The 72,089-nt window shown below is 39.9% G+C and overlaps 2 protein-coding genes and 1 long non-coding RNA gene across 3 annotated transcripts; 2 read left to right on the plus strand and 1 right to left on the minus strand.

Annotated features, from left to right (window-relative positions):
• The first annotated feature begins 14,542 nt into the window (after nt 1–14,542).
• LOC142160224 (uncharacterized) lies at nt 14,543–16,349 on the plus strand. The gene is made up of 2 exons (XR_012693104.1): nt 14,543–14,769; nt 15,989–16,349. It is a non-coding gene; the product is annotated as an uncharacterized LOC142160224 (long non-coding RNA).
• Nucleotides 16,350–31,254: 14,905 nt separating this feature from the next.
• Nucleotides 31,255–33,904, plus strand: LOC142160225 (homeobox protein vex1-like). The gene is made up of 3 exons (XM_075215164.1): nt 31,255–31,514; nt 32,336–32,595; nt 33,445–33,904. The coding sequence occupies exons 1-3, from the start codon at nt 31,271–31,273 to the stop codon at nt 33,772–33,774; spliced, it is 834 nt and encodes a 277-aa protein (XP_075071265.1). The 5' UTR covers nt 31,255–31,270; the 3' UTR covers nt 33,775–33,904.
• A 13,326-nt stretch (nt 33,905–47,230) lies between these two features.
• LOC142095299 (homeobox protein pv.1-like) lies at nt 47,231–51,187 on the minus strand. Its single transcript, XM_075178256.1, has 4 exons — nt 50,935–51,187; nt 49,752–50,032; nt 47,802–47,924; nt 47,231–47,305 (listed from the first exon to the last, which is right to left on the minus strand). Exons 1-4 carry the CDS (start codon nt 51,185–51,187, stop codon nt 47,231–47,233), a joined length of 732 nt encoding a protein of 243 aa, XP_075034357.1.
• Between the last annotated feature and the right edge of the window lie 20,902 nt (nt 51,188–72,089).

Genomic DNA, 72,089 nt, shown 5'->3' on the forward strand with positions numbered 1-72,089 from the left:
TTTTTTCCTGATGGAGTCCAAATGGAATCCTAAATTAAGTAATGCAAATAAACAGCCTCACTTCATATAATACAGCAGCCGCACTAATAAATTAAAAAACTTTTGGTACTACAATGGGCGTTGTCATGGCAATGAGACAATCAGAAGAGGCTAGTGCTGCCGCTGGCCATTATTGCTTCTCTCTGCACCAGTAAGAGGCATATCTTGTGGAAGGTGTATATGTGTATGCAGCTAATTCTACCTAAATTGCAATGACATCAGCACGCCCATAGATTACTCAGCTTCCGCTGACCCGCCCTTTCCTCCTCTCCAGCTGCAACAAGACCTTAGTGTAAGATGCCACAATATCTGCATAAAGACGCATAATTTTGCTGGGCGTGAACAATACGGAGAATTGTATTTAATGCAAAAAAAAACAAAAACAGAGGTACATTCAACTCTACATACAAACAAAATCTGCCCATTAAGACAGTAAACAAATGTAAAAGGTGATGTAAACAATAACAGACTATTGTTATAGGTTGGGTAGATGTGTAATGAATGCACTTGAACACCAACAAATTTAATTACTACAGGAGTTAGAACTTCTACAGTAGTTACATATGATAGTAGGTGCATAGTCAGTAACCCCTAATAGGCTTCTAATAACCTCACAGATATTTTACAGAGACAGAATTTCATCTCATCAGTTTTCTCCTGTTCATCTGATTATTCCTCCCTGTGAGAGTGAAAAGAGTAATATCTGATCTGAGAGAGCCATGGATTATTGATACATCCCAACTAGTAGCACCAGAGAACACTGCAAGGCTCTAATGTCTCATTATGGGGCTGATGCAGAATAGGACTCCCAAAAATCGGGTCAGTCTCACAGACTCCCGGGAGCGCTGGCAAATCTCCCGCATCTCGCAATTGCGAGCCTAAAATGACGGGATTCGCGTGAATCCAAAATGACACGTTTTGCCGCACCCCGCCCTCTCGACACACCCCTCTCCCGGATACAGCTTGCCAAATGTAGGCAAGTATGGTGTACATGTGCTCCTATGAAGACTTGCATGATTCCGTCACTCCTACGCTATATAAAAACTCAGCGCAATATTTATTTATTGTGTGGTTCATTTATTTACTGCTTTGCATATACTTCATGCACAGGCCCTCTGCCTGGCCATTTAGTAGATGTCCCCCCAAAAAGTTTTGGAACAATTCCTGGTTTCAATGTAGGAGATATTTTGTAAAATAAATAGACATGTATTGTTCAGAGCAATAGTCTGCCGATACTCACAGAGGTTAAAACTCTGACAATCTGGAAACAATAATTATATGGAGTAAAGACATACACAAAAAAGGATCTGTGAGATACTTGATAGCACAACTTTAAACATGTTACTTTTGGTACCCAAGAGAAATAAAATTAACTTCACTCACGTTAATATCTTAGAAAGTAAAAGTAGTAAAATGTAACAGCCTGAGGAATCAGTACTTTTGGGTAGACATACTAAAGCTTGTAAAACAGAAAAGTGGAGGTGTCGCCCCTAGCAACCAATCAGATTCTAGGTATAATTTCTTTGGTTCATTCTAGAACATGATAATTGGCATTTGATTAGTTGCTAGGGGCAACACCCCCTTTTAGAAGCTTTAGTAAATCTACCCCTTAGTGTGAGCTGTCCTGCCACACTTTTATTATTGTGGGTAAAAAAAGAACACTAAGGGATAGATTTACTAAACTGCGGGTTTGAAAAAGTGGGGATGTTGCCTATAGCACCCAATCAGATTCTAGCTTTTATTCATTTAGTGCTTTCTACAAAATGACAGCAGAATCTGATTGGTTGCTAGAGGCAACATCCCCACTTTTTCAAACCCGCAGCTTAGTAAATCTAGCCCTAAGTGACTTCAATGGTCATTTATAGATTTTAATGATTGCGCATTGTGACTCTTGTGAGAATACAATGCAACAATGATTGATTTTCACTCTCCCTGCTGGGGGGACACAGATAGAAAACAGGGAGGGTTTCTATAACAAGCCCCTGATTCCACATACCTGTTGTGTTATACGCCCCTGCCTAGTGTTCAGTATAAATGGGAGAATTTTCAAATCGTCTTTACAAAACAACCTTGTGTAAAGACTGACATTCCCTAGCTAGTATGCAAAGATTATTTTCCACCTCTTTACTTTCAGTCAGTATACACGGCCTGTCCACTGCTGTCCTATTTCACTTTATTTGTTCTGTGTGCTTCCTAAAATTATTAACCAATGCCACTCTTATGGGGTCTCCTGGGAACCAGGACAGGTCAATCACCTCTCAAGTGTACAGTAGTGCTCAGTGTGTGGCTGACATAAACAGACTTTTACTTATGCACTTGACTTAGCATGTCCTACAGAGGGCACTTACTACAAACATAAGTTCCTGTGTTGCTTGAATAAGGTGAATTTTATATTTAGGTTATTTTGCCTTCAATGGAAAAATGTATGAAAGAGGAGTAACCTAAAGTGTAGTAGAGTAAAATGTGAATGAATGACATAATTGTAAGTACGGGATTGTCAAATAATTAACATTAAGAATTTCTGGCCAATGACAATTATGCAAGGCAGCACGGTGGTTCGGTGGTTAGCACTTCTGCCTTACAGCACTGGGGTCATGAGTTCAATTCCCGACCATGGCCTTATCTGTGAGGAGTTTGTATGTTCTCCCCGTGTTTGCGTGGGTTTCCTCTGGGTGCTCCGGTTTTCTCCCGTACTCCAAAAACATACTGGTAGGTTAATTGGCTGCTAACAAATTGACCCTAGTCTGTGTGTCTGTGTGGGACTATATTAGGGAATTTAGACTGTAAGCTCCAATGGGGCAGGGACTGATGTGAGGAAGTTCTTTGTACAGCGCTGCAGAATCAGTGGCGCTATATAAATAAATGGTGATGATGAGGATACATCCATCCATGGAAAACTTTCAAAATTACTCATGTGACATCATGGGGCTGGGGGTGAGCTGTGCTCTACAAACTGTTTGTGCAAAATGGTAAGTAAAAATGCAACTCACTTTTACAATTAAATGCAATTGGCATATAACTACAATTGACACTGATAATACTATGCCATATAAAAACTTTGCTATGTGTCAGTATATTCAGAGTCACAGCTATGAGTGTACCAGCGGGGCATGATATAACTTGTGGTCTCCATTGAAAACCTCAGGTAGTCTACCTCTGGAGATAACAGGCCTGATTCATTAAGGAAAGTAGGAATGTAAAGCAAAAAAAAAATAAGTAACTTTGCAGCTTGGCAAAACCAAGCTGCATTGGAGATGGGGGGGGGGGGGGCACTAAGTTTAAAATGTGGGGACAGATTTATAGTTGGGGAAAGGCATGTCCTAGATCAAAATAAAGCTATCAAGTATCTGTGTGCTACATGAAAAAAACGCCAGTATTTAACTTATGTGCAAAATAATATACAAATATGCACCCCTTGCATTGTAACATGGTTTTGTCCAGGAGAAAACGTACTAATTTTTTTGCCTTACTTAATGAATCAGGCCCAACATATTCATAAAATAAGGTGTGGTTGACACATGATTCTGTATCCATGCAGCTCACCAATGTATTTGTGCCATGGATATTGTAGCATGGGGCCATTGTAAAAGTTGGTTACACAACGGTTTTCTCTGCTGGTGGGACAACAGCTGGTGAGCAGAACACCCTCAGGGCATGGATTTCTTGTCCATGTCTACATCATCATCATCATCATCACCATTTATTTATATAGCGCCACTGCTTCCGCAGTTCTGTACAGAGAACTCATTCACATCAGTCCCTGCCCCATTGGAGCTTACAGTCTAAATTCCCTAACATACACACATGCACACAGAGAGAGAGAGAATAGGGTCAATTTTGATAGCAGCCAATTAACCTACCAGTATGTTTTTGGAGTGTGGGAGGAAACCGGAGCACCCGGAGGAAACCCACGCAAACACGGGAGAACATACAAACTCCACGCAGATAAGGCCATGGTCGGGAATTGAACTCATGACCCCAGCGCTGTGAGGCAGACGTGCTAGCCACATGTCTACACTGTGCTGGCTCTTATACTTCACTTGTTTTGGGGGCTACTTTTAAATAAGGGTATGTATACATAATGAAAATTTAAAAGTGTGTCTGGATGGTAGTAAAGTACTTCACAGGGTTGTTGGTAAACACACATAGTGCCATTTATAAAACTGCAGCCCTGAAGCACAAATGTAGTTTTTGAGTAAATGTTTTTTTACAGTGAAAAGTATGGATTTATGGGTCTAGATGGGCGCAAAATGTTTCATCTTCTGGTGGAAGGAACATGGTAGATCAGGGTGTTCCTGAGCGGCCAGAGTGCAGACCAAGCACGTGGATGTGTCCAGTTGTTCACCAAAGTGCAAACACAGGATTTTCTTTTCTGAGATCTGATTATTTAAATGAGACTAGAGAGGTGGAGTAGGTGCATTTGCAGATAAATATTTTGAGGGACCTGAGGGTAAAAGGGCCCCATACTGCTATAGATAAAGCGCTATGGAATTTGCTGTCGCTATATAAATAAATGATGATGATGATAGAGGCTTCCTAAAAGGAAAAGTGGAGGTGTTGCCCATAGCAACCAATCAGCTTCTAGCTATCATTTATCTAGTACATTCTAGAAAATGATAGCTAGAAGCTGATTGGTTGCTATGGGCAACACTTCCACTTTTCCTTGTAGAAGCTTTAGTAAATCTACCCCCAAATCGGGAACCTTTAAAAGGATTTTAATTGCCTTTATATATGGTTTATAGAAAAGAGGACAGAATCACATTCCATCAGTTTTTGTTCTCTGGTTCATCCGGTTATTCCTGGTCTGATATGAAAGGATCACTGATTATTCATACAACCCAACTCGTAATAGTAGAGAACACTGTAAGGTTCTTATTTTTTTTTATCAGCTCTCTTCCATGTTACACACATACAAACAGCGGCAAGATGATCCGTGGCATATCTCCCTACACATTCAGAGGAAGGATCCGTGGCATATCTCCCTACACATTCAGAGGAAGGATCCGTGGCATATCTCCCTACACATTCAGAGGAAGGATCCGTGGCATATCTCCCTACACATTCAGAGGAAGGATCCGTGGCATATCTCCCTACACATTCAGAGGAAGGATCCGTGGCATATCTCCCTACACATTCAGAGGAAGGAGTACATTGTGTGGCTCATGCAGAGTTGAATGCATCTGCACCCCAACCAGGGAAAGTAAGCATGCATGAAAAAGCACATTTATGCCCATTTAAGTTCAGTTGGACACATCTCAAGATCATAAGAATTTGTGCCAGGTGTACATCGCGAGTAACAAGTGTGTATACTTACGTCCCAGGATAGCATACAGGTAGTGTAGATATGTGGATTGACAGTATTAGAAGTATCAAAAGTTGCATTATATAGTAATCTATATTTGTATGCAATATAATCATGTGATGAAGTATAATATACACAGAGAATAGTGTCTTTACAGTTACTAATAAATGCAAAAGCTGCATGTTCCATATAAAACGTAATTAAATACAAACAAAATAAAAGATAAATCATATTAGTTTAAACATTTGCTGCTATGCCCTTTGAAAATCAAATGTTATTTCCTGCTCAAATGGAAATATCAGATAAGTAAGACTTCATATAATAACCTCACCAATTATTTAAGTACTATCAGATGGAGGGGTCAATATGCAATCAGCCAATTAGAAGCGCTAGCTAATGCTGCCGATAGTCATCATTATCATTGTGTCTGACTGCACACGTCCACCAGCTCCCGCAAGAGATAGCTTCTGACAGGTGTAATCTGCGCCAGCGGCCAAATCTACCCGAGTCGCAATTATATGAACTCTCCCTTACTGTACTAGGTCTACACTTATCATTCCCTTCCCTCCTTGTTCCACGTCCTCAGTCAGAAGGGTAAGATTCGGCCAAATCAGCATACGAATGTGTACAATTTTTTTTTTTTATAAATGTTCACTGTAAAAAAAAAAAAATGCTTAGTTATGCAAATAAAATAGACATACTGGATATATGTCTATTTTGTTTGCATAACTAAGCATTTTTTTTGGGGTTTTTTTGTTTTACAGTGAACATGTGAATCTGTGTCTGTAGTGCTGGATGCACTACAGATACAGACACAATAAAAGACAAGACTTTCATGCGTATTTTTATTTAAACATATGTTTTGTATCAAACGCAGAAGAACCAATTATGAAATACTCTCTAGTAGAAGTTCAAAATAAAATTGCCCAAATGAACATTTAGATACAAACTCCTAATTATATGGGGAGATACACGAAAGTACAAATTTAGAAATGACTTCTTTTAGTAGTAATCTTTCAGTATCTGTGAGAATAAGAACTGACAATACTCATAATAAAATCCTAATATTATTATTATCCACATATATATATATATATATATATATATATATATATATATATATATATATATATATATATATATATATATTTTCCCAACACATTCTGTACTGCTGTACAATCAGGGAACTTTATATAGGCATGTCCGTCTCTGCCCCCAGAAGAGCTTACAATCTAATGTCCCTACTGCTGACAAATGCACATACACCAGGCCAATTTAGTCACAAGTTAATTTAGGTATCAATGTCCCTTGACCATGAGAGAGCACCTAACCCGGCCCCCTATATTGTCTGCATTAGTAATTTGTAAAGAGAAAATAATTAACACTCTATGTAGAAAAAAATAGTCATTCAAGAAAGTCTGATGGTAATTTACAGATTTAAATGGTCATGCATGGTGACTCTTGTGAGAATACAATGCAGTGATTATTCATTTTCCCTCTCCATGCTGGGTGGACTCCAGAAACAAATATATAGATGTTCTATAACAATTCCCCCGATTCCACAAAACTGTTGGGTATATTCATCTGTCTTTGTTTTAGTACAATTGAGAGTTTCAGAGATGTACAAATTCAATAAAAGTCAGTGGAGGTCATTTACAAAGCAGAAATTATCCAATGTGCAGTGCAGAAGCAAATATACGTGAGTGTACGTAGATCTCTGCTGAAGCACATAGGATTCTGGAGCAAGATAACCATGTTGGCTGAAGAGCAGAACTTTACACAACCAGAGGGGAAAAGTTGGGTGGAGTGAAGGTATTTTTTTGTTTAACCCACCTGATCGCAACAACTGGCGATAAATTGAAATCCCCCCACAGTGTCTTTAGTCATTTCTCTGAGGCACATGGCAGGAATTCTCGTGACCTCATAGTCATAGGTATAGAATATATACCCTCCCTACAACAAGGGCTGGTGATCGGTTCTGCAGAATCCGAAGCCATCTGGACTAATAGCCCAAGCATTCTGCATTCAGAAGACCTTTATAACACAATAGATCTGGATTTATATGTTTATCCAAATCGGTTATTGTTTTTTATTAAAAAGAAAGGTTTGTTTCTAATTTGAGCTCAAATGTTGGGGGCAGCAGGGTGGCTAAGTGGTTAGCACTTCTGCCTCACAGCACTGGGGTCGTGTGTTCAAGTCCCGACCATGGCCTTATCTGTGAGGAGTTTGTATGTTCTCCTCGTGTTTGCGTGGGTTTCCTCCGGGTGCTCCGGTTTCTTTCCACACTCCAAAAACATACTGGTAGGTTAATTGGCTGCTAACAAAATTGACCCTAGTCTGTGTGTATGTTAGGGAATTTAGACTGTAAGCCCCAATGGGGCAGGGACTGATGTGAGTGAGTTCTCTGTACAGCGCTGAGGAATCAGTGGCGCTATAGAAATAAATGATGATGATGATTCTCTCTTTGTGATACTGCCTTTTAACAAACACCCTGGATATGCAGGGTGTTTAAAACAATGTTAGATTGGAGCCTTGAACATTGTATACCTTTTCTATGTTAGGTAAGAGTCGATACTCTTTTGCAAAATAGGGATAATTTGTTTCAAAGATTATTCTATTTATTGTTCCAGATATATTGAGTGTCTTTTCTTTCAGTAAAGTCCATGGCTTTTATTTTATGTTTCTTTTTTTATTAGTGTTATACTAGCTCTGTGCGAGACATATGGAGGGCCCGATTACACATCAGGACACAATTACTGAGCACAATGTGCCTTTGCTTCAGAACCCAATTAAAATCGGGTCTGCGCATGCACCAATTCAACAAGGAACAGATATGAAGATATGTGCACTGATGAATGCGGGTGTAGGTCTGCTCTGTGCTACTCTACAAGACACTGCAGGATACGCCCAAAACCTACGCGGAATTTAAATTTGCAAAAGAATGCACAGTAAAAAAATAAGTAATTGAATTAATGTCACCTGGTAATAAAGGGCATGAATCATTAAGGAGAGTAAAGGATAAAAAAAGGAGTAACTTTTGGCAATGGAGGGGGGAGATAAATTTAAAATGTGGGGACAGATTTATATTTGGGATAGGGCATGTCCTAGATCATCTTTACATTTCAGTGTAAAAATAAAGTTATCAAGTGTTTGTCAGTTAGATGTAAAAACAGTCAGTATTTAAATTATGCAAAAATTAACTAACTAATTTGCACCCCTTGCATTGTAACATGGTTTGTTCCGGAAAACATTTACTCCTATTTTTTTTGCCTTAATTTCCTTAATGACTCAGGCACAATATATTAGTTATTAATGTCTAATGTACATAACATACATTTTTACAGTTACTTCTGATTGCAGACACCTGTTATAGCATACATACACAGCCCTCATCACTAGTAAGCGCCACTTAGACTAGCCCTGTAGCTGGAGCGATAGATGCGGCTGAAAAACAAGTACTTTTTAGATGCCCAGAGCTTGGATCGGCCACTGCTGTGTACGTTCCTGATTGGTACGCGCTTACTGTACATGGATTATGGGTATCTGCCCCTTCCCCACCCAGTTCCCTCCCTGAAATCATAGTTTATATTACGTGTCCTTTGCGCTCAAAGATGAATTGGAATCTGCTGCGTTCTGTGACGAATGAGGCGGTTCTGTGCACGCCCAGAGTTATTTCGTGGAGGATGCGCATAAAATCAGCGGTTACATCCCTTGATGAATCAAGCCCGTGTTTCACTTAGACTCTTCAAACAGTATCTTTTTTTGGTGAACCACTATGCGCCCATTTCAATATACAGCACATGTTCATTTATTTTTAATTGATGTATTTTTCTATATTTTGTTAGGCCATATGGAGCGATTTATTAAACATAAACTGGACTATATAACTTTCTGGTTGCTCATAGGAGACTCCCAGCTTGTTGGGACTAAACGTTCCTTACGTATTTGTTATATGTGGGCAGCACGGAGGCTTATTGGTTAGCACTTCTGCCTCACAGCACTGGGGTCATGAGTTTCTTTCCTGGCCATCGCCTTATCTGTGTGGCGTTTGTATGTCCTCGCCCTTGTTTGCGTGGGTTTCCTCCGGGTGCTCCGATTTCCTCCCACAATCCAAAAACATACTAGTAGGTTAATTGGCTGCTATCAAATTGACCCTAGTCTGTGTGTGTGTGTGTAAGGGATTTTAGACTGTAAGCTCCAATGGGGCAGGGACTGATGTGAGTGAGTTCTCTGTAAAGCGCTGCGGAATTAGTGGCGCTATATAAATAGCTGATGATGATGGTGATGATATGGACACATCATCTGTTCTTGCATTCTTACATTGTGCTCCGCTAGAAGCGATTGTGCACATACGTCTGAACCCACACGGCTCTCATACATGTATCTATTATGCTGACAATAACTGGGCAAGCTGATGACATAATGGTTTTCCTTGCTGGTTGTGACCAGAGCATTATAACCCCCTCACGGGATAGACTTCTTTTCTATCTCCAGACTCGGACAGCTCTTATCCTTCACCTACTGTGCAAGGTCCTTCATACTCTTCTAAAACACAATCTCATGTTGGCAAACACATGGACTGAAAGACACACAAAGCACAAACACAATATATCTAAATGTAGATTTAAGAAATTCATTAATAGTTATATAAAGAAAGTAATTTTGGTAAAAGTTTAGATATCTTGAATAATGCATGTGAAAAGCACTTCCCATAGTGTACAAGAGAAAAAAAAAAAAAAAAAAATAGGGGCCATTTTTAAATTCGCGACATTGGTGTTTTATGGGGAGAACAGCAGACGAAATGCAAAAACATAAACACAATCACTCATGCCATTCTGCATTCATGCCAATCACAGTCCTGCACAGATTTAAGTGCGCTATATAAATAGCTGATGATGATGATTGAGAATCCAGAAATTGTTGAGTAATCAGTGAAGAGGAGACTTAGATTTGATACAGGAGTACAGTTCCTCAAAACAGCCTCACAATAAGGAGCCTCTACTTGCAGGAATATATTTACGTAGTACATGTACATCTCTGGACATATAATGTGACGTATACAGATATCATTGCACAAGTTGACTTTTCTTTTCTAAATAGCACCAGTACTAGCCGTACCTGGAAACAGGCTATGTTATAGCTATTGCAGTGCAATCAGAAAACATAACTATTTGAGCATGTTGAAGGTATGATGGAGCAATATTGTGGGTGCCTTTTTGCTGTGCACATATATAGTAACAACGTGTTTTGGCATGGTGGTAGACCAAGGTAGTCCCAAATCACACTACCTTGGACTACCAGAATAATGACTGGCAATCCTGATTAAGCCCCGATTGGAATTACCAATGGCTTTGACATGACATGGGATTAAAGTTAATTTGGCCATCAGCTGACCACCCTAGCTTTGACCCCATGTGATCGGCTTGCTAGGCCCGCTTAGCGCAAGCGATTGTATCTGTCTATTCAGGAGCAGAACATCACATACCAGGGCCCATAAAAAGTTTGGGGAGGACCCTTTGACCCCATTCCATCCTCCCAAGGCCCCCACATCCTGGGGCTTCTCTGTTGCATAGGTCAGCCCCACACATGCCAAAAATAGGCCGTCACTCTGTGCATCTGAGCATGTGCAGGATCCAACACGACTGGCTGGATATTGGGTGGTTATTATTATCACGATCACTAAAGTAAAATTAATTAGTTAAAAATCAAATGGATTTTTACTCAGAGTCTCCTACTACATAACCAATGAATAATGGTACAAAGTCAAGTAGATATATGTACAATATAATTGAAAATAGGAAGTCTTTGTTCTTATTTGGGTACATGCTGCCTTCACCAGCTGTGATACAATCTCTATACTTTGTTTTCCCATATGCATTTATTTTCTCTACTTTGTCATTCCTATTTTTGCACGCTCTGTCCCCCCCACTCTCTAGAGCTGCAGAGCATTGTGGTGCAACGACAACAACAACAACAATAATAGCTACTAGTAGTCTACTTTTTATATTGTAAATTGCAATATACAACACATCAATTAAATCTGAATTAGACCAGTAGAAACCAATGACTATATGCAAAACCACATGCCTTGCAATTTTATTAAGTCGGATCTCCAATACCCACCTGCATTTGTAGGTTTAATAGGGACAAACCAAATACGAGGTGGTGGATGCTTTAAAATAATTTTATAGGTTATTATTACTTAGACCCCCATAACCCTCTAGCCTTTGCCGAACTACAAGCCCCTGTGCACCTTATCCGATTCACGACAAGCAATCATATGCGTGTTTAATATACTATATTATACAGTATATATTCTATCATCACTGCTGTAAGCACACCAGTCATTTACATACCTCTTGTGGTTCCAAACATCATCATCACATCAAGATTATTGGATATCTGTCAATATACAATAGTTTTCCGTGCTGGTGTCATAAGTTCTTTTCCAGTACTGGATATATCATTTTACTATGTGCAAGTACATAAACCGAGCTGAACAGTAAAGCAAAATAACCACATAACACAATATAGCTAAAAAGCATTTAAACAAAATAAAGTATCGCACTGTGGATTATGATATTTATGACTCTGTCATTTGTGGGTACAGGACCATTTAAATAGTCTTTTGCACCATGCATACACAAAAAATGTCCCTCTATCTACCCTTCACAGTGGAGGGCTGTCAAATTTTAACCCAGCGGGCAAGACTCAACTCTGCAGCCTATTTAAAAGGAAAAAATGCAGGTGGCCCATTGACTCAGCCCAAGCTAGCCTACTATGGGATCGGCCCTAGGGGGGCATCTGACCACCAAAGCAGCACCCCCCCCCTCCCCCAGGCCAGCCTAGCCTGCCCCTTCTCCTAAAAACGAAAGAAGAAGAGTATGTGGTAGTTTTGGCTTTGCGGAGTCGAAAAGGCCACATGCCCATTCACACAGCTAGGAATGCTTCTGAAATGTTCCCTCTCCACCCTCTACATTTCAATAACTTCGCTCTACAAAAATAAACCTTGCTTCTGCATGGCACGACAAAGCTAGGTGAACCGCAGCACCTACTCTGTAGTTTGCTAGGAATGGCTTCTCTCCACCAAATCATAACCCTGGCCTGTGCAAACTTTTCCTGCTCCACAAACTCTGCGGTATTGTTCCCCATGCATTGGAAAACTAGGAACATTTGTACAACTTAACGTGCTCAGCACTAAAAATTATATTGCACATAGCAGCAGACATTTTCTGCTCTGTAAATGATCTCAAACGATGGCTCAGCAACAAATTTAGTGTGCTTTCCTTATATAAATTGTTCCAGGATAAAAGTAGCCTGTGTGTTATAAATGTATTTTTAAAAAAGAAAAAAAAATTGAAAATGTACAAATGTGACACATATAATAATAACTATTCCATGGTCCTCTTACTGTCCAATAGAGTAAAATGTAATAGTTATTAGGGGGTGGTCTAAAAGTGTCTTTTTGTTTGGCTTTTTGTCTGCAGGTAGGCACATCACTATATAGGCCTGTAATTCCTTAAAACAGTAACAAAAACAGTTTGCACATGTCATATCCGAAAAGCAGAATGGAAACATGTACCAATGTGCTGGGAAGAGAATTAGACATATCTGCACACAAAGAAAATGCACTGTCCCCGAAATGTTTTGCAGCTTTGTAAATGACCCTTATGGCGTTTTTATGGAAATGTACATACTGCTAGTTAACAATGGAAATTTTAATCAGATCTAGGTTTCTACACATAGGGGAGATTTATCACACCTTCAAAATATGAATGTGTAGGTATTGCCCATAGCAACCAATCAGATTCTAGCTATGATTTATTTAGTACATTCTGGAAAATTATAGCAAGAATCTGATTGGTTGCTATGGATAACACCTCTACTTTTTTTTTTAGAAGGTTCGATAAATCTATCTCAATTACAAGCATCAAATTAGGCCATACTGGTTTAATCTGTGATAGAGGATGGGGCTTCACAATACTCCTTACACAGACCCTCCGCGATGGTTCTTTTTTCTTCACACTTCCTGATGACCTTCGGCTCATGTGCCAGTAAAATATTCTGACACGTGCAGTTCATGTATGCCAACGGTTACAGCTGGAGAAAGTTAAGTCTTTAGGGGTCTAGGCAAGATCAGGTGCTTAAGGCCATCCTGAGATGGAGTTTGGGGCAGCACAGTGGCGTCGTGGCTAGCACTTCTGCCTTACAGCACTAGGGTCATGAGTTCAATTCCCGACCATGGTCTTATCTGTGAGGAGTTTGTATGCTCTCCCCATGTTTGCATGGGTTTCTTCCGGATGCTCCAGTTTCCTCCCACACTCCAAAAACATACTAGTAGGTTAATTGGCTGCTAACAAATTGACCCTAGTCTGTCTGTGTCTGCCTGTTTCTGTCTGTGCGTGTGTTAGGGAATTTAGACTGTAAGCCCCAATGGGGCAGGGACTGATGTCAGCGAGTTCTCTGTACAGCGCTGCGGAATTAGTGGCGCTATCTAAATAAATAAATGATGATGAAGCTTAGCTGCGAAAAGCAAAGGTTTTGGCAGCTATGTTAATTACATAACCTCGAAGTCCCTGTATTAATATATGGGGTTTGTGTTCAGCCCCTTTAAATTGGTTATGGCAAGAGAAATCTGTTTTCTCCTGCGTTGAACCCTTTGTAAATAATGTGATGAGATGCAATGGGCATTTTATGGAGAAAACTGCTGGGGATTTTATTTCAGTTTGTATGGCTTATCGCATCTTCGTAATTAGACTCCTAGATATACACAGAATGTCAAAGAACAGGCAAGCTTACATCTATACATAAACTTATCCATACATTATAGGTTTATAACTATATATTTATCTAGATTCCTAAACTGTAAAACAAAACAAGGCAGGCTGAGTTTTGTCTGACACTTTGGCAGAGATGCTGATTACGTGCAGCCTTGGCACCCAGAAAGGAGTCTCCAAGGTGCCCCCGATAAGACTACAGAACCTTGCAAGCAGACCTTGATGTCTGAGCAGAATCATGTCTGTAATGAAGGACACTGGAATAGATAAAAACAAATTCCATATGTGGAAGTAACTTTTTTTTCCTCCCCTAAATCCTCAGTTTGTGTGCTGGCACAATGACGTATGGAGGGTGGGGGAGAAAACAGAGATAGTGTACACACCAGCTTGTTTCTGCCACAGCTGACGCTTCCAATTGTGTTAATTGATTCATAGTATAACTCCCTATCAATGGAAGCTGTATCAATAAGCGTTCTATTGTGCACCAGTCTAGCAGGTGCAGGAAGAACCTTGGTGGGGAGAAAACTGATTAAAAACTTGAAAACAGTTACACTGTTTTGTTAATATTTCTTCAAGGTCCTAACTGTACCATAAATTGTGAAGCAAGAAGTTTCACTGCATTTAGTTTCTTGGGCTGCTACATGTTGGCAGGTAAGTCCACCTTGTACCCTACAACCATAACTATACTCTTCTATTGTATTATATCTTATCATAGCCTTCATTAATTCCATTTAACTCCAAACTATCTAGAACACAGTATAGTTTGTTTCTTCCAATTTTTATATATTGTGCAATTTCAATTTTTCTTAAGCTTCTATCCTTTTTTCTTTATCATTTTACCCAGTAAAGATTTTACAATATTTAATATAATTTCCTTCTGTTTAGCTTTTTATGCATCAACTAATCCCCCAGTTTTAATTATTCAACTCCATAATACAATCCATAAATTTTAATGACTAATTATTATCTTTCTGCCATGTGTTCATAAAATACTATTTGCAATTCATTTAGATTTTTATTATGTATTAGATTATTTATTTTGTGGAATGATTTTGTTTTCATCAGGTATTATTATTACTTTATGATTACTTTGTGTTGCTTTTAATACTGTAATGCTAAATTTTAATGCATTTGTTACCCAAAAGTTTTAAAAGTATTGATAATTACAAAGGTTAGTATATTGCATAAACAAAGCATTGACAGTGGGGAAGTTTAGATAATGTAATTTGCCTGGTTTTAGATCAAGCGGTAACCTAATAGAACACGGATTTAATAATATGGTGTATAATCAATGTATCTTTAGGACAAATGCAGTTAAAGAAAATTAGTGGATGCATGTAAAGTATTAATAAAAGCATACAGCTAACAATTCTAATGCCTATTCCTAAAAAAGGAGCTATTGTATTTTGCATTAAAGAACAGTACACCATGAATATCATATGCAGATTAAATATATAATTAATTATATATATATATATACACATATATATATATATATATATATATATATATATATATATATATATACACACACACACACACACACACGCACACATATATATATATTTATTATATATGTATATATTTTTTTATTATACACACACATATACTTTTATATATATATTTTTTTATTATATATGTATATTTTTTTTTTTATTATACACACACATATACATACACTTAAATATATTATAATTATACCATAGATGGAAAATGCTTCTCTGTTGAATTAAGGTGAACTTTTACATACATACTTGTATATGTAATTACCAGCTGTTTCGTTTTCCCTTCATGATGTGATGCAATCTTTAAATGTCCTATCATTTTTATAATTGATATTTTGCTTGTTTTCTTTATTTTTATTTTCTAGATGAGCGCCGTATTCTCGTTGTTCCTTTTTCCTATGCATATACTTCTTTGAAAATATGATACGAAGAGGCATAAGGCATGGGAAAATGGGGCTACTGAGGTCCTCATCACCTCTGAGGTCACTCACGCTACGAATCTTCCACAAGACGCCGGATATGGAGGAATGATGATACAAGCATTATGGGTTTATGGTTATAACACTTAATAAACTATTATGTGTATGCCCAATCATGTTATGCATTATGCAAATAAACGGTAACATTAACATGTCATGAAAAAAAGCATTCTGTATCCCTTCACATAATTACTTATTGACCTTCCAATTAAGAGGTGGAATAAAGTTCTTTTAAATTTCTCTGAAACAGTCTGAATACGCTTGATGAATCGGAAAATATAGAACAATCTAGCTCATTTCAATACCACATGACCATAGGTCCACAGGTGTACTCTTTGACAGGTCTTTGAGATATTACACTGAAACACTAATCACCTACTTTAAAAATGGCGTAGGGGCTTATTTCCTTATATTTACTGATACTGCAATTAGGTGCAAAATTAGCACTTAACTATAGCAGGCACTTGCTTTCAATGTCTAATTGGCACTAGACTGATAAAAGCTAATTGCTGATTGGTTTTTGCAGTTCATTGCACATTTCTCACCTAAATACAATATTAGCATGTGAGCCATATTGTGTTTTTGGATCTTTTGTGTTAAGACAAATAAAAACATATACATACATAATAATAATATTATATATATATACACACATACATACATGTATGTATATATATTATATCATATATACACACACACACGTACACATACATACATACATACATACATACATACATACACACACAATTTTTGTACATGAAGGGCCAGAGTCATTGAGTCATTGAGGGGAGTAAAGCATGACATAGGAGTATCTTTGCATCTTAGCAAAATCATATTGCATTGGAGGGGGAAGGTAAATTTAAAATATACGGGCAACTTTATAGTTGGGGTGCTGCATGTCCTAGATTTAAATTTCACTGTACAATTATCAAGTATTTGTGTGCTACATGAAAACACAGCCAATTGTTTCCTTCTGTCCAACATAAGAAACTAATTTGCACCCCTTGCATTGTGGTTTGTCCCGGAGAACATTTACTTCTTTTTTTTTTTCTTAATGACTCAGGCCCATCAAATCTAAGAATTATTGTTTGCATTAACCAGTCATATATATATGATCAACCATTATAATCTGGGGGCACTGCTCCATTGGCATCAATGGCTAGTTGCTCAACAAACATTAGGCAGCCTTCCCTCTTCTTCGGTAACTTACATGTTTACGTTTAGTAACTAGAGTGGGAAATGCCATATGACTTGCTCCATCCAGGTAATCTAATATGCCTCACGGATGCAAAAGGATTGTTGTCCCTATGGTAAAATAAAACTGGCATACATAAAATGCATGCTTTGATTTACCAAAGAAAATGGTCGTGTATACACAGTGGTGTCAGACATTTGGTAGGCTGATCTCATGTGCTTAGAATGCAGATTATCAACTCATTAATCATCTGTGACATCACTTAGTCATGAAGGCAGCCATTTTGTTGGCTGAACCAATTTTTAGGAAAATGTAGCATTAGGAATGAGTGCCAATAGAGATTTACTTGTAGAGCCACACAGTGGAATTGGCCATTTTGTGAGCTGGGACCATAAACAAATGGAGTCTGTCAATTGTAGCTATAATGGAAATCTACAATTATGTCTGTTCACCCCCCTATCACTCACCTGTTAGATACATGCCTGGTCTGAGCCTTCTTAGTAAACAATGGTCACATCTGGGCCCTCAGGGTCCCTGAGCCCAGTAGTGGTTACTACCATATGAGCCAGCTGTGCGTGTTCTCCAGCACCCCAAATATATGTCTATACATGGCATTTTTGCAGTCATATCAGGGGGTAACTTGAGCTCCACCAATCCTTAATGCTATGCAACTCAACATTACTGTGTGAATTCACTAGAGCCCAGTGAATCGATAGACTGCATCCAATAATATAGGTTCAGAAAGCAAAATGACAGGTTAACTCTGCTTTTATTCAAAATAATGTGAAATATGTGGATTGAATAAAATCATCGGTTTAAAATCATCAGAGACCAGTTAACTATTCAGCAACATAAAAGATTCAAAGATCTTCAACACACTTGATTCATCCTCACAGGATTAACTTCTCTGTGACAGTGATTTAGACAACATACTTTAGATAATGCACTTATTTTAAACAATTACGGGCTCATCAGAACAATGTTAAACTAATCTTTACAACGAGTCACTAAATGGATTAAAGGACATATGATAGAGGTAAACCCCAAAACTCTCTCTCTCTCATATATATATTATATTTAAAAATAATACATAATAACCAGACATACATTGGATATAGCAGTTTATTTCATATAATAATGGTGTTAGAAGAATGCATGGGCCTATAGCAAAATCACGATCACCTGTCATTCATACCTTTCAAACAATCCCATTTGCTGCCTTGTCTTATAGTCTTAATTCTTTATAGGAGCCCTGCAAACAGTTTCTTTGGGTTTGTAATCTTTTCACATTGGGCAAAAGCTGTACTAATAGAGGCTTACTGGAACAAACCAGCTTAATTTAAAATCAGTTTAATTTCTGTACAAAAAGCGTCTGAGACATTAGGGAGAGCAAAGCATAAAAAAGGAGTAACTTTGCACCTGGGTAAAACCATGTTGCATTGGAGGGGGAGGTAAATTAAAATGTGGGGACAGATTTATAGTTGGGGTAGGGCATGTCCTAGATCAACTTTGCATTTCAGTGTAAAAATAAAAGTTTCAAGTATTTGTGTGTTACATGGAAAAACAGCCAGTATTTAAGTTATGTGCAAAAATATAAACTAATTTGCATCCCTTGCATTGTAACATGGTTTGTCCAGGAGCAAACTTACTCCTTTTTGTTGCTTTGCTCTCCTTAATGAGCCCGAAGAGACTATCACATAATTATTATAACTATTATCACATAACACATAAATAATTTTCCAAGCAAATATTTTTCAGTGTTCCTTTTATAAGGGATGCTAAATAAAGTGTGTAGAACCAGTATGTCAAATAAAAAGCATATGCCAGGTAAAGACATTTTCAAATACAGGATAAGCCTTTTGCCACTTCATGGTGCTTCTACTAGTAGGACAATCCCAACATTGCCATAATTAGAAATGTTAGGTGCAAGAAAGAAAAACAGATGCCCCCTTGCCTTCAAATTTAACCTAATTAACCTAAATATTAATTTCCTTGCGCCCCACTTTAGCTTTGCACTCTCTCGCACAGTCCTATTCATGTGAAAACAATGATTGTATAATTTGCAATGTGGACACTAGCAGGGCCGGGGGGCGGGGGGGCATATGCCCCCTGGGCCGTACAAAAAAAGATGATTTTGGTCCAGGCCCTAGTCCGAACTTGGTTGCTGGCCCCTCCCCCGGGACCAGCCACCTTCTTTGATTGGCCGCGGATCCTAACGATCCCTCCCTTTTACTATCATCACCACCATTTATTTATATAGCTTCACTTATACTGTAGCACTGTACAGAGAACTCCTTCACTTCAGTCCCTGCCCCATTGGAGCTTACAGTCTAAATTCCCTAACACACACACACAGACAGAGAGAGATAGAGACTACAGTGAATTTTAATAGCAGCCAATTAAGCTACTAGTATGTTTTTGGTGTGTGGGAGGAAACCGCAGCACCCGGAGGAAACCCATGCAAACACGGGGAGAACATACAAACTCCACACAGATAAGGCCATGGTCAGGAATTGAACTCATGACCCCAGTGCTGTGAGGCAGAAGTGCTAACCATTTAGCCACTGTGCTGTTTCTACTATGTGATATGCTCTCAATTGCTGTCACATGGGACGCACACCACGTGACAGGTGCCGTCCCATGTGTGAAGAGACTACACAGCGCATGGGCAGATGGCAGTGGCATACGCACCCCTCCGCTAACTAAGTGCCCACCATAGCGGCACTGTACTATACAGCAGCCGCGGCGCTGTGCCGTGGACACTTCTTTGACAGCGCCACGTCTGCTGTATAGTACTGTGCCGCGCAGCAGCTCTCTCGCGTGTTTTGGTTTTTTGATTTTTTTTTTGGTCAGGGGGGGAAAATCCCCACTGGATGGAGCTAGGAAAGTAGCATAGCATATTTAAGGTGTGCGTGCGTGTGTGTGTCAGTAAATAAATGTAGTGTGTGTGAGGGGGCCAGTATATAAAATGTGTGTGTGTGTCAGTAAATGAATGTAGTGTGTATATGTGGGGGCCACTAAATGAATGTAGTTTGTGTGTGTGGGGGCGGGCTGTAGACGAATGTAGTGTGTGAAAGGGGGCCAGTATACTTAATTAATGTGTGTGTGTGAGTGAGGAGGGCAGTAAATGATTATAGTGTGTGTGTGTGTGAGGGAGGGGGTCTTAATTTAGCCGTGGACTGCAGGTGGGGGGGGGGGTAATTATTGTGCTGTTTTATTTGTGGGGTGATTGTGGGGCAATTTTATTTAATCCTGGGGCCTATGAATTTAAGATGGAGTGATTGGACCTTTACTTTAATGCTGTGGTGGTTTGGGAGCTATTAATTGATTGTGGGACTGTTTGGGGAAAAAGAGGTCTATTTTATTAAATGTGATTATGAATTATTTAATGTCTGGGATTGTTGTGGGAAATTGTTATATTTATAAACGTAAATGCAATTTACTTTATTGCTGCTGTTGTTTGGAGGGAGGGAAATAGCATAAACATTTAATAAATAAACCTATTTAATGTTGTGGCTAGTTGGAGGGAAATAGTTTTATTTATCAAATGTGAATACTATTATTTTAAAATTGTGGCTGGAGGGAGAGCTAATTATAAAATGTGAGTGCTATTTTGATTTAACACTGGGGCTGGTTGGAATTTTCCAAAATTTCATGTACCCATTTTTTTTCCAAACAGGGCCCCCAACATTCCAGGATCCAGACAAGCAGCAACGGATCTAAAGACACCAGCAGCCACAAGTGGTGAAAGTGACAAAAACAGGTAGGAGAGAGCAGAGGGTATATTTACTAAATTGCGGGTTTGAAAAAGTGGAGATGTTGCCTATAGAAACCAATCAGATTCTGGTTATCATTTGTTTAGTACACTGTACAAAATCACAGCTAGAATCTGATTGGTTGCCATAGGCAACATTTCTACTTTTTCAAGCCCACAGTTTAGTAAATAAACTACCCTTTAAGCATGGGCCACTACTTATGGGTCAATGCTATGTGCTTGACCCCCTCCCTCCCCTTCCCTTTTCCCAGGCTATTTTTCAGTATTCCTTATACAGCAAGATACCCGCATTAATGCTGATTACCTGGTGAATACAATAGGCTGCCATTAAATCTCTTACTGTCTTGTAATTGTCTGTTTTATCTGGCTGAGTAATTGGAACTGCACCAAAGTGATAAAAAATATCATGGTAATTCTAAATATTTAACAGGGTCACTTAAATGCATATTATATCTCAAATAAAGGTACTATGGGCCTAATTCATTAAGGATCTTAACTCATACTTGCCTACTCCCAAAAACAAGTTTCCGGGAGAGGGGCATGACTAGAGGGCGGGAGGGGGTGGGGTGCGGCCAATCGCGTCATTGGGGCCAAAATGTTGCGATTGGCCGCACCCCGCCCCCTCCAACCCTCCAAAATGATGCGATTCTCTGTGAATTTCAGGATGCGGGAGAAATGCCAGTTCTCGCGGGAGAAATGCCAGTTCTCGCGGGAGCCCGGGAGACTGACCCGAATTTCGGGAGTCTCCCGGACTTTCCGGGAGAGTTGACAAGTATGTCTTAGGTTTAGAAACTTCTTATTTCAGTCTCCTGGACAAAACCATGTTACAATGCAAGGGGTGCAAATTAGTATTCTGCACATACCGTAAGTTAAATACTGACTTTTTTCATGTAGCACACAAATATCAACTTTAAATTTCCGTGTACAAATAAGCTATCAAGTATTTGTGTGCTACATGAAAAAACAGTCAGTATTTAACTTATGTGCAAAACAGAATACTAATTTGCACCCCTTGCATTGTAACATGGTTTTGTCCAGGAGACTGAAATAAGAAGTTTCTCAAGTTAAGATCCTTAATGAATCAGGCCCTATATCTTATACCAACCACATTATATGCAAAGGATATGAAAAATTGGGTGAATAACAATGCTAGGTAGGTAGCCACTCCATAGGAATTCCCCATTGCTGCACGTGGAAAATAAAAAATTTATAGATTAAAAATAAAAAATAAATATTTTTTGACATCTGAATTCACTGCAGCTCTTTACATTATTCTTAGTTATTATTAAGTAAGGTGGACCATAGACTGAAACCTGCCAGTGTCTGTATAGGTGCAGACATTATAAGCTGGGGGTTATTAGTGTAAAGATTGGTCAGTTAATTTGGCCAGAGAGAAGATGAGCATGTCAGGACAAGTGTCTTATTGTTCTCTCCAGGAGGCAAAAGATTAGATATGAGCAATCTTAATAGTTTGTAGAAACAATACACAGACCAGCCAAACACACTTCAATTCTAAAGGAAAGCATTAAGTTAATTAACGGAATATGTTTATAAACTAATATATGTAAGTAGGTGTTTATGTTAGGAATTAGCATTGAGCAATAAGGCCTGTAAGTCACCTGACTGGGGTGAATATCATACTTGCCAACTCTCCCAGAATGTCCGGGAGACTCCCGAAATTCAGGCCAGTCTCACGGACTCCCTGGAGAGCTGGCAAATCTCCCGCATCCCGCACCTGGCACCCCAAAATGACGCGATTCTCTGTGAATCGCGTCATTTTGGCCCCCCGCAACAAAACAACATTCCTGTAGCGGGGCCAAAATGATGCGATTGGCCGCGCCCCGCCCCTCTCGCCCTCCAGGCACGCCCCTCTCCCAGACAAAGCAAGGAGAAAGTAGGTGAGTATGGAATATCCCCCTTGCTATACCAGTAATCAGTACTCACTGGGACTGGGGCATACTCAATTGACGGCAGGATCGCCAAAAATCCCGCGCTCAAAAAATATTACCGTTAATACGGTAATATCTCGCTGGATTTCAGCTCGCAGCTCCCTGAGCTGCGGGCTGAAATCCAGCGAGTCAATTACCGTATTAACGGTTTTCCCGCACAGGATTACCGTAATAACGGTAATATTTTTTGAGCGCGGGATTTTCGGCGATCCTGCCATCAATTGAATATTCCCCACTATATCACATATACTGCTGGCCACACATACAGCAAGTCTTTGTGAATGAATGAAATGTGTACAATCACATCAGTACAGATATAGTACAGTATTGAGGCACACACGTTAGAACCCAATGGTTTTAACTTTGGTAAAAAATAGATCGTAAATTAATAAAGAAATGATTTCTACACCTATATTTTGGGCCGGGAAGACATTGGCTGAGCATGCACAGTAATCTTTGATCTGCACATGGTATGTAATAACCTAAATTTGTATACCGCATGCCACATGAGCAAACTCAATAGCTCGCACTTAAGTGAAAAATATAAAACAGTATGCGTTGCACAAATTAGGAGAGAGAGTATTCATGTGGCCTTTAAACACCATTTTAACAGGCATCATCATCATTTTTTTATATAGCGCCACTGATTCCGCAGCGCTGTACAGAGAACTCACTCACATCGGTCCCTGCCCCATTGGAGCTCACAGTCTAAATTCCCTAACATACACAGACACACACAGACAGAGAGACTAGGGTCAATTTTGATAGCAGCCAATTAACCTACGAGTATGTTTTTGGAGGAGGAAACTGGAGCACCCGGAGGAAACCCACACAAACATAGGGAGAACATACAAACTCCACACAGATAAGGTTATGGTTGGGAATTGAACTCATGACCCCAGTGCTGTGAGGCAGAAGTGCTAACCACTTAGGCACCGTGCTGCAGGCATTGGTAGAAATGAAGAGCAGCTACAATAAAATGCAAGTTCTTCAGTCATAACAGGCACACATGGCCAGCATGTAAGACGTGATCATATATGTGTTTTGTTTTTTTATTACTGCAATGACAACAGTAGCTGGGTACATACAATTATATGTAATGCACAGACCTAAGCTTATAGGGAGGGTGGAGGGGGGCAGTGAATAGTTTCATTTTGGCTCTGCCTTCAGCAACACAATGACAATTTTGCCATGGGGCCAAAATGACACAATTCACAAGAAATCGCGTAATTTTGCCTCCCAATAGGCAGGATGCGGGAGTCTCCCGAACATTCCCGGGAGAGTGAGCAAGTATGCCTAAACTTATGTACTGTCCTATCCAAGGGAAAAGAAAACAAACAATACTGTCTGGGTAACAGAATTCTCTGAAAGTGAGCTTCCAAATAAGCCGACATAAACTGTGACTAATATACAATCAGAGGAGAATGCAATTGGCCAATAACTGCACATTTATTTTTAAACCCGTCTGTCAGATTTACTGTAATGTCCATTAGATCAGGTTATCGCTCTGGCCACACATAGGGGGAGATTCAATTGTTGGCAATGTGGTGTGCGGACATCACCACGATGTCCGGCTGTGCACGTTGCCACCCATTAGGAATCTCCGCTCATTTTTCTGCGCACCTCTATGGGGAGCGGAGATTCCTGCCATAGCATCGGTGCCATGTGTCTCCATGGATGTTTCGGAGACACATCCTGTTGAATTGAATCTCTCCCATAGATGTTGAGTTCAGTTAGCCATATTACCCTACCTGATTACTCTATGCATAACACTAGCATATTTTGTCTATCTTAGAGAGAAAATACTATTTGGCACCGTGGTTAGCATTGCTGTCTGACAGCACTGGGGCCATGTCCACTGTCAGTGTGGAGTTTGGATGTTCTCCTCACGCTGCGTGGGTTTCCTCCAGGTGCTCCAGTTTCCTCCCACAGTCCTAAAGCTAACAGATGAGCAAGTAATGGACAATTATCTATATTCTCCACTTATTTCATTTTAGTCACAGATTAGGTCAGCTTATTTGGAAGGTCACTTTCAGAGAATCCTATCATGCAGGCAGATTCTAATTATCATGCGTCTGTGTGGTAAAAAAATTATACTGCAAGCTATATTGGGCCAGAAAATATGAATTATTAAACATTCTAAGCTATATAAAAAAAATTATAATTCTACTAAGAATATTATTGTCCGCTGTTTAAAAATAGGACTTATTTTTGATAAATTTAGTCTTTAACAAATTTACATTTGTGACACAGAGGTAAAACTAATTATCAATTAAGACTAGGGGTAATATTTACTAAACTGCGGTTTTGAAAAAGTGAAGATGTTGCCTATAGCAACCAATCAGATTCTAGCTGTCATTTTGTAGAATGTACTAAAGAAATGACAGCTAGATTCTGATTGGTTGCTATAGGCAACATCTCCACTTTTTCAAGCCTGCAGTTTAGTAAATATACCCCTAAAAGAGCAATGTCACCTAATGGGCAAATGGTCATAAAAACTAGTAGTGCATTATCAGGCAATATCGAGTGAACACAACGTGGACGTGCACAAAAAATATTTAACTTTTAAGTATAGCGTCACTCTTGTAGATCATCCTTAAAACATGACTTGACTGACTTGTATGATAATAGGTTTGAGCCAAACGACAGAGTATTGTTTTGAGAAACATCCAATACGAAAATAGTACAATATATAATTATAAAATGACATTGACAGCTGAAAAGCTGCATGAGTACATTATAAAAGGACATAGTTCACTCCAAACAAATTCACAAAAGATTTTTGGAGAACTTGTGAAGACAGTTTACAACATGGCTGGCACGTGGCTAACCTGGAGCCAAAAATAGGTTCTTCCTCCTCCACGGTGTGAACCCGAATTATTCAGGTCTTTGTTACTGGAAGGAAATTGCAAATGTGTTTCTATAAGCTGTCAGTGGCTGGTGTTACATGGCAATGATTCAGCATTTAACACCTCAACATACCAAAACATTATGTGTAACATTTGCAGCAGACACAAGGTTTACAAAGCACCGCAGTCTATAAGGTTCTATTATTTCGGTCAATTAAAAGTGAAAACTAATTACAATGTTTTTTTTATCAAGTCATAATGGTCAGTGCATTCAGGTGGGTTGTTTTTTTTTTAAAAAAAAACCAAAAAGCAAAGTATAGGGACATCTGAAATGGGGAAATTCAGGCCCTGCTTATTAACTTTATAGTAGTTTGGAAAATGTTACCATTTGCAAAGACCATTAGCACAATTAAGAAGAAGTCCTGGAGCCAAACATATTGGATTAATGCAGACCTAACTAACATTAACTTGTAACAGGTCTTAAAAAAAAAAAAAAAAGATAAACTAATTTTCGCTATACCATGGATAAACAAGAGTTTAGATAGTTCATATAAACTACATTGTTGCTTCATAACTACCAAGAATATATAAGCTGGATAGCTCTAAGACCCTGGTGCCCATTATAAAAGCTGCCCTCCTTCCATGCCTCCCCTCTCGTCTCTTCCCTATTTTTATTATGTATTTTAGCACTGCCCCTCGTATTTGTTGTCTGTCACTGTAAATCAGTGCAGCCTATTTGCAGATAGTAGCCATTCCTATGATGAGCAGAGCAGGCCTGGCCAACCTGTGGCTCTCCAGGTGTTGTGGAACTACAAGCCCCAACATTCTTTGCCAGCTGATAACTGCTAGAGAATAATGGAACCTGTAGTTTCACAACACCTGGAGAGGCACAGGCTGGCCAGGCCTTCCCTAGAGCAACGTGTGGTGACTACACTGTCCTAGTTAACCGTAGGCAAACCGAGGGGGGGAGGGGGTTAGTGCCTGGAAACCCCCCTCCCAGCCTGGGGCACTGTATGCTTGAGGTGGCTGGACCCTGCCCCGGGACCAGCCACTTTGCAGCTTGTGTGCAGATCGTTTCTGTCTGCACTGTTCACAGCCATCCCTCCCCAACAAGTATTGAAAGCAGCAAGAACAGGTAGGAGAGAGCAGGACAGTCAGTCAACTATTCTGACACACTCAGTACAGTCCTGACTGTAGGGACAGTTGGGAGGTATGTCTCACTTCACATGGCTCTGCTTGAAAAAGGAGAGCTGTGTGCCCCTCAGAGTAGTGCACACAGCATTCCCCATGTATATGATGGGGATAGGAAGAGTTGGAAAGCAGCCAAGCAATGTCTAAAATTATAGGCACGCCGGAAGCATGCTGGCCACGCCCACTGGTGGTGTGGCATGGAAACCCCTCTCTACAAATCCTGCGTTTGCCCCAGTTAACGCTATAATTTGTAATGTGGAAGCTTCTGATCAGCCTAACAGGGTATACTGGAGGTGAAGTGGTACTATTTCCTGTGCTGCACATGCTCATCGGTTAGTGGCACAGATCTCAACAGAAGGCAAAACTAATGGTATACTAATTATTTTGCTGGTTAGGTTTTCTGAAATATATTTATACTTCTTTTTTGCTGGGCACAAGCAGTGAAGCTGGAATTCTGGTACAGGTTGTCAGTATATCTCTGTATGAGCACAGATGGATTCATGGCAAGTACTCTGACAGGACCAATGTCCAGTTTACCCACACATATATGATGAGACGATTATCATTATTATTATTATTATTATTATTGACACGGAATTCTGCAGTGCCCTACAGTGGGAAAAAAGAGCACGGTGGCTAAGTGGTTAGCACTTCTGCCTTACAGCACTGGGGTCATAAGTTCAAATCCCAACCATGACCTTATTTGTGAGGAATTTGTATGTTCTCCACGTGTTTGCGTGGGTTTCCTCCAGGTGCTCTGGTTTCCTCCCACACTCAAAAAAAAACAAAAAACATACTGGTAGGTTAATTGGCTGCTAATAAAAATGACCCTAGTCTGTGTGTAAGGGAATTTAGACTGTAAGCCCCAATGGGGCAAGGACTGATGTGAGTGAGTTCTCTGTACAGCGCTGCGGAATTAATGGCGCTATATAAATAAATGGTCATGATGATGATGATAATACATAAAATCAAGGTCAAACAAAATACAGACAATTCAAGAAGCATAGGTGCAATCAAACTAGGACATGTAGCACAAGACACACACCATAGTAGTAGGTATAGTACAAATATAATGCGTAGTACAGAACATGCAATAGGTATTATCCAAGGGCATACAGTATAAGAAAACAGGATGACAAAGGGCCCTGCTCCTTAGAGCTTACAATCTAACGGGACAAGATTCAGCCACCCAGGCCCCATAGACCGGACAGCTAGATCACTTGCAGCATCACCGGAGCCAAATATGACAGCACACACAAGCCAATAGCCATTACCTTGGACTACATTTACCACCATGCCTGATAATTAATTAATCAGACGATTACCAAGCATTGTGGTAATGTTTGGACCACACACACTGCTATATCAGATCATATGATAATCACAAGGAGTGTGGACAATAAATGTAGGACTAGATCATCATCAATAGAGAAAAACTGTCAGTGTTCACTGTTACTGCTGCACACGATGAATGTGATCATCATCATTTATTTATATAGCGCCAGCAAATTCTGCAGCGCTTTACAATTGGGATAATGATTATTGGTTATATTATAATCATATTCATACTTCCCATCTGCACCTCTTTTGGACACAAATCCCAATCTCTTTACCTTGTCTCTTCTTCTTTTGACTTTTTGTTATATAACTATCAGACTGGCTCCTATTGATTTATTTTCATTCTTTGTAGGTAGTGGTGGTTTGCAGAGATATGAGCACTTATCTTTGCAAACAATGCAGTAAAAGTGAAATTGTAATCTCTTAAAATGTTGGGATGTGACTGAATAGATTTGATAAAACTTTTTTCAAATTCCAATGAAATCATAGAGGGGAATTCAATTAGCCGCTGAGTGCCTCCAGAACAGTCATAAAGGCACTCTGCAGTGAGGTTGAGGTACCTTAGTACCTGGAACTGTGTCACCAAGCCTCGTGGTTGCTCACGTCTCTCACAATTTAATACCCCCCATAGAGAATTAAATTAAATATATTCTTTAAGTGCAAAAGAATGCAAGAAGTGTCAGCTACAACAAGCTTAGATGATGATTAGCAAGATGAACTACATATGTTTTAATTATTACAAGTGCTTTAGTCAGTAATTTGTCTACCACACCTGTGTTTAGGCAGGTACCTAAAATCTGATTTATTGTCAGCCCTGAGCTTTTGCAGCCCTGTTTGAGGAAAAAGTAAGATAGCTATTGTAGATTGTAATAAAAGACAATATATGAAAATGTATCACAGTAAATATGTATATAATCAAAGTTACATTAAGAAATAAAAAACATTTTGTGTGTTTCTTTCCATGTTACAAAATGTCATTCACATATTCATGTCTTCCTGCGTGTTATAAGCCTCCTGTTAAAAGTGATTGTGTAGTGATTCAGATATGAATCAATAAGTCTGACCTAGGGGGAGATTCAAACCTCATAATTCATGTTACAGTTATAGAGCGAACAAGATAATTACTATAAGTACGATATTATTACTTTAACTCAACTACTGCCTACAATGTATTCCAAACGAATATGCAGGTTATATACATGTAGCACAGTGTTACTAGACTATCAGAACAAATCACTATATCAGAGGTAGGCAATCTGTCATGTTCCAGCTGTAGAGGAACTATAAGTCTCAGCAGGCCTTTCCAACATTTGCTGGCATCGTCATTACCTGTCAGCTGCAGAACCACAGAAGTATTATTTACTTGAACATAATCGAGATTTCTACAAGCGTAACATATATTGGGTGCTGGAATGGGTTGAAAATCAAAGAGAATTTTAATCTCTCTATAATATGACATAAATGGAAACACGAATATTAAACACGTATCGTTTATGTCAAGTACGAAGAAACGGGTTTATTTATGTTTTATTATTAGTTGTTTGGAAAAGGCACACTGTAGAGATTGGAGTGTATCTTACAATACAAAACAAAAATAAATCAGGTAATAGTTGTCATTGAGTCCACAATTGACACCCATATAATGGATAAGTGTCTAAACACAGACAAGAAGTTCCCTTTGAAGACAATAGATATTAGTACTTTAACTTTCTTCCTCGAATCTGTTTACATAAGTAAACTGCACAATCAGTTCATTCTGTGTCATTGGGCTGTATATGTGGTTAGAGTGGAGACAGCTTATCCAGACAACTCCTTACTCTGGTAAATGAGGTGTTTGCTTGGGGTCCGCTTGTGAGTCTTGGTTAACCCCTTCCAGCGCAGAACGGTGGGAAACCCAATGCAAACAATGTGCTGGTCAGCAGACAAGGAAGGGGTTACTCTGCAACTCATTGTTATCTAAAATCACCTGAGAGAGGACTCGGTTTCTTTCACAAAATGTACAATTAGGCGTTTGATCTACTTCATAAAAACATCAAGCGATTGACTTTGAAATGCACCCAGCACACATTTGCTGTCATTCTCAATGCCTGTCCCCTCATTTCCTAATGCCGAGCCTTCCTTAATAAACCACATTAACATGATTCCCCACAAACAGTACCTGGCACCGAAGATCAGATAAGGCTGTCTGCTCCGAGAGTCCTTTCCTGTTGCAGGAACTTATAGTGAATAATTATACCTTAGACTAGTAGCCCCCAATTTAATGTTTCCTTGTGCCATAGTCCCATCAATTCATACATAGATTATACTTCATTTCAATATACCTGAAATTCGTAACCCAATATCATATCAAATTCATTGTTCTTAAATGATAGTATTTAATAGTATCCAATTATTTCATTGTGCTTTATTACAGTCAGAATAGTATCGATTGAAACAACCTGGCTTCTCTGATTAAGTTTTTCTTAGTCAGTCTGTCCAGTTATATAATTTAAATGGCTCCACTAGAAGTGTTATCTTAACTTGAAACAATGAATTCGTAAAAGGGTTAAAAGCAATGATATAAGACTATCTAATCCTAAAATGTACTGATTCAATTACCTGACAGTTATATCATTAAGTGCCAGCCTTCTAGAAATGAACTTGGAGACAGTTTACTGTCCTCTAACTACTGTATTGAGGGATTAAGAGGATGTGACAGTCGCCTGACAATGGAAATTACTGTAACACCCAATAAGGCTATTGTTACAGACATCATTACAAGTGTTGGGTCGTTACACCCCACGTTGGGTCGAGGCCTTATATATCCGTGGGACAGAGAGGTAAATTTAGTGTGTGCACATTTGTGGAATCAGAGACCATCTCTGCCTGGGAATGGAAAAGAGATCTTACACCGTGGAATGGCTCTCAGAGAGCAGCCGTAGGAATACAACTCACCCTAATGTGGATTTATTCCGACGCAGGTTGGGTTATTCAGCTTTTCAGTATCACAACGAACACAATATTTTAAAGTCACCAGCAATGGACAGGCCTACCTCGGCCTGCAATGAGAAGGAAAATCAAATTGACCACGCAATTGCACTTTATCAAACCTCAAATACTCTACAAGGAGCACACGGTATGAATATATATTATTATGAATTTATTTTTGTACGTTTTTAGTTCTCTTGTTCTTTACAAATACTCTAATTTTTTAAAAAATAAACACAATTTCTACGTTGTTATCAATTTTGTACCTCCCTATTTATTAAGTGTAACTCATTTCGTTAGCAATTACGTAATTAGCGGAGTTCTTGGGTGTGGCAAATTAGCAAATTTGTTTTGTGGCAGGTCAGGAGAAGCCCTATTTTTACAATCGCTAATATATAATTTATTTGTGTATATATGCCCCCCCCATTTATTTTCACATTATATTCTATCCATGTGTAAGATATTTGTCCTCCGTTACCAGCCATAGCAGGCTTATATCGAAAGCCCGTTGTTGACTTACAGGAAGCATGGTGTGCATAGGAAAAAAAACCTGATCCACAAGACACATACGTTACTCTACAATTGAATTACTTTAGCTGTTGCACTATGTGATATTTTTATTATTATTAGAGATGCAGGTTGGGTCATTCAGCTTTTCAGTCCTTTAGAGTTTAAAGGAGACAGGCATTATATGGCTTTACAGCTACTGTGGAACTACAAGTAACATCATGCTCTGCCAATCAGAGTTTGGTAGTGCACACTAACGTGTAGTTCTACACTAGCTGGTGAGTAGCATGGTACAGAAGCATGAATGCACACTTTTATTTTATATAAACCTGGTGTCATATTAAACGTTTTGTTAATGTATACAATCCCTCACTTGATTGTTTATAAAAACTTTTTAATTCTAGTAAGGTCAGTGTATTGTGTATTGTTTTTCTACATTACTTTTGTATTCTTCTTCTACAGATGCTGCCACTTCGCGAAAGGCATTTAAGGAGGTCTCAGCCAGCCGGCCTAGTCCTGAACAAGAGACCTGTCAGAACTCCTCCTCTGACAGTCTGAAGAGTCCGGGGTCCCTGTCCGAGGAGGAGACCACCTCCAGGTCCCGCACTAAGTTCACAGACCAGCAATTACTGGAGCTGGAGAAGAGCTTCAAGGACCACAAATACATTGGGTCCAGCGAGAAGAAGCGGCTGTCCAAGGTGCTTAAGTTGTCAGAGACACAGGTAAGCTGAATCCTTGTATATATCTAGAGAACAGTCATTGTAGGGGAATATTACATGTTAAGTATTGTACCTCAATTCCTGTCGAGGTTCTAGATATATTCCAAGCCTTAACATTACTCTTTGGGAATTGCCATTCCCTAATTATATATTGTATATCTGCAAATATATTAGAAGTCGCAGTTTATTTCTTGTTCAAATTGTTTAAATATTATTTTAATATTATGAATATAATTACTCTTTTATTTTTATGTGATACATAAGGGGTGGGGAAATAAACATTTAGGGCCTGATTCATAAAGGAAAGTAAGGCAAAAAAAAGAGTAAAAGAGTATATACACATACAACACACAAACTGAAAAAAGGATCAGTTGGAAAAGTTCATAATAGTTGAACTTAATAGTTGAACTTGACTAACTACTATGGACCTGACTCGCTAATGAGAGTAAAGCAAAAAAAAAGGAGTAACTATGCACCTTGGCAAAACCATGTTGCATTGGAGGGGGAGGTACTTTTAAAATTTGATGTCAGATTTATAGTTGGGGTAGGGCATGTCCTAGATCAACTTTAAATTTCAGTGTAAAAATAAAGCTATCAAGTATTTGTCAGTTAGATGGAAAAACAGCCAGTATTTAAGTTATGTGCAAAATAAACTAATTTGCACCCCATGCATTGTAATATGGTTTGTCCCAGAAAACATTTACTCCACACCCCCCCAAAATGACCCGGTCTATGTTTCTAAAGATCTAATGAACAGGAAGATGCTTCAGCTATTTACTGAGAGCGTGAGTTTACGTTTTTAGTACGGATTCAAATGTCCTTCAAATCGGTTTTTATTTATTTTTGTTTTAGATTAAAACCTGGTTTCAGAACCGGAGGATGAAGTTCAAACGTCAAAGTCAAGATGCAAGAGTGGAGGCTTTTTTTTCCGGCGTGTACCTTCCTTACTACAGCTACCCAGACTTTCAATCACCGGGCAGCTCTCTAAGGCCGGAGCTGGCAGTGCCCCTTACTCCTCCAGCACCAGCTCATCCTTTTGGACCACTTCATACTACGGTGGTTAGGCCTGGACTACACGCAGCGCCCATTCCTCCTCCAAGTCTTGGTTCTTACCCTTGCCCTCCTATGGTTGTACACCCTATGCTTAACGAGCCAGTTGGTCGCAGATACACACCATATTAACCTTACTGGGGGCACTTTTTTTTTTTTCTTTTTTTTTTTTTTTTCTTTAAATATTTTTATGGACAGTTGAAAATGTTGCACATATTTATTGTAAGTTATTTTTATTATCGGTGCATTTTTTACCATTTGTATGCATTGAACTGTGGATAAAATATAATTTGGCCGTTATAATTAATCAGAATAAAATGCTTATGTTCAATGATTATTGGATTGTAAGTAATTTTTTAATGCCAAAAATCAATGAAAAAAGATTGTGTATTGACAGTACTGTTTGAATGGTCTCTGCTGTCTTCTTGTGTTGCTTTAGACTAGCTGCTATTGTTGATCTAAAAACTCACAAGGACTTAGTCCACCAGAACTAGCACAGAGCCATAAGGTCTAGAAGTTCATACCCTCCAGTGATTTCAAAGATGCTCACAACTTGAATGTGTGTGTTTTATTTGGATTATTTTTGTCTTCACATCGCAGCTTAAATAGTAAAGCAAAGTGTGTGTCTGAATTGGGACCAGTGTATATGAACTAAAGTAGGAAGAGTGGATTAAACAAAAGTTGCAGGTGCATGGGAAAAAAAAATTGAATGAAAAGGAAAAAAAAAAATTTCAATGTGTTCACTCTTATTATAGCAGTTTCCTCAAACTTTTCTAGGACAAGAAGTCCTTGTTGCAGGTGGGTGTAAATATCTCTTAGCGTAACATTTTGAAATATCATAATCATAAGCTTTTAGTGGGTATGTCCTGGGCAGGATCTGTTACAGGAGTTCTTTCCATTCATTGATGAGAATGGTGGTCTTTAACCATCTATTAATTACCCCAGCCCAGGTTACTGCACTAGTAGCATAATTGGAAATTCGAGAGCAAAGCAATTTTTTACCAGGTTGGGGTCCGCTTGGGGGTCTGTTTCAACTACATATTGGTTTATAATATATTACACCTCTTTATAATTGTAAATTTGCATTTATGAATGTTTCCTACAGGGATACATACTGTGTTGTTAGGACTCTGTACCTTCATAACGAATGCTGTCTATGACATAAATGTAAATGGGAAATGGGAAATAAATGTAAAAGAATTAAGTCGAAACCAATGTGGCTAAATAAAAAGGTAAGGGAAGAAATGCAAAGGAAGAAGCGTGCATTTAAATTGTTTAAGTCTGAAGGGTCAGAGGAGTCCTTCCGTAAGTACAAGGAATTTAATAAAACATGCAAAAAGGAAATTAGATTGGCTAAATTAGAAAATGAAAGGCACGTTGCAAAAGAAAGTAAGACAAACCCCAAAAAGTTTTTTAAGTATATAAATGGCAAAAGGATTAAAAAAGATAATATAGGACTCCTAAGAAGGGAGATGGGTGAATTGATAAATGATACTAAGGAAAAAGCAGAGGTATTAAACACGTTCTTTTCTTCAGTATTTACCAGAGAGGAACAAATGGCAGGAGTAATACATAAAAATGGAAATGAAACCATGCCATTAATTAATACTTGGTTGTCAGAGGAAGAAGTCCAAAGGCGACTGAAGAATATTAAGATAAATAAAGCTCCAGGTCCAGATGGCATACACCCAAGGGTCCTTATGGAGTTAAACTCGGAAATGGCTAGACCGCTATTTAATTTTCAGAGATTCAATCTCATCAGGCTCAGTACCAAGGGATTGGGGAATAGCAGATGTGGTGCCGTTGTTTAAAAAGGGGACGAGATCACAACCAGAGAATTATAGACCTGTAAGCCTGACATCAATAGTGGGGAAACTACTGGAAGGTATTTTAAGGGACAGTATTCAGGATTACTTGGTACGCAATAAAATTATTAGTGGGAATCAACATGGATTTGTGAGGGATAGGTCATGTCAAACTAATCGAATTAGTTTCTACGAGGAAGTTAGTGGGAACTTAGACAGGGCAGGACAGTAGATGTGGTCTACTTAGATTTTGCAAAGGCCTTTGATACAGTGCCACACAAGAGGTTGGTTTACAAAATAAGGGAACTTGGTCAAGGAATCAAAATTTGTACTTGGATCAAAAACTGGTTAGAGAATAGGGAACAGAGAGTTGTGATAAATGGAACATTTTCTAATTGGTCAAAAGTCTTAAGTGGAAGTACCTCAAGGTTCCGTGCTGGGACCACTCCTTTTTAATATATTTATTAATGACCTTGGTGATGGTTTAGAGAGTAAAGTTTCTATTTTTGCAGATGACACTAAACTCTGTAAGGTAATAAAATCAGAGCAAGATGTAGCTTCTCTACAGAGGGACTTAAATAAACTGGAGGATTGGGCGGCCAAATGGAATATGAGGTTTAACACAGATAAATGTAAGGTTATGCATTCAGGGATCAAAAACAAGAACGCAATCTATAAATTAAATGGAATTAATTTAGGAGAATCTATAATGGAAAAGGATTTGGGAGTGCTCGTAGACAGTAGACTTAGCAATAGTGCTCAATGTCAAGCAGCAGCTGCAAGGGCAAACAAAGTATTGGCATGCATAAAAAGGGGCATAGATGCAAGGGAAGACAGTGTAATTTTGCCACTGTATAAATCGTTGGTAAGACTTCATCTTGAATATGCAGTACAGTTCTGGGCACCACTCTATAAAAAAGATAATTTGGAACTAGAAAGGGTTCAGAGAAGGGCGACAAAATTGATAAAGGGTATGGAGTCATTAAGTTATGAGGAAAGGTTAGCCAGTTTAGGCATGTTTACTTTAGAAAATAGGCTTCTAAGGGGAGATATGATTACTATGTACAAATACATTAGGGGTCAATACAGAGAGCTTTCATGGGAACTTTTTACCCCAAGGACCATACACAGGACACGTGGTCATCCCCTAAGGTTAGAGGAGAGGAAATTTCACAACCAGCAAAGGAAGGGGTTCTTTACAGTAAGGGCAGTCAAGATATGGAATTCATTGCCAGGGAAGGTTGTGATGGCAGATTCAATAGATATGTTTAAGAAAGGGTTAGACAAATTTTTAGTGGAAAAGTGAATCCAGGGATACGACCGTTAATTTAAAATGTAGGATAGTAGTGGATATAGGGTAAAAATAGGACTGCAATATTGAGTCTGGGGGGATTTTCACAATTGAAACAGATTGGCGGTTGCTTACTCTGGATTAATTTCAAATAGAAGTGCAGGATCGCAGGAGATCCAAAATAGGTTGAACTTGATGGACTGGTGTCTTTTTTCAACCTCATCAACTATGTTACTATGTTACTTGCCTTTATTCCCCTCCCCTCCTCACCTCACAGTACTGCTCTGTCCTCCCTAACTTAGGTGTACTAGGGATGGTAATTCACTTTCACTATTCATACAAGCAACGTGGAATGGAACATTTATGTCTAATGGAAAACCGCAGCTGGAGGGTGAATTGCGTATATGACAAAAAAAAGTGACACACAAGGTTCTACAATGTTTAAAGGTTCTGATTGGATAATTCCTGATTCAGACTCTCCAATCTGACCCCTTCCCCCAGGTACTAAGCTGACTGCAGTAGTAGCTAAGGTGGGATGTTTGGGAGCAGAGCATTGTGTTACCTGGTGTAAGGGGTCAGTTTGGGGGGTCTGTAATCAATGCATGTTCCATAAACCAATAAAAGAACCATTGCTTAATAATGTCACTGCTGTCCCAGATGATAAACCTGAATATTGTCACCCACACACCCACAGGGATGTACATGTGTGCTACGGGGAGAAGACTGAAACAATTATTTCCCATAGTCCTATTTTTCGAGATTGTTTTGTTTTTTTATACAATGTGGAGTGTTTATTTCTTTTTTTCATAGAATTTTATTTTGTAAGTAACTAAAATTGCATTTAAAAAAAACATTTATAACAAAATCATTAAAATTATCCTGACACCATCCCAGAGTGGAGGCATATGTTATCGTGATCATCATCATTTATTTAGAGTTCTGTGTCACCGTACCAGTACGGAGCCTATCACGTGACTAGAAACCAGTGACATCACTGACTAATTAATATTCATGAGACCTGGCGTAAATTCATCCTGTGCTGATTCCTACTGAATTGATTTGGAAAATTCTCATGAACATTAGCAAATCCTAGAATATGAGTGACTGGACTGTCTAGGTGACAGGTGCATGTTAAAGAGAAAGTTAAAAATACAAAATTAATCTATGTACATTATGCATTTATAATATTTTATAATATAAAGGAGCGGAATTCAATTAGCCACAATACTACGGTACCCCAATATCCGCAATGTTACATTGCCGCATAGTGCCCCACAGACAATTTAAATCCCCCTTATGTCTTTTCTGTTTGAGGGGCCTATTTAAGAAGCCCTAAATCAAACTGATTTTTCTGCCTGATTTAGGCATTTTTATGTAAAAGGTTAATTTAAGAAAAGCCTAATGCAGAAGATATCCAGGATAGACCAAGTACTGCATTAAACCACAATTCCAGAAATACTCGTCGGAGTTTGGGCAATTTTATCTTTAGCTTTTCGGAGCTTGACCCTCAATCCTATGGGGAGAGCATCTCAGGAGAGGGATCTACAACTCCCTCTTCGCAGTGGCGGGACTACCATTAATGCGGCAAGTGTGGTGCACTGGGGCCCAGGGAGATAATAGAGCCCACTGCACGGCAGATGCAAAGGGTCAGAACTAGCGAGCTGTGGACCACCGGTTCCCTCCTCCCCACTTCCCAGCACCAGGGACCACAGCTCACTAGTTTCACCTCTGCCTCTACGGCAGCGTTGCTGCTCTCCCCTGCACTGTTTACTGCAAATGGCAACTGCACATGTGCGGTACAGACTCAGGGTCAGAACCTGAAGTCTTCCTTAGGACACTGTCCCGGCGATGACTGTTTTCTATCGGACACAATGTGCCATCATGACTTGTTTATTAAATTGCCCCGAAAAGTCATCTCTTATCGTTGCGATGACAGATGATACTTAGTGGAATAAAAACTTGATAATTATTAAATAATTCCCCTGGATAAGCGCGAAAACACAAAAAAAGAACACTTGTTGCTTTCTATTGGCACCTTACAACACAATAGGGCCAATTTGGAGTTGGATAAAATAAAAAAAACAGCATTAAGTAGTTGCTTGTATAAAATAATTAGCAAATATATAGAATGTAATAAATATATATTTTTTAAAAATGTTTCAGATTTGGATACATTTGCACTCAGAATGTTTACAGAGAAAGAATAAATGCGTACTTATATAGGCATATTGAGTCAGACAATATACTGTATCCCTTACTATAGCAAACAGATGCAAAGTATACACAGCATTCCTCCCAGTAAATACACTGTTCTCTCTTGTGTCTATGACACTTCTTTACAATGCATTGTGTAAGGATGTTCACTGACCCCCATGTTCTGGTTTTGGAGCTGGATTAACTTTGTGTTTTGGTTTAGGCAAATCCGGCCTTGCGTGTTTTGATTTTGGATCCTGATTTTTTTTTCTAAAATCCCGTTTTTTTTTATTTGCTAAAATCACATATTTTTGCATTTATTCCCCCTACATTATTATTAATCTCAATAAGACTAATTTCAAGTCATTTTTAGGCAATTTTGTCCACCTCACAGGTCACAATATTATTTTCATACACTTTCAAACAAAGACTGCAGATTTAGAAGACCAAGTCTGCCAGACCTATTATTTCTATTTCAGCAATGACAATTAGCAATGGAGCTCTCCTCTTTGTGTGTTACCTATATAACACAGTACAATGTGACTGCAAATCTAGAAGACCAAGCCTGCCAGACCTATTATTTCTATTTCAGCATTGACAATTAGCAATGGAGCAATAGAGCTCTTCTGAATGTCACTGGAGACTTTGAAGAACACTGCTACCCCTCCTTTTTCTTTTCTACCTATGAAACTGCCCAACTGCACTAGAAACTGCAAGAACTGTGCTACCCCTTCTGTGTCCCTCTGTGAAATGGCGCTGGATCGCCATGGAGGGCGGTACTTATAGAATACAAAGCTCCGACGACGTAACAATGACGTTTTGCCTCGTTTTCAATTCCGAGGGTGCTCGAAAGGACTAAGCCGGCTCAGCTCGGTACTCGGATCTGCTAAGTTTGGGTGTGTTAGGTTCACTGCGTATGACATCCAGGTACATACTGAGCAGTCTCCTTCTGGGGGTCCTGTCCATGTGTACCCTCTGAGTACCAGAAAAATTATATATTTTTTTTAATAATCTAAATATAGAGTCCATCCAGCACCAAGTGTTTGTGTATTACACCATTTACATCTTAATTTGGGCAACTTTCCACATTTGTTCTACTAATGTCTAATGAAGTTCATTTGTTTGTGGATTTTGTGGCAAATTTTAGTACCTGGGTTTATTATTTCCACCAGGTTAAATCTTTCTGCAGGTATGGTGGAGAATGGTAATATGCCAGATACTCTCTGAAGTTACATGTAGACTTCAATACAGATAGGCTAACATTTTACCATTGAATACACAGTCAGGGCTGTAACTAGGACTGTGCGAAAGGGGCAACCACCCAGGGTGCAAAGCTAAAGAGAGAGGTGCAGGGAAATTAATATTTTTGGTTCATTTGAGGGCAACGGGGCGTCACGTTTCCTTTTTGCCCCAAGCGCTAACATTTTTAGTTACGGCTCTGCACGGTGTCCTGCATACAACATGTCATATTTTTGTCTATTATGAGAAATATAGGAGAGGGAGCTGGGGCTGACTCCTCCCGCTCTTTAGCATCTACAAGTAATACGCCTCCTAAAAGTTTTATCCGGGGATCATCATCAGTTATTTATATAGCGCCACTAATTCCGCAGCGCTCTACAGAGAACTCACTCACATCAGTCCCTGCCCCATTGGGACTTACAATCTAAATTTCCTAACATACACAGAGACTAGGGTAAATTTGATAGCAGCCAATTAACAATTGGGACAAAACTGGAGCGCCCGGAGGAAACCCACACAAACACGGGGAGAACATACAAACTCCACACAGATAAGGCCATGGTTGGGAATTGAACTTATGACCCCAGCGCTTTGAGGCAGAAGTGCTAACCACTAAGCCACCGTGCTGCCCATATGCATCCAAGTCTAGCTCAGTTGCATTGACTTAAACATGACCTTACTGTATTCAGCTTTTATTTTACTGTCCCGAATCCCTAAATTAAGCAAAAATATTTATACATGGACGTATGCATCCTCTTTTTTAAAGCATGTGCAGTGCAAAAATAAAAATGTTATGCAAAAATAAGTGGACTCTAAATGAGGCCCATTATATACTATTTACACTGCACCACTCAATGCTGAAGACTGACATGCCACCAAATAATATTGTATTGATCAATGTATAGACTAATCCACAATACTCTAAAGTGTATAACCTTAAACAATATATAACTAAAATATCATATACATTTATTAAAACCAGTGACTAAAAACAACATAAACAAGTGTGTGTGAGGGAATAAAAATAAAATAACAAAAAACAAATATAATAATAGCCTTGAAAAAGCAGCCGAGCGAAACGCGCGTTGGCGTTTCAGGGCTCCTGAGCTGCTCTCCTTACCATTGATTCTCACCATACTGATCGCTCCTCAGTTTATATAGGCAGGGACTTGTCACATATCCCTGCGATCAGTGGGAATTGCTACTCTTTGCCGATGTCAGCGTTTCTCCACCGGAGAGAATATTACATTTAGCGGAGAGCCTGTATTTCTTTATGCCCACTTTGCTGTATAAACACAACTACCAACGAGATACTATCCTCGTATCTTTTGTTAATTACCATATTGGGGCATATCAGGCGACATCTGACCAGCGCTATTATCAAGGCAATTAATCATACTGCTATTTAGGAGTCACACCGTACCAATTTAATTGGGCCTATTAAAGCTCCTTTTTTGATAGCAACAGGTTATTAAACACTTATTGCTTTTGTACGAGTGTGTTGTTTCAGCTTTGGAGCCCTTGCAACATAAATTGCATTTTATATTTTGTATCACTGTGTGTTTATACGTTTTCTTTTAAATATTTTGCTCCTAATTCTACCTTTTTAACGCATACCAATAAAATTTAACTATTTTAATCCTGCTATTGGAGTGCCCCATATACACATATTTTGTCTCTTTTTTCTGTGCTTATAATAATAATTGAAATATAGTAGTTGTATATAAATGAAATTCCACAGCAAATACAATATAGAACAGGTGATATATAAACAATGTTTTCTATCTATCCATAGGTGAGTAGAACTATTAATATGTATACCCGGTGGTGTTATAGCTAAAGCTGGGTACACACTACACTGTTTTCCTCCAATAATCGGCTAAATCAGCCGACATAGGACCGCTCGTTCAAAAGACGGGTCAGTGTGTGCAGTGACACTATGGTCGAAAGTCTGCCCAAATAGGCGATTGTCGCCTCATTTGGATGGTCGTACCGTTTAATATTTTCGATCCAATCTCGTTTCCGCTGTGTAGTGTGTATAAACTGCCGACCGATCCACAACAGTGAGTATGAAATTACCGTCAATGCTCACGACAGCATGGCTGTAAAAAGTCGCTAAAGGGACATCCGCTCTTCCCTTTATCGTCCTAAACAAGGCTAGTGTGTATGCAGTCCATGGACCGAGCGATCGGACCATCGGCCGCATGTAAAATCGCTCGGCATAAAAAGTTGGTCGAAATTTCTGTAGTGTGTACCCAGCTTTAGTTTTTACCAATCATTATAAAGCCAGAGACATAAGCCACAAGATCCAAGTGTTCTTTTCCTTATTTCATGCAAGCTGTGGTCTAACAACATTACCAAACATCTTATTTACATTTTTTGGAGTTTTCTACTCTCTCCAAATTAAAATTCTTTATTTACATATCCTCAGGTCTGCTTCATAATATGCCATATTTGTTATTGTCAAATTGATATACAGCTACTATATGCAATTTATTGTTATATTTATTATTTTGTTATATGGATATATTTTTGTTACTTTGCTTATTTCTTTAATTTTGTTTCTCACTTACACTGGTGGTATTGTCAGCAAGTTTTAGTAAAGTATTTGTTATTTTAACTGTATATGTTTTGGGTCAAACATTTTAGGGTGCTGTAGTTTATATGTATATTAGGCTTCTTTTACATTTGTACTCTTTTTGGTGATCAGAGAGAACTAGCTATAGTTTGCCCTCTTTTCCATTTTTATTGCTTTATTTTATTTTGTTTTAATTTATGATTTAATATTGTGTTGAACCAGAGATTCTGTATTTTGTCACCATAACATCTACACTTTTAGAACCTTGTACACAAAAGCCTTCTGACAAGCGTTCAGCTTGCTTTGCTTTACATCAATTCTAATGTGTCCTGCAGCACTCAGAAGCTTTAACCTTCAGTAATGTACAATAGGGATCTATGGGATTATGATCATTACACAGTGCACTGTGCAGCAGGGGACCTTTGAGAGTATGTTTGCAACACTGTTAAAAATGAAGATAAAATACAAGATTTATTTGCTCTTTAACCCAAAAAAAATAAGACCTAACACCTGACCACATAATTCTGAGCAATGACACCTCACCAAACAATACTTACTGTCTACACATCACCATACCATACTGACACCTCACCAAATAATGCAAACTATTGACACTATACCTTATAATATTACTATTACTACATTATTACTCCGCCCCCTTCCATGTAGCACTTTAGGTGGTAGTACAGCGTTAACACTTTACTGCACAGGTTTGACACCTTACCAAACAATAGGGTCTATTGACACCTTGGAATATACATTTGTACAGCAGTAGTTGTCCCCACACAATATTGGATATATGAACACTATTAACACACAGAATTACCACTCACCACTCTAAATTTTATATTAAACTTTATTCATAGTTGCCCATCCTCAGGGAATGGCCGGGAGACTCCCGAATTTCTGGGAGTCCTCCGGGGAGAGGAGAGCAGCCTCCCGGTTCCTGGCCCATACGATTAGTTGGCTGGTAGGGACAGGGCTTAGTGACGCGGTACACAAGTCATCGCGGCCCCACCCCCCCACTATAATTGGGCAAACTGTGTCACATTAGGGGCCAAGTTACTTGTCCCACTTGGCCACGCAACCAAATATCACCAACGAGATCTCCCCTCGTGGAAGGGAGATCTCAAAAGTTGGCATGTATGACTTTATTACACAACATCGAATATCAGAACAATATTTTGCAAATCATTTATAAATCATTTATAAACAATGAGTGGGGGATTAGTTACAGCAACGCAAATTTGGATTCATTTATGACCAAGCATACCTACTTTGTGTAAGTGCACCTAATTTTACCGGCGATCACATAAAGATGAGAGCATGTGTGTGGATGCAGAAGTTTGCACCACCCGATGGCAGGAGTTGGGCTGATGAAGGGCGTTACTTGCTATGTGCAGGTTAGGTTAGAACGCCCACTTTGACGCTAAAATGCAAAAGCAAGATTTCATTTTGCAGGACTATATTATTACAATGAAATAAAGGGTGGAGACAGAGGGATTGCATGCTAGGTGGGTGGGCACACAGCCTTTTCTCCCCACAGTAGGCTTCAGTTACCCACCAGAGTTTGGGTTTTCTCCCTATACCCATAATGGGACTCCTGTCAGCTCTTTAATTTGGAAAAATGTAATTAAACACAGATAGTCACCTGTCATAATTAATAAATGAGGCTGCACCAAGCAGTATTTTAGGAGTAAAACAGAAAACCTTCAATGAATATTTTTACTGTTACCACTTAGACATTTTAGATGACGGCCGAGTGAAGATGCACCTGGTAATGTGATGGGCGGCCAATTAGGTGCATTGTGGGTCCAAAGATGTTGTGGCTCATAAATAACCCTTACCGTCGCTGCTAGCAATCTAACTATCTGATTGGCTAATGGTTACTGCCCTGACCCTAATAAAACAATCTAAAATCTGAAATTTGGGCATATATTTTCTAAATGCGAGAAGCCAATAAACCCTTCTCTTTTCTGACCTATATGGACTGTAATGACTAATCTATTACTGTTATCCAGTATTTATAAATATGCATGAAATAGCAGAGCTGTACGATATAGTCTAGTTATAGCCCTTTCTTTTAGAATCTGCTACTTTACAATTAGTCCACTATGAGTAAAAAAAAATTGCCAATATTGTATGCATGCATAATAATATTCACTGCCTGAGACATCACTGTAACCTTTCACATAATAGAATCTTATATGATTGGGCAACACAGTGGCTCAGTGTTAGGGCCGTCTATTCAAATTACTTAAGGGGGACCCAGTGTGATAAAGGAACATATTAGGGCTGTCTATTTGGATTAATGACGGGGAAAAGTGTGATGAAGGAACATATTAGGAGCAGAGTGATGAAGCTATGTGATGAAGGGGGAACTGTGTGATGAAGGGGGCAGCAGTGTGGTGAAGGGGAAGCAGTGTGATGGAGGGGAGCAATGTGATGAAGGGGGCAGCAGTGTTATGAAGGGGGCAGCAGTGTTATGAAGGGGGGCAGTAGTGTGATGATGGAGGAGCTATGTGAAGAAGAGTGCAGCAGAGTGATGAAGGGGAGCAATGTGATGAAGGGGGCAGCAGTGTGGTGAAGGGGAGCAATGTGATGAAGGGGGCAGCAGTGTGGTGAAGGGGGAGCTATGTGAACAAGGGTGCAGCAGAGTGATGAAGGGGGCAGCAGAGTTATGAAGGGGAGCTGTGTGATGAATGGGGAGCTGTGTGATGAAGGGTGCAGCAGAGTGATGAAGGGGAGCTGTGTGATGAAGGGGGCAGCAGTGTGATGAACGGGAGCTATGTGAAGAAGGGTTCAGCAGAGTGATGAAGGGGAGCTCTGTGATGAAGGGGGCAGTAGTGTGATGAACGGGAGCTATGTGAAGAAGGGTGCAGCAGAGTGATGAAGGGGAGCTGTGTGATGAAGGGGGCAGCAGTGTGATGAATGGGAGCTATGTGAAGAAGGGTGCAGCAGTGTGGTGAAGGAGAAGCTATGTGATGAAGGGGGCAACAGTGTAATGAAGGGGGCAACAGTGTTATGAAGGGGCAGCAGTGTGATGAACAGGAACTATGTGATGAAGGGGTGAGCAGTGTGGTGAAGGGCAGCAGTGTAATGAAGGGGCAGCAGTGTTATGAAGGGGGCAGCAGTGTGATGAAGGAGGAGCTGTGGGAAGAAGGGAGTGCAGTGTGATGACGGGGAGCAGTGATAAAGGGGAGCAGTGTGATAAAGGGGGTACAGTGTGATGAAGGTACATGTTACAGCCCTCTATTTGAATTTCTTGTCATTTACATTTGGACTAATAAAGGGAAGAAGATATCCATTGCTTTTAACAAGTGCATAATACATAGACAAGGACTCAAATCACCACAAAAAATTGTCAGTTGTCGGCTTATTGTGTCAAGATTTTTGTTTTGACATCTAACACATGGATATCTCCCCTCTAGAAGTCCTGTGTTGTAGTAGTGGAGTCTGGACAGCATTCTGCATCAAACATCACTTCATCTGTACTGCTGGAGGAGGTAAGGATTATCTTTTTTATTTTTACAGAAGTGAAGTGTGTGAGGGTCTGTGATGTGTGGTGGTGGTGGTTGGGGCAGCGTGAGGTAGTTTGAAACTTTGCCTAGGGAGCCGAGAAAGCTTGCACCCGCTCTGCAAACACCTAGGGCTATTTTACTGGTGGTAATAAAGTTCTTACTTAAAATAAGCATTATTATTCCTATATAAGTGACTGAATATGCAGATCTAATATAGGGCATAATAATTACTAATTGTACATTATAATGGATACTTATTGCAATTAATCATCTTTATACTATTCTCCTGCGCTAGGTACACACTGAAGAATTTTTCGACCAACATTTTATCTCAAACGATTGTAACTACGACTTAAGGTCCGATCAGTCTGGTGATTTATGCATACACACTGACACGATTTACCTTCAGATCTGTGCTCTTCATCTGGTCCTTTATCTGGTCCTCCAGTCTTCAGAGAATAACAGCACAATATTCATTCATTCAATCTTGTCACATTGTCGCACTGATTAAACCGCCTTGTTATAGCTATCCACATGTCCTAACGGATTACGTTGGCTTCTGTGACTCTGAAACGAAATATTCTGTCTCAGAACGAACAAATGAATTCTTTCTACAGCACTCTCTACATTTATTCACTGGGACATTCATCGCTAGCATCAGCTGAAAAGAACACGACTCTGTAAACTCTATGGAGATCGTGAGCATGAGTGCATACACATTACATGATCAGTGATTGGTCGGAAAATATTAAACAGTACAACCAACCAAATGAGCCACTTTTAGACCATCTTTACACACTAACCCGACTTCCGACCAAGTGGTCGTATGTCGGCTGATTTGCCCGATTATTGGCCGAAAATGCTCCAGTGTGTACCCAGCCTTTGTCACTGGTAAAATGATTTACAAGTAGCAATTGCAAAAATAAATACTGTGTGCAAATAGAAAAAATGTTAGATATCACTAAAGAGTTCTCTGATCATATAAATGAAGGAACAGTTTGAAATATTCCTCGGAGACTTCTAATAATCTTATAACCTACAGGAAGAATACCATTTATAATAAAATGCAAATGTGTCTAATTACTACTACTGAAATGATGAGAATTACAAGTAATGACACTACTAGACTTTTTATAAAATAACTAAATATTAATTTTAATGTATTGAAAACAGTTAGGTTAAGAATGTTCAGGTAATTGCTGTACAAGTTACATTTATATTATACACAGATTGTCCATTTCACAATTTAGTTTATATATTTCTGTATTATAATTTAAATTATTATAAAAACAAACAAACAAAGAAACAGCAGCAAACAACGATTTTGTGACACAAAAAAGGTCCCACAGATACTACATATGTTGAGTACTGAAAAAGGGATTATATTGTTCAGGATGGGTATTGTTCATGATAAATTGGTGTGGGACAGGCAAGGATAGGAATCTTGGATCTTGCATTTGGTGGTATGACAGTTCTGGGGCTTGGTATGAATGTGTCTGGTTTGGGTAAAAGTGCAAATTGTTGACTGATACTGGAGGTCCCTGATAGTAAGGGACGGGATGAGAGTAGTGTGCAGAAGATGTCTTCAGGCGATGCTGGTGGTCTTGCATCTGTCTTTTCAATTTCATCCTTCGATTCTGAAACCAAGTTTTGACCTGCAATTAAAAAAAACTTCTTTAAATACACAGTCATCAGCAGCTATTTATATAGCACCACCAATTCTGCAGCAATGTACAGAGAAGTTGCTCACATCAGTCCCTGCCCCATTGGAGCTTACAGTCTAAATTCCCTAACATACACATCAAAAGACTAGGGTCAATTTGATAGCAGCCAATTATCCTTCTACTATGTTTTTGGAGTTTGGGAGGAAACCGGAGCACCCAGAGAAAACCCACAAAAACACGGGGAGAACATACAAACTCCACACAGATAAGGCCATGGTCGGGAATTGAACTCATAACTCCAGTGCTGTGAGGCAGAAGTGCTAACCACTAAGCCCCTGTGCTGACCATATGTATCCAAATCTAGCTCAGTTGCATTGACTTAAACATGACCTTGCTGTATTCAGCTTACGTTTTACTGTCCCGAATCCCTAAATTAAGCAAAAATATTTATACATGGACGTATGCATTTTTTGTAAGCATGCACAGTGCAAAAATAAATATGTTATGCAAAAATAGGTGGACTCTAAATGAGGCCCATCATATACTATTTACACTAAGCCACCGTGCTGCCTGTACACTGAAAGTTTGAGAACTGATAAAATGCTATTTAAAAATAGTATCTAAAAAGTATCTTGTTCAACGGATAATGTACAAATAACCGATGTTACTCTTTATTCCAGCACTTTTATGTCAGAAAACAGAGCGACATTGAGATTTCAGTATCTAAAGCGGCAATGGCAGGACCCGGCAACTGAACAATTTAATCTAAGGGTTAGGATTAGGGTTAGGTGCCGGCTCCTGCCATTGCCACTTTAAATACAGAAATCTTAATGTCGCTGTTTTCTGTTTTCAATGTCCTCTGTCTGTTTTAATGTAAGTCTGCATTTAATCCATGTCGCTGTTATAGTAATCAGATTTTTTTTGCATATACACTTGTTGTCGCTAATACACTCATCGGAATAACATACCCCACCCCAAATAACAACATGCATAAAATACAACTTATAGGGGGGTATTCAATTGTTTCTTTTAACGCGCTAAAACAAAAAAAAAACGAGCGCTCTAAAAATATTACCGTTAATACTGTAATTACTCGCTAAATTTCATCTCGCAGCTCCCTGAGCAGCGAGCTGAAATTCAGCCCGCTGGCAGCGAGTAAGTACCGTATTAACTGTTTACGCGCGCAAAATTACCGTATAATATGAAGTTTTTTTCGAGCGCTCGTTTTTTTGGGTTTTAGCTCGTTAAAAGAAACAATTGAATACCCCCCATAGAGTTGTAACAGCTATACACTCAGTTAAATAATTGGATGAGGATGAATGTTCCCACACTTTGTCAGAACTAGTTATTTGAATGTTACATGATGTTTGTAGCACCATGAGTTATGTGATTTCCACATGCTCTCCTTTGCAAAAGGAATGAGTTCAAGAGCCTATAATATAATTATTTTGATAGATATGCCAAGAGCATAGGAACAAATCTCAATGCACATTCCTTTCCAGTATATATTAAAGGACCATTAAACATAAAATACACATTATCATACAAATACATGCCATTGATCTTACCAAGCAGTGTCTTTTGAACATCAATCATATATATTTTCTATGGACACACTGCCCCCAGTGGTCATTCTGTCATGGCTTCACCATGACATTTAAGTCTTGAGCTGAATATCTCTCAGACATGGCAGAACCATTGATTTTTTTTTTATAAGGAAATCTATACAAGTCATCATTTTTTAAATAAGTAATATTTCAGTCCAGTAACTTTGGATAATCCACAAATGTCTTATATGGCAATGATGTTCTTATATACCTGGATTTCGGATAATTGAAGGGAACTTGACAACTTCTTCCTTTCAGATGACCCCAGGTATCTCTGCTTTTTGAACATCTCTTCAAGCTTGCAGATCTGCTGGGAGGTAAAGGCTGTTCTCATCCTGCGCTGAAGATCACTCTTTGGGCTGGTCCCCCCATGGTCCACTTCTTCTTCTTCTCGCTGACCACTCTCTGAACTGTGGGAGTTAGTCTGCTCACTCTCGTCCTCTGAGCAACTGGGAGTGAACTCATCAGCACCTACCCAACCCCTGAGTGGAGCTGCAGTAACAATGAGAATAAAAACAAAATATATTAACATAAACATTCCATACAATAGTGAGGCTTTAGCTTTATAATTAGATAGGCAGTGCTAATCTACAGCATTCAAGATATTCTCCATCCCCTCCCAGTACTAAAATATTTTCCAAATTCAGATCAAGTTCAAAATTAACAAAATTAAGCTGAAAATGAGATAAATCAGAAAAATAACAATTTCTGTAGTAAAAGGCTGCTTAGAATTATGTTTACACTATTTTTAAATAATAATCATTAAGTGTGATGGGACCAAGGCAACCCTAACTAATAATGTATTAAAGATAGATTATTTATTAACTGTGTACCACTTTATCCAACATCTCCTTCCCGATAATTTTTGGAAGTAAAATAAATGGTCGGTAAAAATCAAATAAAGTTAAAATAAAATAAAATCTACATAAGCAATTGGTTGCTATAGGCAACATTTCCACATTTCAAATCTGCAGCTTGATACATTTACTCCCAAATTGCAAATTTAATTTATAGTAATAGGTAACACGTAAGCAAAATATGGTTTAAAAAGATAATTATCTACATAATGGTTTATACATGTATTGCAGCCATAGTAATTTAAACAATCTTCTTAAAGTATTTGTCAGCTTTAAATATAAATGGCTAAAAAAAACAAACAAACCTCAAAACCAAACTGAATTGAATTATGATCATATGATATGTTCTAGTGAAAGAACTATAAACCAGCATAGTTCATACATAAATATACAGATAAATTGTAAGAAAGAGCTAGTTAGAATTTTTATGGTTAAAATTAAAAATTTAAATCCAATTATCAGTCAAATTCTCTGGATATGTGATAATGGGTTTCCAAATTATTGAAACATATTTAGATATACAAGTAAATGACTTACCAGTTGGGGAAGATGCATCGTTTTGTCGGCAAGAATCCTGCTCTTCAGAAAAGTTCTTGAGGGACTCAAGATCTCCGGAGGGTTCCGTTGGACTATCTTTCCTCTTGGGCTGGGTGAAAGTTTCGGAATGTCTACATGGAGGTTGTGGCTGTGGCACACACGGGATGTGAGGTTTTGAGACTACTTTATCGGCCAATGTCTCTTCTTTACTTCCAGTTAGAATAAAATCTATGGAAAAGCTTTGCCTGACCATGCTGAAGTCCAGAGAGGGTGTTGCCTGGATCTACCAGCTTTGTGTTGTGTGTGCTGTAGATCTTAGTCTATACTGAGTCACTTTTATAGTTCATTGGACATGCAAATGTGAGTCACTTCAAAGGAGGAACAAAAACCATGGATAATAGCTATCAGAGAGGGCTAATTAACGTTACCAAGCCAGGTTCTCACTTCTGACAAATGTCCCTGGCCCTGGCTCCAGTAAGTCTGCTGGATTACCATTGTCACCTGGTGATTTTATAGTGGGGTTTTAGTCTACACTAATAGCATATTACTGTATCCTAATTCCCATAGACAGACAATGCAGAAAGGGGTGACCATCCCAGCCGCTCTGTTTTCTTTTCATATCACCATGTTGTTTGTGGGCAAAGCGATAAGATGAGTCTGTTGCACTTGATCCATTTAGATCCTTTTATTTTTAATTACCATGGAGGGGAGGGTATAATCTAGAAATACACAGTTGGGCAGACTGAACATAGGGATGCCAGTTTGTATTATTGGCTTTTATTTATGTAGCGCCATCATTTTCCATGGCACATTATGATAATGGGTTGCATGGGAGGTTTCCTACAGATACAGACTGATATAAAAGGTAGAGAGAGGGTCCATTGTTATTATACTTTATTTATTTATTTTTCAATTTTATTATCAGTCTTGCAGGAAGGGTGTGTTACAGTGATACCCAGTATATTACTATATAGGACCAAAAATAATCACAAATGTATATGGATTAAGCAGTTTAATGGCTAAATGGTTCAAGATGTTTGCAAAAGGGTTAGATTATATGTAAATAAGTATGATTTTAAACAGTGCCAGAGTCACCTAACATAGAATCTAGATGGGAATCTTTTGTGTCCACATAGAAACCACAGAGTCAGGTCCATTGTGTACATGTGTGCGTGTATATATATATATATATATATATATATATATATATATATATATATATATATTTATTTATATAAATAAATATATATATATATATATATATATATATATATATATATATATATATATGTATATATATATATATATATATATATATATATATATATATACACACACACACACATATAACACCCCATGAAAGGACCCCTCCCAGATAAATAAAACAGTTTTGAAAATCAATAATAACACACAAGCACTGTAGTCATGTTTTTATACCTGAACTTTTATTTTCAAATGCAAATTGTCTTATTTTTTTTCTATTTGTCTCAGATTTGTTATTGCATGTTGTGTGTCAATATTTTCAGTGCTGACCTGCAGCATTGTGTGACTGTGATCTCATGCTGTTGCCTTTTGTGTTTTATATTTTGGCCTGCTGGCTGGATAGAGGAATAACAATACCCCTCTGTTGACATGGAAGCTTCTCATACTGTTTGTAGCCCCTCCCCAGTCCGATGTCTATTCTGAGCATTGTATCTGTCAACTTGTATTTTATTATGGAAAATCCAATGAAACTAATTATTTTCTTGTTATATGTTATTATATTTCAACTACTACATTGATCCCATTTTAGCCTAAACGTTCAATACAGTGGTATTCCCAACATAATGTAAATACTATTACAATCTGCCACAGACTATTTCAGTGTTATCAGTGATGTCATCATGTAGAAAGAGGTGACCTCATCACTTTTGAATTTCACAGCCCAGACGGTGGCTCAGTGGTTAGCACTTCTGCCTCACAGCACTGGGGTCATGAGTTCGATTCCCAACCATGGATATATATGGGTGCAGTTTGTATGTTCTCCCTGTGTTTGATTGGGTTTCCTCACACACTCCAAAAACATATTAGTAGGTTAATTGGCTGCTATAAAATTCACCCTAGTCTATGTGTGTGTATGTTAGATTGTAAGCTCCAATGGAGCAGGGACTGATGTGAGTTCTCTGTACAGCGGTGCTATATAAACAGCTGATGATGGTTTGTTACTTGCATTATTAGTAGTGTTTAGAGTTCACTTGCAGCTCCCTCTAGGGTTTCACCATATAATAACCCACAGTAAATGCATGTGGATAGAACAAAGTTCCAGGAATGCTAGTAACAGTGGTAATGGGTATGTGATACTAGACACAATGGTGTTATATCCATTTACTTGCTCTAAAAACACTAGTAAAATGCAGTGCATAGGAAGTCATAGAAACGCTGGTAAATTATCTGTGTTTATAAGCTATAACTTAAGCTGAGTACACACTACAGTCATTTCATGCAATTGTTGCACAGATCACACGATAAACAAACGTTTGTTCAAATATTGCAACACTGTGTTCTCTCCCACGATCATGTTTTATCGCACCAAAGCATGTTGTATCGTTTCATTTGGTTTTATATACTCACGATCAACGATGGAGCGATGTCGGGCAAATTTGGAAGTGTGTATGCACTCACGACGAGCAGATCTCTATAGAGCAGGGGTTGGCAACCTTTTTCTATAAGTGTGCCAGTTACAATTTACACTCAATTTACACTCATTTTATGATGCCAAAAGTAATGGAACCAGCAAATAAACATTATGCCTCATAATCGTGCCCCAATTCACATCATGCCTCCTAATTGTGTTCCCTAGTCACGGTATGACACATAGCTGTGCCCCCTAGTCACAGTAGCCCCCTAGTCACAGTATGACACATAGCTGTGCCCCCTAGTCACAGTAGCCCCCTAGTCACAGTATGACACATAGCTGTGTCCCCTAGTCACAGTATACACATAGTTGTGCCCCTTAGTCACAGTATGACACATAGCTGTGCCGTTTAGTCACAGTATACACATAGTCAGCGTCGGACTGGCCCAGCGGGCTACTGGTGAAATCACCGGTAGGCCCGGCTACCTTACGGCCACACCCCCTTTTACCCATGGGCGGAGCTTACCTGGAGGCCCGTTGTCCTCATGACGGTCCTCTCCGGCGTCCCCGCTGCTCAATTGCGATCGCAGCTGCGATCATGTGACCCGCCCCCTCCCCCTGTCAGCTGATGTTCCCGCGCCACTGAAGAAGGGAGAAGGAGCAGAGAGCATGCCCTGCAGCAATCAACATATCGGTAAGTATATTCTTTAACCATTTGTTTCTACTATATATATATATATATATATATATATATATATATATAGAGTTATATATATATATATATATATATATATATAGTTAGTGTGTGTGTGTGTGTGAATTGGGGACACTTGCGTGGCATAACATTTGGGGCCCTACTGGGTGGCATAACATTGGGGGCACTATGTGGCATAACATTTGGGGCACTACTGGGTGGGATAACATTGGGGGCACTATGTGGCATAACATTTTGGGCACTACTGGGTGGCATAACATTGGGGGCACTACTATGTGGCATAGGGGGGCTGCCTATCTATACTAATCTATAGGGGGGCTGCCTATGCTAAACTATAGTGAGGGGGGGCTGCACAGAGAACACTATAGAGAGGGGGTGATGGGACCTTTAATGCTGAGGTGGTTTGGGTCTATAATTGAATGTGGGGCTGAGTGTGGGAAGGAGGGCTATCTATTAAATGTGAATATTAATTATTTAATGCTAGGAATGGTCGTGGGAAATGGATGTATTAAATGTAAATGCTATTAATTTATTGCTGGTGCTATTTGGAGAGAGGGTAATAGGTTTATTTATTAAATGGGAATACTATTAATTTAATGTTGGGATTGGTTGGAGGGCAATAGATATATTTATCAAATGTGAGCACTATTACTTTAATGTTGAGGCTGGAGAGAGGCCTAATTTTTAAATGTGGGTGCTGTTGATTTAATGTCAGGGATGGTTGGCGTTTCTAAATGTACCCATTATTTTTTCCAAATAGGGCCCTTAACATTCCAGGATCCAGACAAGCCGCAACTAAAAAAAAACAGCAGCCACAGGTGGTAAAAGTGACAACAACAGGTAGGACAGTCTGTCAAATGTTCTGAGTCTAGTGCAGGCTTGGCTAACCTGTGGAACTCCAGGTGTTGTGAAAATACTGCGGCCCTGTCTGTAATAGAAGGTGAAAATAGATCTGCGGGCGCAGTCATTACTGTCTTCCTATGGCTTTTTGCTTCAGATACAGCGCTCATTTACATTTATGATCAAATCAACTTCATACTTGCCAACTTTGGCAAGTTGGCATCCTGGGGAGGTGGGCATGTGGGGGCGGGGATCAATGAATCGTGTCATTTGGCACCGCCCCCTAAACTTACATAATCATTTCTAACCTATAACAACGGGGGGTGGGGCAACAGTGACATCTGATGCGTGTCATAAGCCCCGCCCCCACCACCTAACTAAATTCAGTGGCCAGGATCCGGGAGGTTGCCCTGCTCTTCCAATAGGACTCACAGAAATTTGGGAGTTTCATGGCCATTCCAGGAGAGTAGGCAACTATGATCAACTTACCAGAGGAACTTTAGAAGTTTCAGTGTGGGCAATGTAAGTGAATGGAATTTGATAGTTTTATAATAAAGGCAGTATGAGAAGTGGCAGTATGACATACCATTGTATAGCAGCCGACCAACCACTACTTCACCTGTAAAACAAAAATTGCTATATTAATGGTATAAATAGCGGTTCTCCCATATCTTCCTCACACACATTTAATCATCCGTTAAGGATCTTTTTCCCTTGTACAATACAGGCCCTAGCATACTATGGATGCCAGTGCATGCTGGCACTTGTTGTTCAAGCCTGACCACTTAAAGGGGAACAGGACATGCTGGGACATGTAGTGCACAATGGATAAAATGATCATTTAACCATTCATTTTTATTAACCCACACACACCTCCCGGGCGTGCAGGAATAGTCTCAGTACGGAGCTGGTTTGTCCTAAGGGGAGAGTGCGCATTATTTTTGCATGCCGGATCCCCCTAGAGAATCCAGCCCCAGGCTGACTGGCTTAGGACTGGTTAGTGATGGCAGGGAGACCACACACTGCGGCTTTCCTACTATGCCATGGCTGGCATAGTCTAATGCTGGTATTGGCAAATTTGGGGAGATGCCATGCTTATCAGCCCTCCAAAGATGCCAATACCAGCAATACCAGAGCTAGTTTTTTTGGTGGGGACACTTATGCTTTAAAAAAAAAAATCAATCAATTTACATTTTTCATGTTCACATCCCGTAGTATAAGATACGTTTAAAGCATATTTGACTGAAATGTACGTAATTTGCTCATAATTTGCACACTACACAGAGTAGCAAGTATGTTAAGATACGTGTGATTGTCTATATTAAGTAAATTGCGTCATTTTTATGGACTTAATTTTTGTCTACACTTGTGGCGTATATTGCATCTCACTCTGCATGGGGGCGATTGTGAGCAATAGTAGATCCAATAATATCTGGATTTAATAGTAAACTGACAGGACTGTTATCATTAGTTTAACCTTTCATTGGTCTATTATTGTAGAAGAAACCAGGTTCAGGACTCCACTATTTGAGCCTCGGCTTCCTTTACTTCTGGGAATGTCCTATTGATGTCATATATGATGTTACATGTTCTTCTATTGATCTCATATTATTATATTGCTGGGGGTCTGTCTAGTGGAAATTCCAGGAAATCTGGACTTGAAAGTGGAAACACTGGTGGGGACCCCTGCTGGACACCTTCTGTAATGACAGGTAATATATATATATTTTGGTGGAATCTAAAAGACTAAAACAACTCAGCTCCCGATTAAAGTAAACAAGTGGCATGGCCATCGAGTTAGCTGTCATTTCTATCCAGGCATCTTGTTGGAACAAAGAGAGAAGGAAAAAACAATGGCATTTTTTATATTATTTTTAGAAAATTTGCCATTTATTAACATTAAGACACATTATATGACTTACGCAAGGATCGAAAAACTGGTCAAATATGGGAGTGCGGTGAAAACAATGCTACAATGAGCCACATATTTGATACTTCCAGGTATAAGCTGACATAGGACAGTATCCCTCTGAATATCTAAACAATATACAATTGCAACTGTAGACCAGTCCTTACTGATCTCATTTAGCCTCCATGCAACACAATACCACAGAGAGAATTATCACTTTATTGTGAAAATGGCCTTTAATAAGTGTCAGATTTGCCGATATTTGTGATGAATCCATCCTACTTAATAAAGGGAAATTAACATTGTGATATACGTTAAGTTAACTAGACTTTCTTAATAACAATAATAGTAGCAAAGATCATTTACAATGCTGTGTTTATTTGTTTCTAAGTTACCATTTGTTTGGAGATATTTATCATAATGGCCTTAGGCAAGAAACAAAAACACAATGGTTATTGAGTGCAATGGAGACTCCTATACAGGCTGCGACAATTAGGCTGGATACACACTACAGAAAATGCAATATCATTAACGATTTTACCAAGGACTGAACAAAATAGTCCTGATCAGCATGCGGATTCATGAGTACCCGATTTACATGATTTACCATCAGATCTGTGCTCTTCATCTGTCATAACCATCGGCTGAAAAGATGGTGACTCTGCACACTCCATAGAGATCTATGGACACGGCTGGTCCTGAGTACATACACACTGCAGGATTGGAACAACATTGTTCCATCGTTAAACGAGAACTTTAGTCCGTTTAAAAATCAAATCAAACAATACGATGTGCCTTGGAACAATAATCGCTCATCGTGGGAGCGCAGCGCACACACTAATGTGATATCTGGCCGAATGGTCGTTTATCATGTGATTAGCCCGATAATTAGCTGAAAACACTGTAGTATGTACCCAGCCTTACTCCTGATATCTACTCCCCAAGGGTAGTGCTTTGCTGGGGTGGAGGGATGTGTTTTTGGACCCATATAGTCAAGGGCTGGATTTATTTATAATATTAAGCATGTTTTCATACAATCTATAACCACATTATGCTTAATGCATTTAATAAAAGTGAAAAAATAGCATTTGTAGCATAATCCCCATTATAGAAACAAAGCTATTTATCCTGGGCATATGTATTTACTGCCTATCACTCTGGAACCTACAGTACATAAATAAGTCTCAATCAATATTATGTTATCACCATAGCAACAATCAATATACAGACCAAGAGAAATGGTACTGTCCACTTGTCAAATACATGAACCATCAGAAAGGCAGCTCATATATGGATTGATCAACTCAAAAGACAAATGGAAAGATTGTCATGGCCAAAGCAGATAAGACATGGCTATTCGGGTCTCAGGCTTTGTAGTCAGATCATTACTGGATTCAGCATAAAATGAGCATATGCCAAAGATGATAAAGGTCATCAGTTTTCATAGGAACATTGGTATCATGGTGATTTTTCATATGTTGTGTTATTGGGTCAATTGCCCAATAGCAGCTGCAATAGTGCAGCATGTACGGCCAACTTAAGCATGCAGAACAATAGAAGTCGAACTGTGTAGTTGTCCATAAATACAGAGTAGCATACAGGAGACATCATACACCATACAGAACCAGAGCAGCGATACTGTGCAGATGTCATTACGGATTAAAAACAGGCACCTAAAATGATATCCAGCATAAAGAACAAATTAAGTTGTATTTTGACATTGTGCATTTACTGTATTCAGGATATAGAGTAGTAGTACTGAACAAGTATCCCCTGAACAAGTATCCCCCTTAACAATGTGATTTTCCCATCTGCATCAGTGGGCCTCATTGTCAATGTTCAATGCTCCCCAATGTTGCATTGGATCAGAATTGATCTACAAGGAGAGTAATTAAAGTTTGACAATGATCTCTATACTTGCGTGATGTCTTTAGCCAAATAGGAAATAGAGTGGAGCATAGAGCAGCTATATGCACAGTTTGATCCGGTCAATAATGTATATCAGCTATTTACATATGTGCCCATACTATTTAGACTATAGGGCTGAGCAACCAGATTGTGAGCCCAAACCATCAAATTGATCAGAGAGCCAAGTTTGAAAATGTGTTCTAAATTGGATCATTTAGAAACAAATTGTTGAGTGTGGAGCCAACATTATTATTATTGTAAATTTATAAGGTGCCACAGTGCTCCCAGAGGCGGATCAAGGAGGGGGGAGGGGAGGGGGGGGCGATCGCCCCCCCTAGCAGGGGCTTGCTGCCGGCGGCTGCACAATATGTGCAGGTCCGTTCGGCAGTGGCAGGCAGGGAGAGTGGGCTGCTCTGATTGTGTTTCACAATCAGAGAAGCTGGGCAGCCCACTTTCCCTGCCTGTCTCTGCCAAAGGGACCTGCACACAGTGTGCAGCCGCAGGCAGCCCTAACAATCAAAAAGGAGACAGGGACTAAATCGCCCACCTCTAAATTGCCCCCTGTACAATACAATTCTAGATCTGCCCCTGAGTGCCCATTAAGCGCTGCACCGTAGCGAAAACAGTACATACATAAAACAGGGACAGACAAGACAGACAATATAAATGCATGAAAACAAAAGGTACGGAGGACCCTGCTCAATAGAGAGCTTATATTCTAAGTGCAAGAAGGCACAGCTGAAACAAGAGAAGCAAGTGTGATAATAATACCATAATAACTATTATTATGTAATTGTAATATGTAACAATATTTATAATTTCATTTATTTTATTCCCTTTCATTATCATAAAACCTATGAGCATAATTTATTCTGCCTAAAGAAAATGATAATTCTGCATATTTACATTTCTTTAGAAGAATGGGAGATGTGACATTGATGGTTCTCCTGAGATAACAATGGAAGATGTCATCTGCTGGCCAAATTATCATAAAATATTATAAAACACTTATTACCAAACTAAAAAGGCTGTTTATTAACCTGAGTGTGGCCTGTTATTCATTTTATAGGAGATGGGCAAATAGAAGAGGGGACATTATCTGTGCCTGGGGGGAGGGTAGAGGGGGGACATTATTCACGGGGGTGGGGGAGAAGGGGACTTTATCCACGGGGTGGGGGAGAAGGGGACATTAACTGTGTTTGGAGGGAGAGAGGGGGACCTTAACTGTGGAGGGGGGAGGGGGACCTTAACTGTGGAGTGGGACCTTATCTGTGGAGAGGGTGGAGGGGGGGACATTAACTGTGGAGGGAGTGGAGGGAGGGAGTGGGGGACATTAACTGTGGAGGAGGGGGAGAGGGGGGCATTAACTGTGATTGCGGGGAGGGGAGAGGGGGACATTAACTGTGATTGTGGGGATGGGAGAGGGGGACATTAACTGTGATTGCGGGGAGGGGAGTGGGTTACATTAACTGTGATTGCGGGGAGGGGAGAGGGGGACATTAACTGTGATTGCGGGGAGGGGAGAGGGGGACATTTACTGTTATGAGGGAGTGGGGGGAATGTACTGTGATGAGGGATAGGGGGCGCATGTATGGCAAAGAGGAAGGGGGCCCCTGCCTGATTAGTTAGTACTGGGCCCAGGCCCGGCGCTCCCATTAGGCAAGGTTAGGCACTTGACTAGGGCGCCGGGCTCTGGAGGGCGCCACAAGAATGTAAATTACTTTAAAACTGTGCGGCGACCGCTGACCATACCTGTCACGGCCGCCGCACAGCATTCAGATGCACGGGGAGGGGGGAGAGGCTATTGCTCACCACCGCCGCCTCCCTGCTCCGTCTCCTCCCCTCCACTCACTAGTGTCAGTGAGTGGAGGAGAGGAGACGGAGCAGAGAGGCGGCGGTGGTGTGACAAGGTAAGGAAAGACGGGGTGAGGGGGGAGGAGGGCGCCGATTTTTGCAGGGGGGGGGGGGCGCCGCCGTTTTTTGCGAGGGGGGGGCACCGATTTTTTCAAAATGCCTAGGGCGCCATGGACCCTAGCACCGGCCCTGACTGGGCCCCACTGTTTTTGATGGCAGCCTTGAGAATATGTAACCGTATAGCACCGTATATACCCCCACTTCCAGCACTGATTATACATTATATTCACAAATAGAACTCCCCACCCACCCCAGCCTGCACCAGAAGTTAAAGTGAAACTACTGCTGCATGTTGTGTGCAGACAAACACAGTTTAAAAGCCATGACATGTGCAAGCACCCTGCGTGTTCTAAACGCTTCCTTCCCTGTAGAGATCTCACCCCCCCCCCCCTCTCCACGTCAGCTGCTGTGCTCCTAAACACCCCTTCCTGCCTCTTACTTTGTGTGGAGGGGGGGGTGGCATCATCAGCTCCTCTGTGTTAGATTGGGAGTGTGGCGCAGAGCTGTGACATCATAGCCCAGCGCCCATCACTAATATGAAAAAACAGCAGCTACCAGCATCCGCTCCTCCATATCAGGGGCCAGCTCTTAATGTGGGTGTGCCACAAGGAAAATAAACATTATGTCACTGGCTTAGGTGCTCCCTAAGCCTTTGCACCATAGATGACCTCCTTAGTGGTCACACTGGGTCTGGTACAAGCACATAGAGTCCTAGGCTAACAAACATGTGCACATAATATGTGGTTAGCCTTAGGGGCCTGTATCTCTCTCGATCCCTTGTGCCTCCAGACCCCATAACCACATGAGCTAAAAATAATCAACATTTGGGCAAATTAGTCTTCCCTCTCTGTCTTTCCTTACACTGGCTCCCCTTCCCCTACAGAATCCTTTTCAAACTCCTCACCACCACTTACAAGGCTCTCTCTCAGTCTACTGCCCCTTACATCTCTAGCCTCCTCTCCATTCACACTCCTGCCCGCTCCCTGCGCTCGGCCAATGATCGCCGCCTCTCCTCCACTCTGATCACCTCTTCCCACTCTAGAATCCAAGACTTCTCCCGTGCTGCACCCCTTCACTGGAACGACCTCCCTCGCTCCATTCGTCTCTCACCCAATCTGTGCTCCTTCAAGCGGGCACTTAAAACTCACCTGTTCCTTAAGGCCTACCAACTATCCACTTAACCACTCACCCTTCTGTTTCTCCCCTGGCTCCTTTCCTCTCTCCCCGTTGCTTCACTGGCTCCCTTTTGTGCCTGACTTTGTTTACCCTCCCTTAGGATGTAAGCTCGAATGAGCAGGGCCCTCTTCCCTCCTGTCTCCATACCTGTTCTTCTGCTCCGTCTCTACTGTATCTGCCTGCTTGGAGTTTCTGAAGTACTGGTACTTTGTGTTTATTGTCCTGTACTGTTTTACCCTGTATAGTCTACTGTTTGTACCATGTTCGGCGCTGCGGAAACCTTGTGGCGCCTAACAAATAAACGATAATAATAATAATAATAATAGTGGCACTCAGAGACACACTAAAAGCCAGTTATAAACATATTTCACTGTTTCATCGTTTGTAAATTTAGTTGGTCACATGACCAGTAGCTCTAATCTGCTGTGATGTACTCTTTAGTCTCTGTTTTTGATAATATGACTGCATCAGTTAAATCAAGGAGGGTATGCATTGACCTTATAGGATTGAACAGGACATCAGAGATCTAGGGCACGCCCAATAAACCTTAAAGGAGTTTGGAGAATTGATCAAAGAGTCTCCTAATGGGAAACTCTCACCTCATCCTGTTTGGCTTTTCATTGTTTGGCAGACAGGCCAAGTGATGACAATAGAGTACAGCATTAAGTGGGTCATTTAGAATAGCACCTAATTATCTGCTGTGAATGGAGGTCTAGTTTAAATATGACTGATAAGGAAATTGATCACTGCTTGTAGTCCATTCTCTCTTTTCTTGAAGTGCTAAACCATTTATGCTCCAGGGCCTTACATTAACTGTCTGATGTTAATAAGCAATAAAAACTCCCATTAAATTAATATTAATCCATTTCAGTTGCTGTATAGTGATTTGTCACCAGTAAGCAGAGGAAGGGGTCAAATAACCCAGTGTACTTTTATTTCAGAAATGCACAATATACCCTGGAACATAATCTAACCTGTGATAAGGATCATTTGATCTTAAAACTGCTTGTAGCCCAGCACAATAGCAACCAACTGAAGGGTATCTCTCCTGGGGCAGTTGTTTAAACATATATATTTGTCAAGCACACCCTGACACACCTAGCTCTTCCAAATCAGTAGAACAGAATTGATAAATAAGTATTAGATCTATTATCCAGAATGTTTAGGACATGATTTTCAAAATAAGGTTTATGGTTTTTTTTGTTATTTTTTAGTTTGAACCCAGTACTTATAATGATGAACGATTATCGTACCAAAGCACATTGTACCCTTTGATTTGATTTTTAAACCAAACTAAAAATCTCGTTCAACGATGGAACGATGTTGTTCCATTTCTGCAGTGTGTATGCGCTCAGGACCGGCAGTGTTCATAGCTCTCTACAGAGGGTGCAGAGTCACGATCTTTTCAGCAGATGGTTATATGACAGATGAAGAGCCCAGAGCTGATGGTAAATTGTATAGAATATATTTACTACACATGAATAGGCATGTTGATCGGGGCTTTTTTTTCCAGTGGTTGGTAAAATCGTTAACTATTTTGCACCGGGAGACATCTTCTGTAGTGTGTAGCCATACTTTTAGTTTCTTTTTTCGGAACTTACTGGATAACAGGTTTTGGATAAAAGACAATATTATTATAACTAACCCTTGTTTAAGTACAGTCCAATGGAGAGGATCATATGGCGGTCGAAGTGGAAATTTAGAAGTGGCGTTATGGAAAATGTAAGTGAATGGAATTTGATAGTTTTACAATGAAGGCAGTAGGAGAAGTAGCGGTATGACATACCACCGTCAGGGCCGGATTAAGGGAATGGAGGCCCCTGGGCTAAGGGGCCCTCCGTTCCCCCATGAGGCCCCCAATGTGAACCGCCCGCCGCCCCCTGTGAGCCCCCCCCCCAAGCACTTATCTGTCAGTGCGGTCCTCCTTCCGCGGCACGCCTCTAAGCTCCTTACCGGACCAATCAATAATGCTGTTGAGGACTTTGAAGGGCCCCCTGGATGCCCGAGGCCCCTGGGCTATAACCCAGTTAGCCCTAGAGTTAATCCGGCCCTGACCACCGTATACACCCCTACTTCCACCACTTATCCAATGTATGCTTCCTCAACACTAGTACCAAGCAAACTGACTGACGTGTGTGTGTCCAGCTTAAGAGGACAGACTTGCAATAATATTTTTGAACACATAATTCTAGTGCTGTGGGGGTTAAGAGTTGTTTAACCTGTGATAATTTCTGAAAGCCCAAAGATGTACCTTCCTCAGTGCAAATACTATTGCCGTGTGACTGAATCATATAGCCCCACTAAGCACTCTTCCCTATTATAACCTATCTGGACTATGTGGCACTTAACCTCATTTAATAAACTCCTGTTTTCCTATAGATTGTAAACAGAGACCTCTTACCTCTTTGTCTGTCTGTTAAAATCCAGTCTTGTTTTACTACTGTGTTTGTTCCCAATTGTAAAGTGCACCTCTATGCTAACACTATATAATAAATGTTAATAAATAAATAAATAAAAACACCACATGCTTTTGCAATTCTGCAAAGCCAGACAGATATTGGTTATCCGGGGGCGGTTATGAACACCTTGAACATGCCCAATTCCGCATATAGAAATTTTGCATCCTGCATCATTTGCACTTATGTAAAGGACCTTTAATGTATTTTGTCCTTAACTGACTGCAAATCGTACAATGCAAAAGGGCTACTTGGAATATCCTATAGTATTTATGAGCAGTGGTACATGTGCCCAATGTATATAGCCATGGCCTGCATTCGTTGGAAGTCAGAAGCACCATCAATGTACTGCAATGTCTCCTTTCATGGTACTGACTTCAGACACCAGATTACAAAACACTCATCATGAATAGAACAGGCCTCATCTATTTTAAATCAGCACAACCAGTGCAGCCCTCAAAATCATCATCATTTATTTATTTATATAGCGCCACTAATTCCGCAGCACTGTACAGAGAACTCACTCACACCAGTCCCTGCCCCATTGGAGCTTACAGTCTAAATTCCCTAACATACACACAGACTAAGACAGACTAAGGTCAATTTGATAGCAGCCAATTAACCTACTAGTATGTTTTTGGATTGTAGAAGGAAACCTGAGCACCCAGAGGATACCCACGCAAACACAGGGGGAACATACAAACTCCACACAGATAAGGCCATGAAAATATCCCATTGTTGGTTATTTTGAGGTCAGTTGAGCTCAACACTGATGAAGGCTCTATAATCACCCATGTGTATGTATTATCTTTGCATTGTGCAGGAAGGTGCGAATGCAGAGGTAGGTGGCATATGGCTCTCAGCTTTTGTGGAACAACAAGCCACAGATATCATTCCCCAATAGCTGGAGACACAGGTTGCCGATCCCTGCATTATACTATGCAGGAAGCCTAGACCAGTCTTCTCCCTTGTCTAGAGAGATGACAATCAGGATTCTATTCCTTGTGATAGCTGTGAAAACACAGCAGGTCAATGGCTCCAGCATTGTTTGATTCACAATTGCAAAAAGTTAAGCCATTAAATGAATGGATAAGGTGATAGAGTGTTGATAGCCCAATCTCACCCTAGTGTCCAAGGCTGGATCCCACAGGTCCACTGTCTGCCCCCCTCCCTAGCTGTATACAGCAAAGGAGCAAACGGCCTGACATGTAAATACTATCTTTTCTTTAGGGCTGTTTGCTGTCTAATTGGCCATCAAAGGGAGAGATAATGTGGGGCAATAAGATCTAATGTCTCAGATGTGTGATATGTGACTAGATTAGCAAGTAACACTTTGGTTTGCAAATGTACTGGTCTGTGGCTCCACTCTGTCTGCCGGGGCTTTTCCACAATCTCCTGTGAATCTCAGTGACAGCACATGTTCTTTGAGGACAGTGACCACACATCCTGGAATCGCCATCTATTAGAGAACTTAGGGTGCACTTTATGTCTAACAAGGAATTTGCAAATGGAAATTTAAAAAAAAAATTGTTTCCAGAGAATATGTTATCCTTCACATCAGTCCCTGTCCCATTGGAGATTATAACTTACTACACACACACACATATACTAGGGCAGGGGCGCACGCACGGGGGGTTTCTGGGTCTCCAGAAACCCCTGCCCTCCGCTAAAGAAGTGCCTCTACACGTGGTGCCAGCTTAAGTTGTTTCCTGTAGCAGGTTTGGTTCAAGTCCATGTAGATATCAAGATGTATTTTGATGTGAATCTGGGTGTAAGTGCGCTCTGCCTAACCGATACATGTCATATGTTAACAGACGGAACGGAGTGCAGGATATTCACCTGCATATGTGCAATATAAAGACTGAATGCATTTTACAAAAAAAATATTTTAGCAATAAATGAACAACACTGTAATCATTAATACAAATGTGTACTGTATAAAAATATAACTTTTTATTCATTTATATACATAAATTAGGATGTTCTTAATGTGTGCTGATCATACACAATGCATTTCTATAGTCTCTGTTATTTGCATACAAATGTTTTTTTGCAATCTGGTAGTATGCGTATGTGTAGTTTTTTTTAATATAAAGAGGATGCTGTGACAGTCATCTCTATCCAGTTGGCGCTTACACCTGCCTTGTAGCTGGGGCAAATTATGCGGTTTAAAAATGTGTACTTGTGCTATGTGTATCTCATGTACTATCTCATCTGCATGAGAGTTCCCTTGACAGGCCCTTACTGTAAATTGCCTATGTTCATCCACTACTTCTCAGTCTCAGTCCATTCCGCCCTTTAAGTCCTAGCTATCATAAGTGTCGCTTGCACTCGGACATGAATTGCATGCAATTGGGTTCACTACAGTAAGTCCCGTTCGGATGCATGCACAGAGCCAATTAATGCAAGATATGACACACAAACTACCGTGGTTGTTCAGGGGCTGCTGCTGCTGCCGCTATGGGACCTGGGTGGGAGGGGGGCTTGGTAATGCCCCCGTAGAAGACCCCCACACCCAGAGAGCCAACACATCACCCCATGAGGCTACAGTCCTGCTCTGAAGACAGCGGGGGGCCCTAGAAATCACAGCTGAATCACTGACCACCCTACCCAAACGTCCATATGAGGCTTGTAGATGTAGAGTTCTGCCCCTTCCTGGGGTAAACATAACAGCTCTCTTTATAAGACATAGGGGAGAATTCAATTCCCCCCAGAGTAAGGCCGCGATAACTTTATTGCCATTAATACGATCATTTTAACCCTGCTTTCTGCTCGCGGCTCAGGGACCCGCGAATAAAGAGCCAGCGTTGAAATTACAGTATTAACAGTAATTATGTGCACTATTACCTTAATATCGGTAATAGTGCGCAGGCCGCGTTACTTTCGGTAGTAACGCTGCCAATTTAATTCCCCCTTAGTGAAATACTTCTACAGAAGCTTTGCCTTTTCTGTAGAATTAAACAACTTGCAACATTTCAAACAAGAAGTAGGATTGTTTATCATTGTATCAAGTACTATTATGAAAGACTGCAAACTGTTATTTATATTTGGTTGTTTGTAATACAGGGCACCATAAACCAATTTAGCTTATAAATACCTTTTTGTATTTTTTAACAAACTTTGTTGTTTGTACATACAGTTTGTAACTATGGTAACATTGGAACAATGAGGAAAGCATTTGCATGCTCTTTGATGTTCTGTATGTTCTATACTAACCGGATGAAGATATAATACTGCTAAAATGCTATTACCTGCATAAATATGGGGGGGGGGGGGGGGGGGGTTAACAATTGTAGATTCTCTGCAACCTCCTGCCTTTTTCTACCAGTAGCCATACTATCAGCAGCTGTGATAATATAATACCAATAATTGCTTTGACAATTGCAGACAATACATTAATATAAAGTTTCTATATGGAGGCAAAATAATAAATTGCATTGCAAGCATAAAAGACCAAGATCCGCAACTTTGAGCTATCAGTGCAAGTTAGACAATGAAAGCTATTTTCTAAAGGATAACATGGCAAGATGTAAACAACAAAGTGTACATTTTTGGTCTAAAACAAAAGCTTGAGGAACAAGGAAGACTATTTGAAATATTTCATCATGTATTTTGTGTAGATATAGGTATTTAGGGATTGCAGTTCCCATTGACAAAGCTCAGGATGCTGTAGATATTGACTGTGTGAATAGCATTTTGCCCCCTGTCCAGAACAAACTTAAAAAGATTGTATAAGGTTAGCTGGAAAAAGTAAATTAAATGATTAGTTTAGCTACTAATCTCCAAGAACGCACAAACATGTAAGAAAACCGCTACAGAATTACATTTCATCCATTTAAAATTTTGGTCTAAAACAAAATAGTAGATAGCACATCTGCCTTACAGCACTGGGGTCATGAGTTCAATTCCCGACCATGCTCTTATCTGTGAGGAGTTTGTTTGTTCTCCCCGTGTTTGCGTGGGTTTACTCCAGGTGCTCCGGTTTCCTCCCACATTCCAAAAACATACTGGTAGGTTAATTGGCTGCTAACAAATTGACCCTAGTCTGTTTGTCTGTCTGTTTGTCTGTATGTATGTGTTAGGGAATTTAGACTGTAAGCCCCAATAGGGCAGGGACTGATGTGAGTGAGTTCTCTGTGCAGTGCTGCGGAATCAGTGGAGCTATTTAAAGAAATGGTGATGATGATATCATGTTTTACGTGTATCATACAGCAGGGAGATGACGGTAATCATCAACTTGATGAGGATGACTAGCGTATTAATGCGTTTATTAAAATATATATATTTATTTATTTTATTTTTTTAGAAAAGCATGCCCCCTCCCAAAAGTGGAACCAGCACTAGCACTCATGGTCTAGGCCGGTAGTGGCAAGTTTGGAGCGGACAAAGAGCATTTGGGCCCCCACCCCTCAAAAAAGTAGCGATATTCACTGACCCCCGTATTTTGGTTTTGTATCTGGATTAAGTTCGTGTTTTGTTTTTTTGCAAAACCGCCCACACGTGTTTTGGTTTTGGATCTGTATTTTTAAGAAAATTAGCTAAAATATGTTACAATCACATCATTTTGATCTTTTTTTGCTCCTACATTATTATTCACCTCAATAACACTATTTTCCAGTCATTTGCAGTCAATTTTGACAACCTCACAGGTCACAATATTATTTTCATCCACTTTCCGACAAAGACTGCAGCAAGCTGGCTAAATGCTAAGCAACAGAGCAACAATTCAACCACACGGCAGTTCATAGCACATCTAGGAAACATTTCCACAAAGCAGTGGCAGAAAAGAAAAGTGGTGCAAGATGGAATTGTCCTTGAGCCCTCCCACCCACCCTTATGTAAGATATTGAAAAGGACATGTACATTTTAACAAAGCAAGCACTCCAGCGACAAGCAGTGTCACCTTTGTGAATGAAGTACTTGGTTTGTTTGGGCCCCCACAAAACAAGCTACCAATAGCTTAACTGCCTTAAGCCCAACAGTGCTGTCAATGAACGGTACATTATTAAACCATGTCTGCTCGTGCTGCATCTTTAATCTTCCTCTCATCCCTGAAGAACTGCCAAACGTATGTAGACTCAGGAATGGATATTACACCTGGAGTGGCATTTAATCTGCTTCAGACAGACTGTGACACGGAACATGTGGGCAGCATGGAATCCGTCATGTTGGAATATGCTGCATTGAACAGAAATTTAAAACAATATATAGATGCAGTTAAAGAGACCATACTTAAATTAAAACGTGACCTACTGGATAGGATCCCGGATTTAAGAGAATTTGTACACGAGAGATACGCTTCACTTCAGAAGAATAATAAAGAGGAGGCCCTGAGGCAGGATGATAAATATGTCCAGTTTAAAGAACAGCTAAGACACCTGAGAAGACAAATGGGTGTGTCACCGGCCCCTGCAGACAAAGATTTGGAAGATGAAGACGAGTAGATCGCCGTCATGAAGACCACACCGCCGTTACAGTGAAATTGTAAAATTAAATCAGTTATGGTTCCTTTGATTGCTCCACCCATTCCTTGGATAACTGTGGTTATTCTACAGCTAACACATGGCAACGATCGCTGACTCCCCGGGATGCGTGCATTTATCAGACCAAGACCAATCCGGGATGCCCCGGCAGGTTGGAGATGGTGAACCCAGTGAAAAACAAAGTATGTGGTCACACGTACGAGAGAGAAGCAATTGAAAGGCTGATTGAAAACAAACTTCATCCTAACACAATATTAATTCAACCCCACAGAAAACCACCATTACAGAAGTCTCTGTAACATAAATGTCAAAAACAAAAATGTAAAAAATTAGCTTTTACCTTTTAAAAAAAACAAACACATCTTTAATGTTACAGCTAACAGTATTATCATAAGCTTGTAGCAGGGGCGGATCTAGAAAAGTATCCTACCCGGGGCGATTTAGGGGGGCGATTTAGGCCCCGCCCCCTTTTTGACTTCAAGGCTGCCGGCGGCTGCACAATATGTGCAGGTCCGCTCGGCAGTGACAATGTGCTGCCCGGCTGCTCTGATTGTGTTTTAAACACAATCAGAGCAGCCGGGCAGCACACTGTCACTGCCGAGCGGACCTGCACATATTGTGCAGCCGCCGGCAGCAAGCCCCTGCTAGGGGGGGGGCGATCGCCCCCCCCCCCCCCCTGGATCCGCCACTGGCTTGTAGAACCAGTTGTAGAGGTCTTCATCTATAGCAGCCTCCTATAGCAACCTGTTTGAAAAACTAAGGAATGTCATTGCAACATGGCTTATCCTGACTCTCCTGAGAATATGTTATTTTTGATAACACCACCAATATTGTGAGAGCATTACAGCGGGGAGAATTCCATCACATTCCCTGCTTTGCTCACACAATCAACTTGGTGGTACAGAGCTTTGTAAAAAAAAAGACAGTGACATGCAGGAGATGCTATCTGTGTCCAGAAATAATTCGGTCATTTTCGGAATTCTAGAACAGCATGCAGGAGATTGCAGATGCTGCAAGGAGAATCAAATTTGAGTGGGAATGTGAGTTCAGACACTATTAGCTTGAGTCAAGTGATCCCCTAATTAGACTTTTGGAAAATCAGCTAGAGAAATTGAAGGAGGAGATGAAACTATGCAATTCCACTAACTATGTAGGACTTGTAGATCAAGTACTTTATTCGTTTTGCCAGGATCCGAAATGTATCAACATATTGAGATCAGATCACTACATTTTGGCAACCTAGGTTTAAGAGGATTGCAGGAGTTGTAGTTGTACAGCATCTGGAATGTAGCAGGATGTTAAACTAGTTTTGCATTTAGTGTTATAGTCAAATATGAAAAATATGCATAATCATTATCTCTGACTAGTTAAATGAAGTATATTTAAACAACTTCCAGACCAACTGGGTAAAGATTCCTGACAGATTTAGGTTTTATATGTTTACATGTGCAGTACAACATACTTACAGTACTGCATTTTATTTAGAGCGTTATTAGAGCATCACACAATGGGACTCTGATATTACATTACATTTGTTGCCACTTGCAACTGAAGTGAGAGGTAAGAGATCACAGTGGCCTAGTGGTTAGCACTTCTGCCTCACAGCACTGGGGTCATGAGTTCAATTCCCGACCATGGCCTTATCTGTGTGGAGTTTGTATGTTCTCCCTTTGTTTGCATGGGTTTCCTCTGGGTGCTCTGGCTTCCTCCCACACTCCAAAAACATACTGGTAGGTTAATTAGCTGCTATCAAAATTATTATTATTGTTTATTTGTAAGCCGCCACAAGGTTTCCGCAGCGCTGTACATGGTACAAACAGTAGACTATACAGGGTAAAACAGTACAGAACAATAAACACAAAGTACCAGTACTTCAGAAACTCCAGGCAGGCAAATACAGTAGAGACGGAGCGGAAGAACAGGTGTGGAGACAGGAGCGAAGATGGGCCCTGCTCATACGAGCTTACATCCTAAGGGAGGGTAAACAGAATCAGGTACATAAGGGAGCCAGTGAACCAACGGGGAGAGAAAATTGACCCTAGTCTCTCTCTGTGTGAGTGTGTGTCTATATTAGGGAATTTAGACTATAAGCTCCAATGGGGCAGGGACTGATATGAATGAGTTCTCTGTACAGCGCTGC

The sequence above is a fragment of the Mixophyes fleayi genome, chromosome 6, assembly GCF_038048845.1.
Source record: "Mixophyes fleayi isolate aMixFle1 chromosome 6, aMixFle1.hap1, whole genome shotgun sequence".
Taxonomy (NCBI): Eukaryota; Metazoa; Chordata; class Amphibia; order Anura; family Limnodynastidae; genus Mixophyes; species Mixophyes fleayi.

Bases quoted from the DNA above. Each gene is read 5' to 3' on its own strand.
- LOC142160225 (XM_075215164.1), top strand. From the start codon at position 31,271: ATGGAAAAGAGATCTTACACCGTGGAATGGCTCTCAGAGAGCAGCCGT. The intron at 31,515-32,335 runs GTATGAATATAT...CTTCTTCTACAG, and splicing joins TACTCTACAAGGAGCACACG to ATGCTGCCACTTCGCGAAAG. The intron at 32,596-33,444 runs GTAAGCTGAATC...TTTTTGTTTTAG, and splicing joins TTAAGTTGTCAGAGACACAG to ATTAAAACCTGGTTTCAGAA.
- LOC142095299 (XM_075178256.1), bottom strand. From the start codon at position 51,187: ATGGTCAGGCAAAGCTTTTCCATAGATTTTATTCTAACTGGAAGTAAA. The intron at 50,033-50,934 runs GTAAGTCATTTA...TTGTTACTGCAG, and splicing joins CGATGCATCTTCCCCAACTG to CTCCACTCAGGGGTTGGGTA. The intron at 47,925-49,751 runs GTATATAAGAAC...TTTTAATTGCAG, and splicing joins TTCAATTATCCGAAATCCAG to GTCAAAACTTGGTTTCAGAA.